General features: G+C 43.1%; 1 protein-coding gene and 1 pseudogene across 1 annotated transcript; both read right to left on the bottom strand.

Annotated features, from left to right (window-relative positions):
- Positions 1-13,118: 13,118 nt before the first annotated feature.
- On the bottom strand, positions 13,119-64,102 carry HNF4G (hepatocyte nuclear factor 4 gamma). Its single transcript, XM_066578889.1, has 10 exons — positions 63,988-64,102; positions 47,945-48,116; positions 46,926-47,020; positions 31,207-31,313; positions 29,413-29,568; positions 27,317-27,404; positions 27,060-27,212; positions 26,589-26,825; positions 13,850-13,969; positions 13,119-13,237 (listed from the first exon to the last, which is right to left on the bottom strand). The coding sequence occupies exons 1-10, from the start codon at positions 64,100-64,102 to the stop codon at positions 13,119-13,121; spliced, it is 1,362 nt and encodes a 453-aa protein (XP_066434986.1).
- LOC136578485 (exocyst complex component 7 pseudogene) lies at positions 33,813-36,002 on the bottom strand (annotated as a pseudogene).
- Positions 64,103-72,089: the final 7,987 nt, after the last annotated feature.

Raw genomic sequence — 72,089 nt, 5'->3', positions numbered from 1 at the left:
TTTAAGCGCTTTTGCGCACGTCCCAGCATGTCTTCTTTGAGCATGTTTTAATGTACTTTTTGTTCTCGCAGGGCATGTTTATTTGTGCGTGGCAGACAAACACGCCCCAATTTAAATGAGTTTCCCATGTATTTTTTCTGATGGAATTGCACATCCCGTTGCACGTTAGTACCCCCCACCCCCATAGACTTCTATGAGGACCTTTGATACCCAACTACACAGGAAAATAGAGCATGTTCTATTTTATGCATGTTCAAAATCGAGAAATGTGTACAAACTAGCGGTGAGTGAGCTGTTGACAAAGGCTACTGTAGCCAAAACGCGTTCAGCGCGGACCTGTGAGCTGTACGCTTTTTATTTAATGAAGTATGGAAAAAATTTTTAACGGTAGCAGCTCCTCTCCACTTCTATTTTTCTTCATATGGAATTTAGCCGTCTGCCGTCAGTTTGAGGACGGGGCTCCCGTTGAAATTCAGATCTCCCTGCAACATTGGAAGATACTGCTGGTGAGGTGAGCCCATATTTCTCTTTTTTTGATTCTTCTGTTTAATAGCCTGCCTGAGGCCCCTTGGACATGTCACTAGTTACCCTCGGGGTGGGAGACAGTAAAGCCACTGTGATAAGGCCCAAACTCTACCCTGCTGTCTCCTAGGCTGAGGCCCGCTCCTCGGACACTGCAACACCAAAAAAGATTTATCACCTACTCCCATTTACTACCTTACTAGAGTTGAGCGAACATACTCTGTCGAGCTTGAAGCTCGTTCGAGTATTAGCGTACTCGATGGTGCTCATTACTTCAACGAGCATCAAGCCGTGTTCGACCCCACCCCAGTTTTTGGCTCCTCCCTGCTGTGACTTGCCGGTTTTGGCCCCTCCCCGCCGCAGCGCGCATCAATGGCAAATTTTTGGACTGGCTGGGGCAGGGAGAGAGAGGGAGAGAGAGAGAGACCAAGAAAAAAAAAAAAAAGCTCGGGACCCAGCCTCCCACATACAAAAATGCTCGAGTCTCCTGTTGTAGCCAAAGGGGTTCGTTACTCGAGTAGAGCTCTCGAATTTTACGAAAAGCTCGACTTGAATAACGCGGACTCGAGCATTTGGGTGCTTGCTCATCTCTACACCTTACCAATCAATTCCCTTTGTATGGAAACACTCAGCTATCTGCATCAGCCCAATAGAAGTGATTGCGCATTGCATGTTCCTCTCAGTAGGATGTTATTGTTCTCAGTAAGAGAAACCAAGTAATCTTGTAGATAGCCATTAGAAGGTATTCTAATGGCTAACAAAAATGCATGGAGTTATAGCGAGCTTTCAAACCTATGCAGGGTTCTTCGTCAGACTTGAATGAAACAGATCAGAAGAGGCATCTATGTAGACACACATACAAGTCACAGAAATCATGTGATTAATTTGCACTTAAAACAATACCAGAACAGAATGAGTAGAGGAGTGAATAGTTAATTAGTCCACTGATAAGGGATGCAAAAGTTTTATGGTCTCTGAATTTGTGTTAGGGGGTTGCCAGGTCAGCAGTGTTATTTCTCATTTTCTGCACTGATGCAAGAAGCCCCCTTTGCAGTTCATTCAAGTCTTTTTTTTTTAATCATTCAATTTTTTTATTAGCATCTTAAAAGAAGGAGACATACATTTTCCAATACAGTGAGGTTTTCGTAAATCTGATACAATTTTTACAATAACATAGGTGGATTTTTATTTGCAGTTATAATCTTGTATGTTCGCTTTATTGACCTGAAAGGTCTTTTAATTTTTTATTTCAGCAAGTAGTAACTTGGTGGTAGCTATGTAACATAGCAACAGTCTCCAATCTACGTAGAGACTAGAGTGAGAAGTAAAACAAGTGTGGGTTTAACAGTGTAATGAAACAAACATAACAGAGAGAAGACATCATGCTGGGTGGTTTTTAAGCCACATATTCCATACCGAATCATACTTTTCTATGGTGTTATTTCTAAGGGCTAGAACTCTTTCAAAGATGCTGTGCTCAGAAACCAGGTGGATTAGGTCTTTGATTGTTTGCACTTCTATTGTTCTCCATCGTCTTGCTATAAGCAGTTTTACTGCTAAGAGTATATGGGCAACCAATTGCCTGGTTGGAGGGCTAAGGAGTTTTAATTTTAAGAGCAGGAGAGCCGTACTCGGAAGTTTTGGTATATTTGACTTTGTTGTATTTTTGAGGAGAATAAAGACATCTCTCCAAAAGGAGGAAATCCGTGGACATAGCCAGAATATATGTAGAAGTGAGCCCTCTTCCCCGCAGTCCCTCCAGCATAATGCCTCTCTGGACAGACGGAGGGTCTTAAGTTTAAGTGATGTGAAGTACCATCTTGTTAACAGTTTTATGTGTGTCTCTATCATGTTTGCACCTCTGGTAGCTCTGTTTGCCCATTTAAATGCGTCTGTCCAGTCTTCGATTGATATTTTGGTTCCCAGATCTTTCTCTCAACTTCTTTCCGGTTTTTAAGTTCCCCGCTAAGTGGTCGTAAAAGAATCTGGTTTTTGAAGTATTTGTTTGCCAGATTCCCTCAAGACCTCTGAAAGTTACCCAGGGTACGGCTATATTTTGTACTTGGTACGTTTGGAGAAATGACCTAATTTGGAGGTATTTGAGTGCATCTTCCTCAGGTATGTTGAATTCTTTCATTAAGGATCCAAAGGGTTTTATAGTACTTCTGATAAATAGATCTGAGATGTGTTTTATTCCTTTTTTGATCCATGGAAGCGTCTGGAGATCTGCGATAAAGTACCCTAAACAATCAATAGGGATCTTCTTCAAGTTTAGGGATTTTGCTTTATCTGAAGATTTAATTAGTTCACTCCATGCTTGTAATGTTGCCGACATGGTTAGAGGTAAGGGAGGAAGATTTACCCTAGAGCGTAATTGAGGGGAGGAGGTGGCGAGGATTTTTGCGTATATCAAGGAGCTTAAGGGTTTGGGGCTAATTTCTTCTGCTTCTAAGCTAGGCCAGCTGATCGTTGTTGGTCTCGCTAGCCATGCTAATGATTGGTTTAAGATAGTAGCATTTCTGTATGCACTGAGGTTAGGAAGGCCAGCTCCTCCTTGTAAGTTATGAAGAGCTATGGTTGATAGGGCGATTCTTGGCGGTTTACCACCCCAAATGTAGTTGGCAAGCTGTGTTTGAAGTTTTTGGATTATCGTTCTTGGGGTAGGGATAGGCAGAGTTCTAAAATAGTACATGAGTTTTGGGAGAATCATCATCTTATAAAGTACAATACGCCCCAGCCAGGTGGTCTGTTGTTTTTTAAAGTTGTCCAAATCGCTTTGTATAGATTTCAAAATGAAAAGATAGTTTGTAGATGCTAGTTCCTTCAGGGGAAAGCATAGTTGGATCCCCAAGTAAGGGATACTTTTTGGTTGCCACTGGAATGGGAACTCTCGCTGTAATTCCGATTTTAATTTTTCATTTACATGGATACTTAGGATCTGTGATTTGCCAGTATTTAGTTTATAGAAAGAGACCTTTGAGAATTGAGATAGAATCGAGTATGCTGCACGTAGGGAAGTTGTAGGTTTTGTTAATGTTAGCAGGACATCATCTGCAAATAAGTTTATTTTATGTTGTCGGGTTTTTGTATGTATGCCATGGATGTGAGGGTTAATTCTGATATGTTCTGCAAGGGGTTCCATCATTAGTGTGAAAATTAGTGGGGATAGCGGGCACCCTTGACGGGTTCCGTTTGTGATATTAAAGGGGGCAGATAGTGTGCCATCAATTAGTATTCTAGCTTTGGGAGACGAATATAAGGCTTTAATTGCTTGTATTATATGACCTGTAAATCCGAATTTTTCGAGGACTGAGAAAAGATAGCCCCAGTGGAGTCTATCAAAAGCCTTTTCGGCATCCAAGGCTAACAGTAGAGATGGGGAATGGGAGGAGTCTATTTTATTAAGAAGATTTAATACTCTTCGGGTGCCGTCAGGGGCTTGCCTGCCTTTGGTGAATCTGACTTGGTCGGTGTGTATTAGCTCGGGGAGGATCTTAAGTAGTCTATGGGCTATTATTTTTGCGTAGATTTTTGTGTCAGAGTTTAGAAGTGAAATTGGTCGAAAATTAGCTGGTGACATGGGGTCTTTGCCCGGTTTAGGTATGGTGACGACTGTGGCTTCTAACATTTCTTCTGGGAGTTTACTATGTGAGATTGCTAAGTTGAAAGCGGGAACCATGTGGGGCACTAGGTGGAGATTTTCTCTTTTTTGTCATCTAAGCTATATACAAAGGGGATTTTGGCTTTTTGGATTTTCTTTTTAACTAAGTTTGCCATTATTCTAGAAGGTTTGTTTATTGAGGCGTAGTAGTTTATGCGGGAAGTTCTCATTGCCTTATCATAGTTTTCCATAAGAAGCTTGCGCAGTTTTTGTCTAAGTATAAAAAGTTTTTCATGTGCCTCTTTTGTGGGGTGGTCGCGAATTTGTTGTTCAGCTAGTGAGATTTGTGAGAGGGTTTCATTAGTCTGAGTTGTTTTTTTCTCTTTTTTGTTTGGCACTCATTTTAATAAGTATTCCTCTAATAAAGGCCTTGTGGGCATTCCAAACAGATAGCGGTGATATTTCTGGGGTTGCGTTGATTTGGAAAAATTCTTCTAAGGCTTTCGCTATGTCTTTGGAATTTTGAGGGTCTCTCATCAGAAAGAGAATATTTCTCCAGGTTCTTGGTCCCTCTCTGCAGCCATTCCATTGGAACGTGGCAGAGATTGAGGCGTGATCTGACCAGGTTGCTTGATTGATTTTTGCCTCAGTGACATATGGTAAAGACCATCTGTCCACGAGAATCAAGTCTATTCTCGAGAAAGTTTTGTGGCGGGGGGAATAAAACATGTACTCCCTAGCGGAGGCGTTTAGACACCGAAATATGTCGTAAAGTGCCTCTTTTTGGATCCAGGGCTGCAGGGAAGGAGCATTCCTGACTGGGTGTGATGATGTATCTATAAGTCTATCTGGAGTAATATTGAAATCCCCACACAAAATCAGCTTGCCCACTTCCTGCTTCCTCAGCCTCTTTATGGTTTTGTTTAAGAAACGAATCTGTGCATTATTGGGTGCGTAAACATTTAAAATGGTGAAGGAAGTTGAGTTTAATTTTCCAGATAAAATTATATATCTCCCTTTAGGATCAAGTTCCAAATGTGAAACTTCTAAGGATATAGTGTCTCTGAAGGCGATTAGTACACCTGCTTTTTTAGTGGGTGCACAGGCCATATAGATATTAGGGTATTTTTTGTGCGAGATTTTTGGGGAAGCCGAGGAAGCAAAATGGGTCTCTTGGACACAAAGTATGTCCGCATGGTTAGACAAAGCCTCCCTCCACAGGGATGAACGTTTAAATCGGGAGTTCAGCCCATTAGCATTAATGGAGAGAAGCTCAAGTGCCATGCGGAGCACTTATTGTGCTGGCATACGGCATGGAATACAGGATATGTCTTCTCAAAACAGTGGGGACAAAAATAACATGCATCAACTTATGCAATAACATTAGTATATGTGTTACAAGAAAGAAGTAAAGAAACAAGTCCTTACAGATTTTGGTCTTGTTCATCTGTGGGGGGTGGAAAGTTCACTTAGGTAAAAACCTTCTCCCAGATTCTTGTCGTTGTCAGCAAATGCTTTCGTCGTTTCAGCGGTTCGGATTGTGTGGAGGTCGATTCCTCTTCACTTCTCTGGTTCTCCTGGAGGGAGGTGTAACTGCACTTTCAGGCTGCATTCACACAGGGCGGATTTGCCGCGGTTCTGCCGCAGCAGATCCGCCCACGGCAAAACCGCCCGCGGCCGCTAATCTCGGGATTAGCCAGCCATGTGGACGAGGTTTCTCAGAAACCTCGTCCACACGGGACGGCTAATCCGCCGCGGTAAATGTCTGTTTACAGTCGTTTTTTTGTTTATCTATGTTTATCTATGTTACGGCCGTGCTCTCCTCTATGGGAGAGCCGGCCGCAACGGAAAAGCATGCGGCCGGACCGCTTCAAAGCCGCCGCGGCTTAAACCGCGGCGGTTCTCCCGGCGGAAATCTCGCGGTTTTTGCTGCGGCCAAACCGCGAGATTTCCGGCGGGAATCCGCCCTGTGTGAACCCTGCCTCAAGAAGTTGAATGTCCCAAGTTTTCAGGAGAGCGGCTGCATCCTCCGGTTTCAAAAGGGTATGGCTTGCTCCATCTCTTTGGATTATCAATTTCGGGGGGAAGCCCCACTTGTATGGAATTTTTTCTTGTCGAAGAGTAGTAGTAACAGCTGAAAATTTCTTTCTAGCTTGGAGAGTGACTTGCGATAAGTCCATGTAAAGGTGAATATTGGAATATGGAGCAGGTAGTTGATTAAGTTTTCGGCCTGCTTGCATAATCGCTTCTTTGATATGGAAAAAATGAATACGTGCTAGTATATCTCTTGGTGCTGTATCCGGAATAAATTTGGGCTTAGGCAGCCTGTGGGCTCTGTCGATAATCAGATCTATAGGCGAAGCTTCAGGTAGTAGAGCTTGTATTAGTTGTTGTAGATATTTGGTAATTTCTGGTGGAGGAACAGATTCCGGTATTCCTCTAAATTTGATATTATTGTGGCGGTTTCTGTCTTCCGCGTCTGCTAATTTGGTTTTGAGCACTTCTACCTCTTCTGCCAGGGCGTAATGGGAGTCGATGAGGTCATTGTGTGAGTGTGTGAGCTCTCCCATTTTGTTTTCTGTGTGGGTGACCCTTTTGTCAATCTCCGTTAGGTTTGTTTTCAATGTAGAGGATAAAAGATCAAAGTTAGCCTGTAGGGAGTCTCTTAGGGCAACCACCATCTCTTTTATAAAGGCTTCTGTTGCTGGCTGTTCTTTTGTAAGCATTGTAGAGATACAGTCATTTACAGGAGGCATAGTTGTTCTTTCTTCCTGGTCTGCAGTTAATTTTGGCCGCTGCTTAAGAGGGCTAGCAGAAGGGGAGACATAGAGTGGACTCTTATTCTGCGGAGTCGGGGCCATTTTGTAAGCTCCGTGCGCCTGTCTGTTGGGGGGTCTCTCTTTTGATGTCTGTGGCATCAGAGGGGCCCCGTTTCCCAGGTGACTGTGTGTCTTGCTTACCTCGGGATCGCCCGCGTGGTCGGGAGATAGGTCTCGAGGTGAAGAGGAATGGGAGGTCGGAGATTCTCCCTCCTCATGCAATGAACACACCTTCGTCGGGACTGCAGTTGCCGCGTCTCGCGGGCCGCCGCCACGCGCGGCAAAGAACTCCTCCAATCGCCCTGCATGAGCTCTGAAAGACTTGCATCGGGACATCGGCACGCAGCTGGTGTGGCAGCGCCGGTTTCGCGGTCTGTAGTAAGCTGATTAAATTGCTCTTCCGTCTTTTCAAGAGTCTGGGGTCTCGGAGCTCCAGACTAAGCAGTCGTCTTAGAGATCGGCCAAGCCACGTCCCCAACTTTTCTATTTTTGATAGGGGTTCTTCTTTGCAGAGAAGTTTGCTCTTGAAGGTTTAGCAGAATTATCTGCCGCCCGATTCTGCACACAAGAGCTGTGGAGAATGGCTAGGTGTCAAAGGGGGGGTTCTCCCCAGTCTGTTTTAGAGTAAGTAGGCAGGTCAATGTCTTATTTTTATCTCTTGTGGGCAGTGAGGGGTTAATTGCTTTTATTTTCTCACCTCCTGTTTCTGCCGAGCTGGGGAAGTAAGACCGGTTCTCCAAGATGGTGTTGGTCAGCGGTGAGGGCTCTTCCGGTGAGGCAGGCTTCTTCTCTGTCACTGGTAGAAGCAGGGTGCTGGTTAGGAATCTCCGGTGCGGACGTGAGTTATTTATGGGTGGCAGGCACTTCACCCAACTCCGGCACAGCAGTGGATTCGTTAGGAGCCCACAGGACGTCAGCAGCCGGTGGTGCAGGGCTTATTTGTGGGGCAGGCACCTCGTCACCTCCGGTACCACAGGACTCCCGGCAGGACCCTCGGAGCGCCTGCGGCCAGCGGCACAGGCTTCGCAGATGAGACGAGTTCTCTACCTGTTCCCGGCACAGCAAAGAGCGCGGCCGCGCTCCCGGATCAGCGCCGGGCGGCAGCGCAGGTCTCACCACCAGCCAGGCTTCTCAGCTGATCCCGATGGAGGGGAGAGACCGCCGGGGACGTCAGACGCGCCGACAGACCGCAGCGAGCAGCAGGTCTCACCTCAGCTATCTCCGCTCGTCTGCACCAGCGGTAGGTCTCTAATCGGCTGCAGTCCACTTTGTAACTTCCAGAGGGTCTCGTGAAGCTCCGGTTTACTCCGGTGGAGCGGGCGGTCCAGGGGGGGGGGGGTCCCAGGCGCGGCGGGAAGCCCGGCAGCACGTGGAGGGCAGAAGTCCCCTAGAAATCCGGACTGCTGTCAGGCAGATCTACGTCTGTAGCTCCGTTAGTGGAGAGGGATCTGAGGCTCCAGTTAGGGTGATTAAGATGCTTCTGCTGTAGCTTTTTGTTGCTTAATAGGAGAAGGTTTTTCGGAGCTCCAAGATCAAGCGGCCATCTTGGTGCTCAGTTAGGCCACGCCCCCCCAGTTCATTCAAGTCTGGACAGTGTCAAAGGTTGTTCTACATTTGTACTCCCAAATTCTTCTGTGATGTTGTTATTTGAATTTGCCTTTTAATATAGTAACTTTCATATGTTCTATGCTGTGTCCATGACTAGAAAAATGCTCAGCCACAGGTAATTCTATATTTGTTTCTTTAACTGTGTGTCGATGAGACCTCATCCTTGCTCTAAGTTTTTTTCCTGTTTCTCTAACATAAAGGCCCCCACCAGGACATATACTGCACAGGATCTGGTACACAATGTTGGACGTGGAACATGTGAATGTCGCCGGGATCCTATACTCCTGCTGTGTATTGGGGATTTGTATCCTGTACACAGTCCGTACATGTGATCAGGTCTTGCAGCTCCTTACATTACAGGGATACGTACTTTTTTGTGTGTCAGAGGGCAATGCACATCTGATTATAAAGTTCCTTAAATTTGGAGGTTGCCTGTAACACAGAAGAGTCTGGGAATATGGTTTTCAGACAGTCATCCTTGTGTAGGGTATGATAGTGTGTTATTGCAGTTTTCTTTAGTGCCTCTTGCTGTGAATTGTAGGTCAATACTAGAGGTACACAACTGTTTTCTTCCTTATCTGTGTATTGGAGTAATTGACTTTTGGGTATCCTGGTGACTCTGATGATTTGGCCATCAATTGAGGTTGGATGATAGCCCTGATTTAAAAATGTCCTTTTAATATGGTATAAATATTCCTCTCTGTCTGTTGGGTTGGAGAAGATCTGGTTGTAGATGATGGATTTTTTGGTGTGTTTAGGATGGGAACTGTCCCTTCTGAGGTATGTGAGCCAATCGATCGGTTTTCGGTATAGGGATGTCTGTATTGACTTGTTTGAGATTTTTATCTCAAACTGGTGTCCAAAAAGTTGATTTCTGTATACCAGTAGCTTAATGTCAGGTTTATGGTGGGGTAAAATGTATTGAATCTCTCATGAAATGTTATTAATTCTTGTTCAGTGTTGGTCCGGATGATTACAATGTCATCAATGTATTGAAGTAGGCCAATGGTTTGCTGGGGCCAGAAAGTAATTCCCCAGGTTTGCCATGAAAAAGTTGGCATATTACAGTGCCATTTTACTGCCCATGGCGGTTCCGGTGAGTTGCAGGAACATTTATTTGGCAAAGGAGAAATAATTGTGTGCAAGGATGAATCTTGTGATCTGTAACACCAATTCAGAGACAACCCTATTGGTCTCAAGGTGTGCCAGTTCATCTTCATGTAGGATGTTTGAGTATGAGGATTTCTCATCCATGGTGGCCAGGATGGTGCCATCGGGAAGGGGACCTATGGTTGACAGTTTGTTCAGTAGGTCTGTGATGTCCTGCAAGTAGCTGGTTGTATTTCTCACCAGTGGTTTGCCAATATCACAGAAGAATTTGGGAGTATAAATTTATAACAACTTGACACTGTCAGAACCAGAATGAACCTTGGAGGGGGCTTCTTGCATCAGTGGTGATATGGGACATCTGGAGCAGAGGTAACACTGCTGACCTGGCAACCCCCTAACACAAATTCAGAGATCATAAAACTTTCACATCCCTTATCAGTGGACTAATTAAGTATTTACTCCTCTACTCATTCTGTTCTGGTATTGTTTTAAGTGCAAATTAATTACACCATGGCTTTGCCTTTTTATATGTATGTGTGTATATATAGATGCGTCTTCTAATCTATTCCATTTAAGCCTGAGGAAGAACTCTGTCTGCATAGGTGCAAAAGCTTGCTATAACATCATGATTTTTGTTATCCACTAAAAAGGTAACAATCAGATTTTGCTCTACTGGCTAACATGGTACCAAACTTTTTTACTTTACCTTTCAGTAAGGGCACTTTTAATGTGCCATTTTAGTAATCTCTTGGTGCCCCAGCAGTCAGATACTGAAAATCAATTGTTTTTCACCTATCCTGTGGACAAGTGATAAATTATTTTGGTGGTGTTCGATAATATATGTAACATTAGTAAAAGCATCCTTATATACCTTTATATAAAGATATGCCTTGCTGTATTCAAAATTGTATGTATAGCCTTAAGAAAATAGGTATTAAGATATTAAGAAGCTTTTAAGCTACAGGGCATAGTCTTGCATAGCTGCTTCAGCTTGCTTATTAAAATGACACAGCCGGAAGAAACACCCTTGATAAGAAACTTAGATGGCATAGCGTATGCTAAAATAGCAAAATAAGATGACAAAACAGAAATAAAGGTTTTAATGAAAATATGTTTTTGTAAAGATACACAATGGTTCTCTATTGGCTAAGAAGATAGGCACACCTGTGAATAAAAATGATAAAGTTTGCTGTATGATAAAATAACTTTGAGATCATTCTGATTAACACCAGTCTGAGTGTGACATGTTGATTTCCAAAGCAGTTACTAGAGATCTATAAGAAATTTGACACAAGCAAGATATACCTGTTTTGCAGACCTATTGTATCTTATTTATTTACAGCTTGAAACTCAAACAATCATGGAAATGCACTATAACAAAATAGTAGCACAAAGAAGAACATTTAAAATAGACTTCAAAAGTAATTTATTAAGTTTAAAATAATTACGTACTATTATAGTTATGATAACTTATAGTTTATTATGTGAGAATGTCTCCTTGGAAGACAGAAAAAAACAGCTTTTTTTAAACCTTCATGTTTTGTAGAAATGTATATTTTGCTGCAATTTTTTTACAAGTAAAAAAGCTTTGAAAAGGTGAATATGTGAAAAATTAAATAGTATCACAGTGTTAAATGTACAAGTGTACTGTAAACATTGGCATTTCCATCAACAATCAAAAATTGCAAATCTAATTATAAACCTTATTGTACAACAGTAACAAATAAAATAAAAAAGTGATAATAGCTTTTACAATAAATGCATTTACATAAAAGAAAAATATCAGAAGACTATTCACCAAACATATTAGTATTTCTACTGGAAGAATGCTTCAATGCAGCTGGCTAGCTGTCGATGGGGGTTATTTGGTGGTGCATTTCCCCCAAGTGATGTGCACCAACAAGCATTTCTGCCTTGAGTGGGGTATTAAGATACATATCTAGGACACCGAACTGCATCTTTGTCCCAGGTGAAGGAAAGTCTTCGTAGGATTTTGCCAGAATCACATGTGACATAACTTTGCATTACACTTAGATCATACTAGTCAATCATCCCATAGTTTCTCAACTCCAGTCCTCAGGGACCCCCAACAGGTCATGTTTTCAGGATATCCTATAGGAAGAAGCCTGTTGCAATGTCTCAGGCACTGATGATAATTACAGCACCTGTGCAATACTGGGGAAATTCTGAAAACGGGACCTGTTGGGGTCCCTGAGGACTGGAGTTGAGAAACACTGATCTAAGAGACTGTGATAGATCTAAGACAGCTTTAAAAAAGTAACGCAAAAAAATTATATGTTATGTATAAAATATTTGTTAATGTATCCATGTTGCACATACAGTAAGCAATGCCACAATATACACTAACCTACCAAAAGTAATTGTACACCTAAGAATCAAATGTAGTATTTATTTACATATGTTAATATCTACTGTAGTGGGTGTCTCCTTTGGCACTAAACACATCAGATACTCTTAGTGGCATACTTTCTACTAATCTCTTCAGTTGGTATTTCCCTCCAGTCACCCTGCAAATGTCTGGTGAGATCTCCCAGAGAAAATGGACACTGTTCATATTTCCTGATCCGACATTCCAGATCATCCCAAAGATGTACAATAGGATTCAGGCGAGGTTTCTGTGCAGGCAAGTCCAATAAAGGAATGTTCATATCCTCAAATCAAGGTAAAACAGCAATGGATTTGTGACAAGGTGTGTTGGAAGTATTGCTGACCATTTCCAAAGTATTGCCACATTGTTTTTAATACATTGTCTAGAATGTCAAAGTACACCCCTGTGTTCATCGTTCTTGCAACAGCCATCAACGGACCCGGTATTCTCCACATCCAGGTAGGCCCGTCTTATTTTAAGATGGAGTAGTGTGATTCATCATTCCATAGAATGTTATTTTATTGCTCAACTATCTAGTGATGAAGCTTCTTGAATCATTGTAGATGGGTCGATGCATTATCTTTGAGAGAACTCACCAGATGTTTGTAGGATAAATGGAGGGAAATACTAGGAGAAGTGTATCAGATGTTAGTTGAAAGTATGCCACGGAGAGTGTCCAATGTCATTATGACCAAAGGAGGCCCCAATAAGTATTAAATCATATATATATATATATATATATATATATATATATATATATATATATATATATATATATATATATATCTACTACTATTGACTCTTGATCAGTTGTCCATTTACTTTCATAACATAGTGTATTCCCATGACTGGTAATCTACAATTTTCAACACCAAATATTTTAGCAGATTATGCACTGAAATTGTAAGATAATTTACAAAATATATGAGATATGCTATACAAATCACAAATATTGAGTTGCTTCAACTTTTTCTGAAGTGCCATCATAAGTCCAAGGTCGCAATCAAAGTCAAACTGGCAGTGTCCATGAAAGTCCAGGCATCTATTTGTTTAACACAATACCATAATATCATGGTTTTTGTTTCAAGACAGACTGATGTGTGATAACTGTTGCATGGTTTGTAGATATCTTATACTGTTCTTGTCCTGAGCCTTGAGGAGGGGAAGGTAAAGGTGTTTCAGGAGTAGCTATAAAATTAAAATGGGAAACCATTTTATTAAGACTATAAAAAAACATTGCTGAATGTAAAGGTGAAGGTCAAATATATTAGATCTAGATTTATCCAACCTGTCAACTTTAGCAAGACTGGCTAATCATTTAATTTGTACAGGGCTCAGTTGAGCATGCATGTGTTTTGTATGCAGAGATGTAAGAAAGTCATTGCCAGAATCCTCGCAAACGGTTTATCTCGTTTATCTCCTAAGAACAATAGGATCGGGCAGTTGAAATCCAACTGTCTAAATCTTGTTTCCACCAATACTTGTTTTTTTCTTTTGGGAGGGGGAAGAATCAGGAGGTCCTCATAAAAATTAGATGATTAGTCTGTACTGGAGGGTTGAGATGATCTAGACCTAATGTGTATGGACACACTAAGTCTTCTCACTGTTGTCTATTCAACAAAAGATTTGCTCACCCTCATCACCATTCCCATATTAGTTGACCCATTTGCCCTTGTGGTAAGTAGGTCAACTCTGAATCTCTATAACTACAAAACATATGTAGACATTACCTGGATAGAAAAGTTCACCTCGCCTTTTGCTACATTTTTAAAATTGGATATAGTTTTCTAAAATACTTACCAATCTGGTCTGTATGTAGAGATGAAGACATGGAACTTATAAGCAGGGCCTGTCCCACTAAAGGGTCTTGAGATATATGTGGATGTGTCAGATGCATGTGATTAGACTCATTTGAAGAACCTTTAAGAAAACATAAGAATTACAGTAATCTGAAGAAATTACATGTTTGCAAATGTATTTTGCCAAATTAAATTAAAAATGTTCCGAAATGATTTGCTAGTTTATTCATATTAGCATATCTCATTTTAACACAACACTTGCACCTTAGTGCATCATATACTGTATCCATTTATTATATGAATTATACATGAGTTCTATCAATATCTCTCTGAGCTTTGTGATAACTCAGTGTTTGTACAGTGTTACATTATTTGCATAAAGCCTGTGGAAGTTTATTTCATAGCCTGTAGATTTCATTCTTAAGATCCTGAGGTTGTACTGTGATTCAAGTATAAATTATGTTTTCCCAAAAATATACAGCGCCTAAGCAATGAATTATAAGACCACTGTTAAGTGTGTGACACATTTATTGGTCCCAGCCAACAGAGGTTCCAATCTAGCACATGCAAAACAAGTGGTGTAAAAGGCCGCCTGCACATAGGCAGGACGGACCCCACATGCGGGATTCCTGCAGCAGAGTGCATACCAGTGCCAAACCGGTGACCACTGCGTACCTGTCGGGCGGCTCTGCACAGCACTGTGGATGTGCCGTCCGGCACTCCATCACGCATGTGCAGTAGCCGCCGGTGCTCTGCAGTGATGCGGATCCCGCGATACTTACACAGTGCTCACTGCGGAAGTGCCGTGGGCCGGCCAGCTTCCATTGACTTCAATGGAAGCTGGCAATGCGTAACCCATAGAGATGAGCGAGCATACTCGTCCGAGCTTGATGCTCGTTCAAGTATTAGGGTGCTCAAGATGCTCGTTACTCGAGACGAGCCCCACGCGGTACTCGTCTCTATTAAATGAGCACTGACCATTGAATTCAATGGAGCCGGCAATACAGCCGGCTCCATTGAAAGCAGTGGGCTGCCGGCGAGCGCGGGATGAATTTCCGGGAAGGGCTTAAAAATAAGCCCTTCTCTGAAATTCATCCAGAAATGTGTAAAAAGTAAAAAAAAAATATACTTACCTTGTCCCGGCAGACGGAGTTCAGCCGTGACCGGCCAGCAGTTCTCCTGAATTCATGAATGGGTGAGTGAGAGCTGCCTCTGATTGGTGAGGCTGTGACCAATCAGAGGCAGCTCATTCAGCATGCGGGGATTTTAAATCCCCACCTGCTGAATACTACAGAAAGCAGTTCAGGAGAACTGCCGGCCAGACGCGGCTGAACTCCGGCTGCAGCGGAAAGGTGAGTATACATTTTTTTTTTATTTTTACACATTTTAGGATGATTTTCAGGTAAGGGCTTATATTTTTAAGCCCTTCCCGAAAATTCATCCCACGCTCGCCGGCAGCCCATTGCTTTCAATGGAGCCGGCTGTATTCCCGGCTCCATTGAATTCAATGGGCTAACATCATTCTCTGCCACAGCTGTTACAGCTGTGGCAGAGGAGAACGATCTTTATGCTGACAGTGCGGGGGGGGGGGGGGGGGTCTCACTCTTGCCACTATTGTGGCTTAATAGTGAGACCTCGGAGCCCAAAATGCAGCCCTGCATGTTACTCCTCGCCTGCCCTATCCATTTCTGTGTTTTTTACATGACTTTGGTGATTTGCTAAGATTTTCACAAATGAAAACCTTAGCGGAGCACTAGTCATATACAAAAATTGACTTCAATGGGGTTCGTTACTCGAAACGAACTCTCGAGCATCACTGAAAGTTCGACTCGAGTAACGAGCACTCAAGCATTTTGGTGCTCGCTCATCTCTAGTAACCCACACCAAAACGCAGCGTGCTGCATTTTATTCTCCGCAAGCGGAAAATTGCAAATCTATTTCCGCTCGTGGAGATGAAATGGCGCTTTGCCATTGACTACTATGGGCTGTATTTGCTGCAGAGTCCGGAGGTGGACACCCACCACGGACTCCGGAATGCAAATACGCCCGTGTACAGGAAGCCTTTAGCAGGAATCCCCATTAAGTGTAATACTAACAATTGAAGTTTGAGTTCCAGCTCTGGAGGACTGTTTGCCCCTATGTTTAGTATATGATGCTCCACTTCTTTTGAGCAGATGCTGTGATATGCAACAGCTTCCTCATCCTGCTTTAACTTACTATATATTTATTTCTATATGTGATATTTTTATTATATTACAAGACAACAGAATAATTAAATACATTGTATATAGTTTGCATTTAAACAGGTTTCTTCTAGTACTTTCTATGAGACATTTTATTTTGTTTTCAATCAATGAGAATTTTTTTTAAGGTCTTTTGATCCCTCTTTTGAAAGATTAAGCAGTAAGTGTCTACATACTTACTATCAATAATTAGCTTTATTTGGGATGCGGAGCCTGAATGAGCTCTAGAATGGACAAGTTTCCCTGAACTCTTTAAGCAAACCTCCTAGCTATTCTAAGCGACACCAGCTGTGGCCTTTTAAAACCCTTGCAAACCCAGCTGGGTGATCCACAGTATATCCAGGAAGCTGGCATCTAAATGTGTGACGGGGAAGGTAACTAATTTCTTCTTCCACAGCCTTTGGCAGGACGTTGGAGAAGATTGCACTGACCACAAGTCGGATTCCTCCTCACAGCAGAGCGCCAAACACGGGTCTGCTGCTCCCTCACCACGGAGTGCTGGAAGCCCTCCTCAGACCAAGCAGTGTCTGTCCCCACAGTATACATCACTTGCTGCCCTGCCTACATCTGGGAAGGGGGTCAAGGATCTGGTCTCCACTGGTTCCTGCAGTGCTCCCAAGTGATGCAACCACTGCACCCCAGAGGCTACTCCCTAACTCAGACACCATTAGAGGGGCACAGAGATCTCCCACATCAAGCCTTGTAAAGCAGAGAGTCAGAAGGGAAGATGCATGCAGTCCAGGTACTGTGCACCATTTACAGGATTGTGATGCTATCAAACATATGCTTAGCACTACACAGGCTGCTTCTGGGGTTTTTGTGAAGGAGATGATGCTAACTCTTAGAGGGTCATTACAACAAGACCTATCCATCTGTACTACTAAAGTTAACGCTAGCACAGTTGACTTAGGAGGCAGAGTGGACCATGTTGAGTCTAAAATGGAAGGGATAATGCAGGCCCACAATGACAAATTGATGTGCACTATGCTCTGGAAAATGGGGTGGAAGCCCTCAGGTTAAAAAAATCACAGACATTAAAGATCATAACAGGCAAAATTATATTACATTTAGAAAACAGAACCTCCGGCACTTCCAAGGATACCACAATAAAACATTATTTTATTTAGACATCATGTATAAAAACATCTTCCCCCCCAATTTTTTTTGTACTTACACGTTTCAATTTTGAAAGATGTTTTTTATTCATGATGTCTAAATAAAATACTGTTTTATCTCGGTATCCACGGAAGTGCTGGAGGTTCTGTTTTCTCTTGCTGTAGGATTTGCCTGCACCTGTCCGTGCGGTGAGCTGGGATTTTAGATTTACAATATTAAATTTAGACGCATCCCAGAAAAAAATTCAAAACTCAGAGCTAGTTGGTTATTTACAAGGCCCAATAAAATTGGCACTCCCTACAAGATCTAGTACTTGACAGGGCACATAGGCTGCCTAAACCCAAAGGCCTGCCAGCAGAACTCCCAAGAGATAGAACTGCAAGAGTACACTTTTTTATGTCAAAAATGCACTGATGCAATACAACCTCTTTTCCAGATCCTTATAGTTTGATATGTCCATTTACAGATCTCCCTTGAATGACAACTCAACTGAGAAAGAAGTTCTTCCCCATTGTATCATCTCTAGGCAACCATAAGATTGCCTACAGATGGGAAACTTTGATACAGAAAAAGTTTCCAAATATAGGTGGTCCTCTACTTTCAAATTGGTGTTTGAGTTGACCAATATACCTATTGCAATGGATCCTGCATTAGCTTTATTCACTATAGGCATCGAAAGTTTCCAAACTAATAAAAGAAGATTACTATGCCATATCTTCCAATTGGCCTCCCTTTTGATTGCGAGAAACTGGAGATCCACCGCCTCTCGATCTGCGGAATCTTTGATAACCTTGATATCCAATCACTGTCCATTTGAGGCCTCGGTCACACGGGCGATTTTTCGCGCGATTTGCGCATGCGCATGCGTCCGGAGAATGCGTCCCTGCGCTGAGCCAATCAGAGGCAGCACTCACCCATTCATGAATCCATGAATGGGTGAGTGAGAGCTGCCTCTGATTGGTGAGGGCAGTTACCAATCAGAGGCAGCCCATTCAGCAGGCGGGGATTTTAAATCCCCGGCTGCTGAACACTACTCAGAGCAGTTCAGGAGAACTGCCGGCCGGCCGCGGCTGAACTCCGTCTGCGGGGACAAGGTGAGTATAGATTTTTTTAACTTTTTACACATTTTTGGATGATTTTCAAGGAAGGGCTTATATTTTTAAGCCCTTCCCGAAAATTCATCCTGCGCTCGCTGGCAGCCCATTGCTTTCAATAGAGCCGGCTGTATTGCCGGCTCCATTGAATTCAATGGGCTGGACAACGCTCCAGTGCTCTGGCCCGTTTCAAAGGAAACGCGGCTAGGAGCAGATTTTTCTGGCGATTCTTCGGCCCCGGTCACGCGATTTGCGGATGCGCATCCGTCATGCGATCCGCAAATTGCGCCAAAAAACGCCCGTCTGACCGAGGCCTGAGCGATTGTTTTTCTCTAGACAAAATAGGATGTCTGCTTTCCACTTATGGTGGGACTTTTGGCTCCATAAATTCCCCGTGTAAGATCGATGCAGAAACTAACGTGACGTGATTCTAGATATGCTTCATTATGACCAGTGCAATGGTTCTTAAATACTTTTTCTTTCTTTTCATGTTATTTTTATGCATTTCTTCCCGCGTTCTATTGTTATTACAAAACCATTGTATTGTACTAGAAGTTTGATTTTCCAGCAATGGGGCTTGTGTAAATCTGTTTTCTATTCTATATTTATGTAAAACTTGATTAAAAATTTATGAGAGAAAAATAATTTGTGTACGTTTTTTGGAACTTAAATATGTTCATTAACATGCTTGGCAATCTGTCCTGGTTCGAATACCATCAGCTATGGTCTTTTGTGCATTCACCTGCTCATGTCTTATTTTACGGAGCCCTCTACTACTTTTGAGGGTTGCTTTTTAAGTGAAGTGGTCCCTGCTAACACTTTCTCCAGTTTACAATCTTTTACTTGCCAGTATTACTCTGTGGAGGCCTTTGTTTACTGAATCTGAGGAAAGGGAGTTGCAAGTTGCTCTTACTGACGGAGTGGGACAAAGCTTTCCTACTACCTTAAATTACCCATGACTTGCAAGGCTCCAGAGAAGAATTACCAATTGCTCTCTAGGTGGTACAGGTGCTCAGATCTCCTGCCCAAAATATATCCATCAGTTCCAGACACCTGTTGGGGATGTGAAATGTAGCAGCCTGTGGTGGAGAATTCAGCTGATCCCAGTAAATGTTTGATGCAATGGGAAGAAGGAACTGAATTTCTAGACTCTTCTGCTTTTCAGACCCTGCTTGGATGGAGGACCCATTTAGTCCTTGGTTTGACCCTCAATGGGTACTCTCCGTCGCATACATCAGAGCTTTGTCCCCACCCCTTTTTTTCCCCTTTCTCCTCCCTATTTCCTTCTATTATTTCTCCTTTTCCTCCATCTCTTTTCCGGTTTGGCAGGGTACTTCTATGGACAACGTTACTGTTGTTCATCATTACCTTATTTTCTTGTTGTGACTAGGGATAGTTGTACATCTGGACAGATGCATACTTCTGAGTATCTGCCTACTTTCAACTAGTTACGGTTTCTATTTTTGTATATTTGCATTCTCTCCCGTTATTCATTGTTTTGAAAATCAGTGAACACATTAAACTTAATATGCTTCGTGATACTGGCTGCCCTAATTTACCCACTGAGGGAGTCAAAGTAACCCTCAAAATACTTTGGGTTGACAACTTCTAGTTTTCGCAATAAGACGTACAGAACATTAAGTCCAACAGATAAATATCACAAATCAAAAGTTCATCATCTTTGCAGAAAAGTGCCACATTGACCATGTTTTGTCACTACATCAAATATATAGTTATCGCATAAAAATATACACAGATCTATATTGTAAATATAGATATGGAGTCTTAGATGATAAAAGTCTGATTGGTGGGGATTCAAGCACTATCCTATGTATAAGTGATCAACATCTATTGTGGTACAACACCTTTAGAGAGGATCTATTAGCTGACCTGATACACTGGGAATGCAAGTATTTATTATCCAGTCTACGGTATTAGCAATGTGGAAGTATCTTTTCTAAGAACTATGCAGTGCGTTGTTCCTGTGTTATTACTTCTGAAAACACATGCAAAAAAATGTCTACTCTGTGTTACCATTCTCCTTGCCAATACACTTTGTCACTAACAATGTTAGCACTGATTTGACAAGGGGAATGGCAACACATAGTCTATTACTCTTCCTGGAAACATATGAATAAAATAACAATAAATAATTTCTTATGGGATGCAAGAGTTTTCAAGAGTATTGCAATACAGTGAAAAAGCAATGAAAAAAATGCTGTAAAAATTTGCATACAAAATTTCATTGTTACAAAGAATATTAGTTAACTCCGCCCCCCCCCCCTTTTTTTAACATAGAAAATTAAAACAAAAAAAAAAACATTTGGTACAAGTGCATCTATTAAAATAATGCATTGTATATCCTTGAAGTGAATGCTATAAGAAAAAAGAAAAATAAATCCACAATATTTTTTTACTGAAGAAAAGGTGACAAAAAAACCCCACAAGTATTGGCATTGTGTAATTTTTTTCTGACAGGATAAATACATTTAATTTAATCGCTTGGGCGCATCGATACTATAGATGTTTATGTTAAAAATAGGACAAGGTTCTTTTTCCTAATCTTTCAATATTTTTCTATTTTTTATCATTAAAAAAAAAACTTTACTCAACTTATTTTTACTTTGTTTTTTTAAGTTCACATAGGGGACTTGAACTGGTGATCATCTGATCGCTTATACAATGTAGTGCAACACTGAAGTATTGCAATATATTATATTTCTGCAAACATTCAATTAAGACATGTCACAGACAAGCTTTTATTTTTTTTTGCACACAAATACTAGCGCAAAAAGATCGCCACTCAAATGTCGAAAAATCGCGTGAACGAAGCTAAGGGGTGATCTACATTCGTGCATATTTTGCTTATTTACACAATCCATAGTGCGTGCTGTGTGTTAATCCAGCTCCCATAGGAGTCAATGTGAACTTCTGCATATCACGCACCAAAGATAGGTCAGGCTCTATCTTTTCTCGCAGCACGCACATTAGATGCGAGCATTGTAGCCACGCATGTCCTATCTTTTGCAGGTGCAAGTATTTTGAGTGTCTTAAAATCGTTCATGTGAACGTTTCAATAGGAAACCAATGGTTCTAATAGATGCAATCTTTTTGGCCGGCTCTTTGTGCACAATAAAACGCTTGTCTGAACAAGGCCTTAATGTGCAGAAAGATATACCAGCCCTGGGGGCCTTTACAAGGTCTGGGCTGTCTTACATCTGAACAGCACTTTGCAATCTTGTTGCTTGCTTCTTCTGCCATGCCATTTAATTGCGGCTGTCAGATTGGACAATGGTATGTATATGGTTAACAGTTGTGATTACAGGTATCTCTGACTGCAGCTCTTGAGCTACTGTCAAAGATAATTGGCATCCACTACGTCTAGAGTGGGCTCAGCTTCAGGCCTGCTCCATACAAGCACCATCGTCTGAGAGCATACAAGTACGTTCTTTAGCGTCAAGGGGTTAATGAGGTAATTGAATAATACAACTTGTCCCCCAAGAAGCAAACCCTCATATCGATATGTCAACAGAAAAAAATAAAAGGTAGGATTTTTGAAAGCCGGAAAATAAAAACAGAAGTGAAAACTGGATGTATCCTTAGGGTGGGTTCACACGAGCGTGTTTTTGTGCGTGCATACGTACACACACAAAAACACGCTTGTATTTACAGCAATGCATTCCCTATGGTGTGTTCACATGTCCGGGCTTTACAGATGTGTGCCTGCAAAGACAGGACATGCGTGCACCATAGGGAATGCACGCATTGCTTTCAATGGAGTCGTGGCTGCTGCTGGCGGCTCCATTGAAAACAATGCTCTGCCGGCCCTCTGCATTATTTTTCAGGGAAGGGCTTTACATCTGCCACATGCGGTAGATGTTTCCTTCACCCCTGCTAGTTAAAAGAATTCCCTGCTGCTACATCTGCCACATCTGCGGCAGATGCAGCAGAGGAATTCTTCAATTCTCAACCGCAGCTGTCACACATGACAGGTAGAGAATCCTGCTGCCGCCACCCCGTCATTGGATTTCAGGGAAGGGCTTTAAACATAAGCCCTTCCATGAAAATCCAAGAAAAGTTGTGTTAAAAAACAAACAAATAAACAAAAAAATATATACTCACCTCCCTTCAGCTGCCGGGGCTCAGCAGCGACCTCTGGCGCTGTCCCCGGCTCTGTAGTTCTTAGCTATCAGCAGCCGGGGATTTAAAATCCTTGCCTGCTGGTAGCTCTAATTGTGATTGGCTGAGTGCTTCAGCCAATCACAATCAGAGCAACCAGCAGGCAGGGATAAGCGCCAATCACAATCAGAGCTACCAGCAGGCGGAGATTTTAAATCCCTGGCTGCTGATAGCTCAGCAGTGCTTTAGAGCCGGGGACAGCGGCAGAAGTCATGGCATAAGCCCTTCCCTGAAAAGCCTTTTAAAATAGTGTGAAAAAAAAACTATACTCACCTGCCGGGGCTCAGACGCGACTTCTGTTATCAATGGAGCTGCCGGCAGCTATGTTCACACGTGTTTTACCTCGTACCTAGGTGCACACATATGTACGCACCTAAGTACGCACAAAAACACGCTCGTGTGAACTCACCCTTAAGGCCGGTTTCACATGACCAAGAATCTCATACAAGATTTGTATGTTACAAGACGCACAAATCTTGCAAAAATATGAACCACATTCTTTTGAATGGGATCATACACATGAGCGATTTTTTTTTCCAAAGGTTTTCAATTGGGCCAGCAAAGCATTGCACCAACTGCACCTAGCAAGGTTTCCCATTGAAAACAATGGGAACACTCCGCGATCCTCCCCCCACTGTGGCTAAAAAACCACTGCAGAGGATCGCTACTTCCGCCAGGTGATGTAAGACAGTTTTGATACAAAAACGCCTCATACCAGCAGGAAAACCGCACATTGGTGAGTGCAATATCAGGCCAAGTTTCATGGCGCTATCACACTCACACATGTGAAATTACCCTCTAGGGGTTAAATAAAAGTGAAGTCCATAGCATTTATTACATTTAACATCATCAGGGCGATGGAAATCACCCAACAGTTTCACCAGTTAAAATTTCTTTCAAATTATTTTTTTTATGATTATTCATTAGACCAACTGTAATTGTGAAGGTAAATATAGGAAGTAAAGTATTAACTCTGGTAAGAATCATAAAGACACCTTTAACCTAAAAGTAAATCATTAATACCTTTGTTTAGACATTTTACTAATCCTCTTATGGATGATAAAAAACTTTGGGGAAGATTTTTGAAACTCTCTAAAAGAAAAATTATTTTTATTGCACATAGCAACCAATAACAGTGCAGCCTTCATTTCTCATAATTCTCTTACGAAATTAAAGCTGAGCGGAGATTGGTTGTTGCTACAGATTTATTAATGTAGCTCATTGTTTCAAATACTTTCTGCACTCACATCAAAAATATATTCTACAAGTACAGCCTATACCATCTTATCAAAATTAGATTTTTTGTGATATAAAGCATGATGGGAAAATTTAAGCATAATTCTCATGGAACGCTGTCCGCAGCCAGGAAGTGGAACCGGGATAATTTCACGACGTTAGCCCTGGCCCATGTGACTGCACCTTCGAATGGGCACCAGTTATTTTTTTGCCTGAAGTGTTTAGTGAGGCAGTTTACTCTTGTCAGCCAAGTCCGTGTGGGGCTGTGAGTGGAGCTTATTCACTTCTACCAAATATTGTGTTATCTACATTGCTTTTCCATCTGTATTAAACATCTTCCCTATCCTCCACTAGGGACAGACTAAGTTCCTGATGTGGGGTCACCACTATCTGGGTGGTTGCCCTGCTTCCAGGTAGTTTCTGACACACCAAAGTTGCTTAAAGATAGCATTCCTATCCTCATATTTCTGTTACCATAATTTGTCCTATCTTGTGCTCCCCAAGTCATGGTGATATAATATATATGTTTGGATTGATCCATTGTGTCCTGGTCTGATGTGTTGGTGACATCTGTGAAGGACGCTATACATGTAGCCTGCACGTAATATAAATGTGCTTAAAAGAAAAGGATTGCTAAAAAACCATTATCCACGGGATATTCCATAAATATCTATATCTATATTGTCTGGCGAGAAGGCCACGGGCTATTGAATGTAAAAGTAGTGTGCCTGCAGCTCTCGCTTCACTTCTATGAGAGACATCGAAAAACAGAGCACAAACCTTGCCTCCTCTCCATTTTTTTCTCTGTTGGGATTCCAGCTGCTGGCTCAGCAAGTGGGATGAAGGTTTTAAATACAGGTGTGGGTCCAAGAAGGACCTGCATCTATCGGATATTTATGACATATTCTGTAAAACTTTTTGAATCACCTACATTAAGTATTTTTAATGCTTCTGCATTAATTACGCATGCCTGGACTGTAATATAATTTTACCTATAAAAAGTGTAAGTTTGCCAGTTTTTGGTCTTCTGTATATTCATTCATGTGTGACCCCATAAGGATGTAGGCTGGAACAAAATCTCTCCAAAAAAGCAATTTAGAATAAAAAGCCATCTAAAACATAGAAAATGGTTGGATGTCAGTTCTTTTGCTTGTAGGATTTATATAAAAAGCTGCCATATCGACTTTTTTGAAACCAATTTAAAGATAATTCCCCATTCTGCAAGCCAAGGTATTAGGTGATGGCCACATGCCGGAAGAGATCAAATGGAGACGTCTATGTATGTGCATAGACCTCTTAATTGAAGTTAACCCCTTCGTGACTGCCAGTAAGCCTTTTGATGGCCTGTATCAGCGGCCCATGTATGAAGAGATATTGCTGGGTGATCTCTCTTCATAGATCCCGGGCGCTGGCTGTTTCTTACAGCCGACACCCAGTGCCATTTAAATTCCCAAAACTATGTTCGAAGGGTCTGTCTTCCCTCCCCCCCTCTCCCCTTATGAGACCGCAGGAAGCCTTGCGGGTGTCATGGCAGCTGTGGGCCTCCTGAAAGGCCCCAGGGCAGTCATGGCAGAATGCCTATCAAGCCATTTCTGTGGGGTGGCTTGATAGACTGCCTGCCTGATAGCTGTATGATGTAATGCTATGGCATTACATCATACTGCAGTTGTTGTCCCCTCAGGGGACTAAAAGAAAAAGTAAAAATGAGAATAAAATTTTACTAGTTATTTAAACAAAAACAAGGAATAAAAGTTTAAAAATAAAATCTTTTGCCATGTTTATAATAAAAGAATCTAAATCATAAATAAATATATTTTTATCGCTGCGTCCGTAAAAGTCTGATCTATCAAATTAAAGCATTGTTTACTACTCCACATGCTGAATGTCATCCGAAAAAAAAAAAAACACCAGTAATGCGCTTTTTTGGTCATCCTATCTCTAAGAAAAAAATGCAATAAAAAACGATCAAAAAGTTGTATGCATCCAAAAATGGTACCAAGACAAACTACAGGACGTCCCACAAAAAATGAGTTATTGCGCGCAGAAAATAGCAGCAGAAAATAATTTTTAAAAAATGTAATGCCTTTGAAAAAAAATAAAAGTAGTACAGTAAAAAGAAAACTATATAAGTTTGGAATCGTAATAATCACACTGACCTATAGAATAAAGTTAACATGTAATTTTTGTTGCAGTTTGTGCGATGTAAGAACAAGACGCACCGAAAGATGGCAGAATTTTTTTTTTTTCATTTTACTCCACTCAGAATTTTTAAAAAGTTTTTCATTAAATTATATGGTACATTAAATAGTACAATTGAAAAATACAACTCGTTCTGCAAAAAACAAGCCCTCATACAGCCACATTGATGGATAATTAAAGGAGCTACGAATTTTTAAAATGGGGGAGTGGAAAACAAAAATGCAAAAGCAAAAAAAAAAAGCTCGGCCACTAAGGGGTTAATGATAGTATAAACACAAACAGCTGAGCTAGCTATATGGTTGAAATTTCACTAGATTGTAACACACAATGTGCTTTACATTTTTATAGTTAATGATTATCCTTAACATATGGTAGAAATTATTCTACTTTTCCTACTGTTGACCAAGTTTAAGGTTTGGTGAAACCAAAATATAGCAAGACCTTCTTAAAACTCATAACTAAAATCATAAAAAAAGATCATCTTCTTTCCAGGGCAGTGGGAGGGAATATGCAAATTCATTAATGCTTTAAAAGCTAAAGTTGTTCTATTAGGAATTTTAAATCTACACCATCAACCAGCCCTATGCAATTAATTTATTATAAACGGCCACTGATCTTGACAGATGATTGTTATTAAACGTACTTTCAATCAAAAAGAGATAAAAGAACTCACCTCCCAACAACATCTCTTGGAGAAGATTGTCAATCTTAACCATCCCAAACAATTTTACAAATTGAATTTGTTCAATCATTTGCCAGGTTATACTCTGTAGAGTAGGCAACAGTAACAAAAGTTCTCCGAATCGTCCTCTAGAATCATATTGTCTATCGTTAATGTAGTCTTCCAAACCAATCTGGACTTGGTAACGCATATTTTTAATCTTTATTGGGTCACCGAGTCCTTTAGCATCTGTGAAGCAGAAACATTGTTTGATCATTTTAGGCATTAGTTTATTTAGCATAATCTAAAATACTAATTATAATAGCAAGTCAGACATTTTTGGTCAAAAAAATGAACCTCTGCTTCTAAGTATTTAAGTGTAGTAAATATATGTATGCTCTAAATAAGAAGTAAAGTTCAGAGACATTTTTAGTAAACAAGATATATTTTTACTGACATACACAATGACTTTCAAAAATTTACCTGGATCAAAAAATACAATAGCTTTTAAGCAGGCATATTCATTATCATCTATTTGTATATCTTGGAAAGGCTGGATAAGTTCATCCAAAATTCTGTTAGCCACTCGACTTATCTCAATCTCACCACAGTTTCGATGGATCACATAGTTATTCCCTAAAATAGAATGTTGAAATTCTTTAAGATTCTGAATGGATACACGTAATAATTAAGAATTTTTTTAGGAGTGTATCACACAAATGAATAATAGTAGTAGTTACCTAAAACTAAGATGTCTTTGAAAAGCATTGACCGTTTTGTTATACCAAGCAAAAGATGTTCTCCTGCATGCGCCCTCAATAATGCTACCTTTAAAAGTGAAAAACAAATATATTTACAGTATATATATGTTCTGTTCGTTCATACTTGCATATATAGCTATCATTTTTTCAGTTTTTATGATGGATCCCTTAATGAAACTGAACACGATGGAAATAAATGACTAAAGGTCCTTTTAGTTGCAAAGATAATCTTTCAAACTGCCGAAAGATTTAGCGATGCATTTGCATAAAGTGTTAATGGATTTAATTGCTATTAACACTTTATCACCTTCATTTGCCTGTAAAATTAGTTGTTTGCAGAGCCCAGTATGCGTGTTTAAACACACCCAGCTGTGTAAGCAGCTGCCGGCACATTCCACTGTTCTCATGGCTGCCAGCAGATTGCATTGTTCTCCTCGTGGCTAGTGTAAGCATGCTGCAGGGAGAACATCTTGCAGTCTTTTTAAAGATTAGCGTAATGCATTCAAATGGAATGTATTTGCTTAGTTTTTTAGTGGCTTAATGAAAGATTTTATGTGAAGTAAAATCCATCGCTCAAGCGAAAAAGTTCACAATGCCCACGTTTAAATGTAACATTCATTTTCGGCTGCTTGGACAAATTTTTAGCGATGATCGTTGCATGTAAAAGGACCTTAAAATTAGCTTTTCAATACTACTAGTTTTTCATCACATCTTCTGTCATGTCTATTATAATGCATTTCCCATTAAAATACAAGCCCCAGAACTTTTTGGAAATGTATTTCCATAAAACTTGTCAATAGGCCATATTCCTAAAAACTTAATCATTATTCAATTATTGTTGACAGGGTCAAACTGTGTAGGCACAAAAAGTATTGGCAAGGGGAATGGGAAAACTAGCTAGTCAATTTGCTCATACATTTCCAGGAGAAATAACAGATACAATGAACGATTGAAGAGGACCTCTCATATCTTCATGTCAATGGGGCAGACTGCATAGCTTTGCAGCCGTGGTGACTATGGCAGCCATTGTTTTGTTTAGACACTTTCCCATTCACCTGTATGGGCTTTTCTGAACTTCAGGTCCTGGTGCCGTGAATATGTCAAGTGGATGGTCCTCAGTACTCATTGTTAATGGGTAACATCAGACTTGATTGACAATGAGCAGTGGGGACTGCCCACTTGACACATTCACAGCAAGGAGAATGAATCTGAGATGAGTCATTACAGAGAAAAAGTGGTGAGCAAGTCAGCAGCCACAAAGCTATGCAGCCAGTCACTCTGACATGAGGATATTAGAGATTCTCTTTAAGATCTCCAAGAAAAGAATAATCCCTTTAAAATGGGGGTTAGTGGCTGGCATATGCTATTGTATGGACATACTTCTGAATTGGTGGGAACATTTTCAGGTTTCACAGAACTTTATCATCCACAGTCATGTGCCTTGGCCTAAAAAGTGATAGCTCAGGTTTTCTATATTAACCAAATCACGTTTGAAACATTGAGTAGAATTTTAAAAGTAGATTTTGATGTAAATAGTGAAAAAGTACATAATGTTACCCAAAATCTATACAATCTAAGGAAAGCAAAGTACTTCCAAAGTGTAATGAAAAATAAATGGTAAAAAAGATATGTACTTAAAAGGGTTGTCCTGTTGTAAACTATTGATGACCTTTCCTCCGAATAGAACATCAACAGGTGATCTATGAGGCTCCACCCCCTGGGATCCCTGCTGATTAGCTGTTCACCAGAGTGCAGGAAGTAAACACCTCTGTTACCACTGCAGTAGCCTGCCTTGGGACCCTCTCTGTAATACAAAGCCTGACCACTACAGTGGTAATAGAGCTGATGAACAACTTATCAGCAGCGGTCCCAAGTGACAAACCCCTGCTTATCTACTATTGTTGGCCTATCCAAACCGATTTAATGGAATATGAAAACCATTCTGACAAAGTACCCAAAAGTATAGAATGTTGCAACGAATTCTCAATATAAAGCTGTTTTTGCTTAAATTCTATTTCCAATGTTGTGTTGTATTGATTTACAGTTATATTTAATCTATATTTCTTGCTTCTTACCTGATCGTCCAGAGGAAGCTCACAGAAGGCCGGGATGTATTTCGCCCACTCCACTAAGACTAGCAGTTGCTGCTTCATAGATTCACAAATATCACTAACACTAGCAATTTTCTTTGTATTGATGTCAGTACTTGTAGCAGAACTTGAGGCACTGATCTAACCATGTTGAAAGGAGAAAGAAAATGAATAGGATTTATGAAAATACAATTCACATAAAAAATTACCTTTGGCCAACACCGTTTTAAGTAAAAACCACAGGAGCAATCATCCAAATAATTGAAAAACTCTGCTGCCATTATGGATTTCTTTTCAACATGCATGCAAATGGTCAAATCCTGTTACTTTATGTAGTGTGCCAAGCATACAAAGTATAAATGTGAAATGTACCAGTTCTGCATATTTATAGCCAGTAGTAGTAATAACGCAATATATATTGGTGACACCTGAAATCAATGAAACATTACAAAAATGTGTAATAAAATATTAAAACATTAAAAACTAATGCTGTGATCACTTGTGCTAGAATTTTAATATACAATGTGTATGGATATGCAACGGGTATGTGTGTATAAAAAGATAGATAGAAAAATAGATTATCTATCATGTGTGACATTACACATTGTGCTTCCGGAAAGAGGTGCTACAAAATATACGAGATTATACTTCATGAATGTTCCTCATCATTCAACGCAGGATTTTACCAAGTCAACAAATCCAAGGAGCTTTCCATCTTCACTACCTGTAGAAAATGCCTCAGAAGCGCGTCTTGTGTGAATCATTATCATTTGGGTGAATTATGAGGATAACGAGTGACCAGTTCACAAGGCGCGACTCACAAATTGGCAACCACACTAGATGAAAAATCCTACAAATAGTGCTATACCATTTAGAGTTGGTTTAAAACTAATTTAAGGGTTATAATTAGAGATGAGCGAGCATACTCGCTAAGGACAATTGCTCGATTGAGCATTGTCCTTAGCGAGTATCTCCCCGCTCGGGAGGAAAGGTTCGGCTGCCGGTGCGGGTGAGAGGCGAGTTGCGGCAGTGAGAGGGGGGGGGCGGGGGGGGAGAGAGAGATCTCCCCTCCGTTCCTCCCCGCTCTCCCCCGCCCGCCGAGTCTTTTCTTCCGACCGGGCAGGTACTCGCTAAGGGCAATGCTTGATCGAGTAATTGCCCTTAGCAAGTATGCTCGCTCATCTCTAGTTATAATCCGAAAACCAAATAAAAACATTGCACATATAAAGGACTGCAGCAAACGCCATGCCACATGGGTAATACAACCCAGTTTTATTCCATCTATTTATACATGCGGGTATGCTTGGTGCGTATTTTGACCATTTATCAGCCGTTGGTTTGTGTCTGTCCGCGAGTATGAAGTTCGTTCTGCTATACAGTCTGGTTTCCCCATTTTGTGAGTGTTGTGACGTTTATGTCCGTTTCACGGTCGTGTCCGTGAGTTTCGTGTCCAGTCTGTGGTTCAGTCTGAGTTCGCCTGTTGGCAAATTTTGTGTCCAATTCGCAATTCCGCAGTTCACGTGCCGGTAAGACTCTGCAGAGTGTTTATGTCCTAGTTTGACCTTACAGAATACACATGTACACAGATAAGGAGAGATTTGTTTATGTCCCGGTTTACTGTTAACACTGCGATTTTGGAGCAGATTAGTTGTGGGTTTTGTGCTGTGGAAAGCATGTAGCAGTTGCACTATGTGACAGCAGCCCAATAGGGATTTCATACACAGGTTGTTTTAGCAGTTTATCATATAGTTTTTGAAGCCAAAGTCAGTAGTGGCTTACCTGACGGGACAGCGCCTCAGCTTGTGACAATGTATTAATGGAGGGGATGTTGCTTCCATCAAACACACTTTTTCTTGTACTTATCCTATCTCGCTCATTTTGTACAGCTATTGAAAACAAATAAGGAGCATTTTTTTTCTTATGTACACAAAATAAATTGTTATACTATTAATTCAAATCATGATCTCAGAACTAAGCAATGCTAACCAAGCCTAAATTGTGCCACTAGTAACAGAGAAGTTGGTATTATGATTATTTCATCAATCTTTAGTAGAGATGAGCGAGTATACTCGCTAATGCACATTACTCGAGCGAGTAGTGCCTTAGCTGAGTATCTCCCCGCTCGTCTCTAAAGATTCGGGGACTGGCGGGGGGCGGGGAGCGTCGGGGAGGAACGGAGGGGAGATCTTTCTCTCCCTCTCTCTCACCCGCTCCCGCCATAACTCACCTGTCACCCGCGCCGGTCCCCGAATCTTTAGAGACGAGCGGGGAGATACTCGGCTAAGGCACTACTCGCTCAAGTAAAGTGCCTTAGCGAGTATACTCGCTCATCTCTAATCTTTAGGTTAGGGCTACACAGAGACTTTATCCTTGATAGGGCTCACATGACCAAAAATCAGTGTGCAGCCCTGCAACCTCGATAATGGCGTCACAGGTTACTGAGACCGTAATTTGCAGGTTGAAAAAAAGTCCATCTAAACAAAGGTCTGTTCTTTATTTATTTCTCATTTTTTAAGTAGAAATAGCACAATTCTTCCCTTTGGGTTTGCGAATCTCAAAACAAACCATTTCATTTCAACAAAACTCTAAAAGCGTTGTTCCTTCTATGAGAAGCCACATATACGTGCTTTGAGAAGTGATTGGCACATGGAATGCCATGACTAAAGGCCATATCGGCCTGAAGCATCAGCTGTTGTGTTTTCCTGGGTCTTCTAGTGGCTGTAATAAAATGCGCAATTTTACTGCCTATGGATACGGATACGTGTTTTTCTTCTATCATTTGTGTGCCTCACTGTACATCCATGCATCCTTCAAGTGAAGCCAGACTTTTTTCTATCATCTGTCATCTGTAAAGTTATTGTTCAGCCTACCTGTATGCGTACCTGTATGGAAAAATTTTAAAGCAGCAATTCTTGCCGCTGCAATGAATTTAAGACCAGAGCAATACAAATCAAAGTTCTTTCTGTTTAAGGCAAGTTCACATCTGCATTTTCATTTTCCATCTAACTGTTCTGTCTTGGGAGCAACTAAACAGAAAGAAAACGATTTGTTTTTTGTGCCAATAGAGGTCAATTGAAACTGAAGACCTTCAGTTTCAATCCATTTACATGTTTTCCATTTCCATTCTGTTTTTTAAAACTTGAACAAAAGCGCAGACTTTTGTCTCCATTTTAATGGCGGATTCACATGTTGCTAGTTTGCTGCAATTTTTGCTAAAGATTTTGGGGTTGATCTGCAATAGATTTTGCTTTTAATGGAATCCAAATTGAAGGAGTGTAATGTGCTTCAGATCTGCTCCAAAGTCTGCAACAAATCAGCGATATATGAATGCACCCTAAAAAACAAACGCTGAAAGCAACCATTCCAGTTTTGGGTCTAACATTGTGGTCAAGAGGGGACAAAAGTGAATGAAAGGTTGTTTGTTTCTACTTTCCTGTTCTGTTTTTCAATATGTTTTTCGCCTAGCAAATGCACAGAGGCTTAAATTAGAGAAATTATAAAAAAAAAAAAAAGATCCATTTAAATTTATTAAAAATGGATATAAATTGGAAATGCAGAGAAAGCAACTTTAAACTAAAGCAATAAGGGAAGGGGAGTGAAAAGGCCAGGTAAAAATATACAGCTAATGAATACAATTTAGAACCTTGCTCTTAAAAGTGGAAAAAAAGAACAAAGACAAAAAAAAATTAGAAGAATTAGTGTAGAGAAAGACACTGATCACAAAATAAAATATTTCTTTTGAACCCATGTTTTTATTGAATTTTCAACAGGAGTAAAACAAATATAAACTACAGTATTTATTTAGCGAATAGATTATACATTACACAGTTTAGTCCACATCTATTGTATAAGCAATAAAGTAAGTCAACATGACATTTATAATCTGACAGATTTCGGTCAAGTATATATTAGTTGAAAGGAGTATCTTGAGAATAAGCCATTTTGCTCAGTGGTGCTTAAACCTTCCCAGCTGGTCCAATCTATTGGCAATTAAGTGCTCCATTATACAGTTGTGTTGGACCACTAAGAATATCTTAGTTATTGATGGGACATCTGGGTGTCTCCATTTTTTATCTATGGATGACCTGGTCATGGTTAGCACGTGTGAGAGAAACAGGTCGAGGGGAGTGCAGTTTTCTATGTTTAATGATAATAGAGCTACACCTGGGTTCCAATTAAGTTTAGTATGCAGAATCGAACATAATACTATGTATACTTGGTCCCATAGTGGCTGAAGAGATTCACATAACCACCATATATACATCAGTGATCCAATTTGTTTGTGGCATCTCCAGCAAATATTGGAGTGCTGGGGCGAAATTTAGACTAAATGATAGTTAGTGAGGTACCATCTATACAAACGTTTTCTTTTTTTTTTTTTTTTATACCAGTATTAGCGTTTATTACGTTAGTTTCTCAATTATGTACAATAGTGTAACACAAAATATATATACAGGCTTGAGTAAGAAGTATTCTTCATGCAGATGTATCAAAGAGTCTCTCAATCATTTCATCAACATGTTCCACAGAATATTTTATGTATTTATCTGGATTCTTAGTGAAATTCACACCAGTTCCGTACTTGTGTAAGAAAGCCCCATATGCCTCCTGCACGATTTTCTTCTGTGACTGACGGATTCGCTCAAGCTGCCTTTTGTCTGGAATAGCCCATGACTTCTGGATCTTGCAGATCTCGCCCAGGCCTTCGTTAAAACCCTTAAAACGTTCCTTAATCATCTGTCTCTCTTTGTCCTTCAGCTTCGCTCCTTGAAGAGGCGGCATGTTCCTATCATTGACGTAGTCAATCACCTTCAGCCAGCTTCGTTGGTAGATTTGGATCTGCTGTTTTATGTGTTCACGATACAGACTGTCAGGATCCTTTTGGGTCACCGAAACCAACTGCATGAGCTCCGACTTTTCCAGTGACTTGAGGATATAGTTATAATTGTTGTGCAGAAAAATAGCTCCCAGCGCCAGGTCTTCGTACATATTTGACTTAGACAGGAGCTTCAACTGCAAATTTCCAAGGACTTTACAGATATATGTACTGAGAAGACGGCGGCTGAATTCACAACTGTAGTTACTGGCAGCGGAGCTGGTCTCTTGTGATGCAAGCATGGCTCCTGCAGTCTCCTGGAACTCCAGTAGCTGTTGTAGGAAGAGAATGGCATTGCTGGTAAGTTCATGCACTGTACCATCCTTGGACATGCTGTTCTCCTTATCAGGATCGTTCTTAATACTGTCAGCAAAATCTTCTAGTGCTTTGGCTCCAGTCGTCTCTATGGAAGTGATAAGGTTTGGTAGTTTGTTCTTAGTGCTGGCAGCAGTACCCTGAAGAACCTTGTCAAACTCGGGCTTGGTGAGTTTGAGGTGCCGTAATATGGGGAAGATAATTAGAACAGAGGTGAAATCGTGCCTGGAATTGGCTTTCTTGGCGGCCAATACAATATTTTCCCCTTCTAGAATAAGATTATCAAGTGTCTCCTGAATGAGAGAATCAAAGGTCTTCTTCTGGTGGTGCTCAGGAATGATATCTAGAAGAAGCTGGTACTCGCTCTGTGCCAGTCGCACAAAGGCACTGATACAATAAACGTAAGTATCTATCTCAAGATCCAGCACATCTTCCTTCCCTACCGCTGTACTCTGTTTCTCCCCCACGGCATCTCCGTGGTATCTGCCACGTACATCTTGTTCAAGACCTGGTCTTTTGGCCGGCTTCTTGGTGGGAGTATCCTTCCTCTTGTTTTGAACGGCAGGAGAATAAGGAACTCCAGAAGATGACATGCTCTTCCGCAAATGTTCTTTGAGACCCTTAATAGATCGGTCCAGCTGACTAGAGCGAATCTGGCAATATACATTCATAAAGTCTTGGTTCCTCCCGTACTCCACCAACCACTAAGAGATGCGTATAATGTCCTGCAGCATTCCCTCTGGAAGATGCTCCAGCACTGCTTCCTCCTGTCCTTCTATGTCTTCATCGTTACCAATCAGATCCAAGATCAGAATAGAAGGAACCGGTTTATTGTGTCTCTGCAGAAGGTTCCGGAACTCGGCGTCCAGGGATTCTTTACCCCTTTCAAATAGTGATTTCACTCTGTTTAACTCTGGGCTGTCTGGATTGTTGTCTTGAAAGTATTCGACTGCTTTCTGAATTTTGGCAATACAGTTCAGGTATTCCTCCAGGCGTCCCGATGGGCCATCTTTGATGACCTTTTCCGTCTCTGTGGCCACATGGTAATAACTGATCACATGATCTAGACAGGAGAGAGTACTTTCCACATTTTCCTGTAGCCGCTGCAATGTCTCTGTCTGCTTGTGGACAGGGATGATGGAATTTTCTAACTTCATAAGTCGACTTTCGAAGGAAGAAAGGATGGACACCATATTGTTGGTCAGCTGATCGCTCTTATCCAGACTCTCCTTGATGAAGGTCAGCATTTCCTCTTCCTGCTTCAGCTTCTCCTCTATCTCCCTCTTCCGGGAAGACGCGTCCTCGCTGGGAATCATAACGTTAGATTAATCGCCGAAATGAACGCCGACTCCTCCGCCCTTCCTGAAACACACAGGAATCGCCTGCAAGGCTATACAAACGTTTTCTAATTGTTTCGAAGTAGTTTGTAAAATGGGAAGTTTTAAGGATGAGTTGAAATGCTAATGACCACTGGTCTTCACTGAAAGATTCCTGGAGGTCTTTTTCCCAATTAATTTGAAAATGAAGTGTAGATAAAGAAGTTTGTGATGTTAGCGTTATATAGGCTTTAGTAATGCCTTTAATCTGAATTCCAGTTATATAAAAAGAACTATAATTGGTGAGTAAGGTTTGTAGTCGGGGAGCAAATGATGAGATAAAATGTCAAAGTTGAGGGTATTTATAGAATTCTTTATGCGGTAATCTAAATGATTCATATAGTTGTGTAAAGGATTTCATGGTTATTCTTTCAAACAATCCTCAATCTTGGCGATACCACTGGTGCACCATGTATCTAGGTTTATACCTGGGATTATAAATTGGATCACCTCTATGGGAATTTGGAGTATATGAAGAGGGAGAAAGCCCGGTAGGAAGGATACTTCTTTCCAAATGTACATTGTGGCGGATACTGTAAGGAATGTAGACATAAGAAATGTCTTAGTCAGCGTGGAAACCCATAACAGGTTTGACAGTTTAGAATACCCAGTAATATTGCATTCAATTTGGATCCAATGTTTGGAGAAGTTATCCAGCCACCAGCTTTTTAGTTGGTCGAGTAATGCTGCATAATAATATTTTTTTATTAATGGGAAGCCTAGGCCTCCCTGCGGAGAATTGGGAAAGAGATAATATTTTGGTGGAAACTCTTTTTGTTGCACCAGATATAATGTGTTAATAGGCTTTGTATTCTATTTAAAATTGTATTGGGAAGAACCACATGCAGGTTGCGGAATAAATATAAGTCTTTAGGCAGCAATAGCATTTTGACTATCCAAAAGACCCATAAACTGGTGTAATTTTTTTATATCTTTTTCCAAAAGCATTAATAAAAAGTTTTTAAATAAATAAGGCCCAGTTGGTTAATTGGAAATGTTAGGCTAATACCCAGATATGGGACCTGTCCATTTGACCATTTGTAGGGGTAAAGAGATTGTAGTTTTGCTTGCAGGGTCTCGGGGATTCCCATATTAAGGATTAGAGATGTAGAGGCATTGATTTTGTAGTAGCTCGCCTGGCTAAATTTCTCAATAATTCCCGATATTGTGTAGAGGGAAATTTCTGGGGTTGTTTGGCTGAGGATTACGTCATCAGCAAAGAAACCAATGTGGTGTCCACTGTTTCCTATTGTAATGCCCTGTAAACCTGTTGATGAGCGAATCATTTGTGCAAAGGGCTCCATCAATTACACAAATATTGTTCACGATAGTGGGCACCCCAGGCAGGTCCCATTTGTGATATTGAATGAGTTAGAAATTGAGCCAGAGGCATACACTTGTGCCGAGGGGGAAAAATATAAGGCCATTATAGAGCAAAGTAACGTGCTACCAAATCCAAATCCAAATCTCATTCCCTTCACCAATCGCAGCACAGCCAAAAAAAATAATTACATGTGAGTATATCCCAGATCGATCAATAAAGGGTTGCTGTAAGGTTAGGTGGCCAAACAATAAAACAGAAAGCAAGGGCCGAATACAATGGTAAACAAGAAAAATGGTACAGATATTACCATAGTCCTGGTGAGGAAATGATTTTACTGGTTACCAGGAGATTGCATGCCAGGTACCACAGCTTTAGGTTTGAAGGGGGTTCGGTAATCTTGATATAGTGAGAAGATAGTATTTGATGCGTCGCTAGCCATAACAGCTTCGGGACCATTCTTCTTGAAGAGCTGGTGAAGATCTTTTCCCACTAGCATCTGGTGGTCCAGCAGGTTCTTGCTGTAGTAGGTTCCATTCTTTGTAAAGACGTAAGGCTGCTTCCGCGGATTGTGCAGAGAATTCCGCAACAAGTTTCACTGGAAACCCCATTTGTATGCAATGCCGTGGTTACAGAAGATTTGGGTGCTAAGTGCATATGCTTTTCTCTGCGGTAGTGTTGTTGCAGATAAATCTGCAAAGAGTGAAATACTTTTAAAGCGGTCTGGCAGAGCAGGTGGCGATCCGGCGGTTTCCATCAGTTTGTCTTTAATGTGAAAAAAGTGCATGCGGGGGGGCGTGGCCTGACTGAGGACGGTGGCAGCCGCTAGCTTCTGAGCTCCGCTCCGTCCGACACCTCCAAAGCGACTTTTAAAAGCTTCAGCGGGTCCCTTTACCTCCCCGGAGACGCGCTGCTTACCTTGGCAACCAGCCATGACCCGGCGCAGGACGGCGAAAGCGTCCCCGATCCCGGTGACAGATTTCTTCTCCGCTCGGAGCGGCAGAAAGACTCCGGCAGCGGCGCGCTTCCCCTCTATAAGCGCTTCACAGGACTCTTCAGACGATCCGGCTCCTCACCGAGAGACACCGTCAGGGAGCTTCAGCTTCTGCCGAGGCGATGCACGCCGAACCTTAAGCCTGGGAGAGGTGAGTGACAAACCTACGGGCACTACACACAACACCTCCCCCCCAGCTAAAATGGCGCCTGGCCACATGTCAGCCCCTGGGGACAATCTCTCCCCATCTGCAAGCCCGGAAAAAAGAAGGCAGAGAATAGAGGAGGCAATCAACACCTCTCTGCCTCCGTCCAACAATGCAGAGCTCCTTGATACGGTCCCCACCTCAGAACAGCCTGCAACACAGGCTTTTATTAAAGAGATGATGCTTGCCCTTAGAAACACCATGAGGGAGGACTTACATACGTTCTCAGCATCCTTTAACTCTGCTATAGTGGAAATAGAAGAGAGGACATCCCATATAGAGAACAAAGTGGGAGAGCTGACCAAGTCCCATAACACTCTTATTGATGCCCACTACACTTTGGAGGAAGAAGTAGAGCAGATTAAAGTTAAAATGGCGGATCTGGAAGACCGTAACCGCCGTAACAATGTTAAATTTAGGGGCATCCCCGAAAAAATCAGCCCAGCAGACTTGAAGGATTTTCTTACACAATTAATGCAAAAGCTCCTTCCCTCAACTCCTGTTCAAGAGTTAATCATTGACAGGGCACACCGTCTGCAGAAACCGAAATTCCTTCACGAAAATATTCCTCGCGATGTGATTGCGCGGATTCATTTTTTTCACGTTAAAGAGGCGCTGATGTTCGCATCCCGCAAAATGCCGGACCTTCCTCCGCAGTTTTCAAATATTAAGCTATTTGTGGACTTATCCGCGGCCACCATACAATCAAGAAAAGCCTTTTCCCGTGTCACTACCACCCTTAGGAGGGAGAAAATCCCATATAGATGGGGTTTCCCCACAAAGCTCATCCTTCATAGAGAAGGCGCCACACATATCTTCAATAAACCGGAGGAAGGTGAGAGGTCCCTAATCTCTTGGGGTTTCCAAATTAATGAAGATACCCACGACAAAACCCCTAACCAACGCTCACACGAGCCGTCTGAGGAAAACCTGCACCCCCATCCACCCCGCTGAACTTAATTGTTCTTTACTTTAAACCTGGAGGTTGAATTCCCTTCCAAGTCGGGTGAACTTTTATTCCCCCCAATCCTCTACAGGACCACATCCCTGTACAAAAACAGCTATTACCACCTTGCTGTTCTTTTTTTGTTCCCTTTCTTAAGGTGTATCAACGTATGCCTAATCTCAATGCTAAAAAAATGTTTTCTGGCCATTTGTTCCGGTGTTATGTGCCAGATTTTCTTGACATAAATGTTTGTGTTTTCACTCCCTTTTGTGATAGGTCACTAGTCGGCAATAATTTGGGTCTCCACAAAACAACTGCACTATTTTCCCCTGTAATATGGCGATAAAAATTTGCTCTTTAAATGTAAAAGGGCTGAACTCCCCTTTTAAGAGGTCTGCGGCCTGGAGGGACGCGCTTCGAGAGAAAGTTGACATTATGTGTATACAGGAGTCACATCTCACTCTCGAATCGCGCCATCTCTTCACACATAAAAAATTTCCAAGGATCTTTCTCTCTTGCGCCCGGGAGAAGAGAGCGGGGACTATAATTGCAATTAAAGACTCAATTGACACCTCAATTACTGAACAAATAATCGACCCGAGAGGTAGATTTATAATCTTGGTGGGCCTTTTTAATGGTGCCCCACTAACTCTAGTCAACCTCTATGCTCCGAACTCCTCACAGATTTCCTTCTTAAATAAGATTGCTAAAAAAATACGTAAAATTCAAAAAGCCAAAATCATAATATGCGGTGACTTCAACGCTGTTCCCGATAGGAAGCTTGACTCCACCAGCACATCTAATAGAACTTCCCCCACGCTCTCAAACTGGCTCCAAAAACAGGCGCTCTTGGATTCCTATAGGTGCCTTAACTCAACATCTAAAGAATTCACTTTCTATTCCCCTCGCCACAGATCCTTTTCAAGGATCGATCTATTCTTGACAGATAAATGGACCCTCCCGAGCGTTAGGAGTGTAGATATTGGTAAAACCACGTGGTCAGACCACGCCCCTGTATTCCTTTTGCTAGTGATAGCAAGCTCGCCCCCGACTTTGGGTTCCTGGAGAATCAATACTCCCCTGATGAGACTCCCTGAACATAAAAAATCCATCAAAGAAGCATTGAGCGAGTACTTCGCACTTAATGTTAGTCCAGATGTGGATGTATTCTCCACGTGGTGCGCTCACAAGGCGTACATGAGGGGGATGTTAATCAAAATCAGCTCCCACTACAAGAAAAAGAAACAACTTCACATTAATAACATCCTGGAGCAAATTACAAAAGCAGAACACAATATTCAGGCTTCCCCCTCTATCGAGCTACATAGAGAACTCATGTCACTCCGCCATAGTCTCCGCCAGGAATTGATCGGGGATTATGTTAAAACCCTAAATTCCTCCAAGATGAATTACTACACGGCCTTTAATAAACCCTCCAGACTGATGGCCAGGATAATTAAGCAACGGCAGGCTCCAACCAAAATTCCATTCCTGTTCAAACAAGATGGATCAAACACCAAAATATCTCACCCCCAGGCTATTGCGGATGAGTTTAGTCTTTTTTATTCTAAACTATACAACTTAAACAAAGACGGCTCCACCCACCAACCGGATATTCAACAGATCAACAAATTCCTGGAGGGGATCAGTCTCCCCACCATTGGAGAGGATCATTTGAAATTATTGAACTCCCCGGTCTCCCTCCTAGAGATATTAGATACAATTAAAACTTTGAAAACACACAGGGCCCCGGGTCCGGACGGCTTTTCCAATGAATATTATAAGGACTTTGCCCCGGACCTGGCGCCTTGTATGGTGAACACATTTAATAAAGCAATTTCTATGGGGTCTCTTCCGAAAGAGATGCTAAATGCCACTATAGTGACAATCCCCAAACAGGGGAAGCCACCGCTCTCCCCTGCAAATTTTCGGCCTATTTCCCTCCTCAATTGCGATACTAAGATCTACTCTAAGTTGCTTGCCCAACGCCTGTTAAAAATCCTGCCACAGATAATTCACGGAGATCAGGTGGGCTTTACCAAGGGGAGACAGGCGTCGGATGGCACCAGAAGGGTCCTCAACCTAGTCGCAGTGGCGGAGGCGAGCCGTACCCCAACTATACTACTGGCTTTAGATGCTGAGAAAGCCTTTGATAGGCTTCATTGGGGGTTCGCATTCGCCACCCTAGAGAAATTCGGATTCCGGGGAAACATTCTTGGGGCCATCCGCGCCCTCTATGGCGAACCCTCCGCTGGAGTCCTGGTAGATGGGGTTATTTCAAAACCCTTTGCAATAACAAATGGTACCCGTCAGGGGTGTCCATTATCCCCTTTACTTTTTACACTCGTTATGGAACCCCTAGCGGAGGCGATCAGACTTAACGCAAACATTAGAGGGATCCCCGCTGGCGAGAGGCAACACAAAATTAGCTTATTTGCGGACGACGTCCTGCTCCTCCTCACAGATCCCATCACTTCCCTAAGAGAGGTGTCTCACACAATCCAAGAATTTAGCAAGGTTTCCTATTATAAACTAAACATCTCAGATACTCCCTATCAACATAGATAACTCCCTAAAATTAAACATCCAAGAGGAATTTCCTTTTCAGTGGGGAGACAGCGACCTCCCGTTCCTGGGGATAAAAATTTGTACTCCCATGTCCAACACTGTCCAAGCTAACCTCTCTCCCTTGTTATCCAGCCTCCACGGAGAACTTGCGTCTCTGGAAAAGAGTGAACCGTCGTTGATGGGTAGAGTCACGCTTTATAAAATGCTGATCCTCCCTAAAATTTTGTATATATTTCGCACAATTAACCTCCCGATCCCTAAGTTGGAAGTACAAAAATTCCAAAAACAACTGTCAATATTTGTGTGGAGAGGTAAGAGGCCAAGAGTGGCTGCCTCTATTCTGCATCTAAATAGAAAACAGGGAGGCCTGGGGGTGCCAAATTTGTGGTCCTATCTGCAAGCATCCAATATTAATCAATCCAAACTCTGGCTGCAACCGGAACCGGGACCAAGCTGGCTACAAATTGAGACTCACCTGAACGGTGGTAGACCTCTCCGCTCTCTTCTCCTGGCGTCCCTGCTGACCTCGTTTTCTCCATCTGTCCCCCCAATATGTAGCTCTCGGAGGATTTCTCCCACTATGCAAGCCTCACTAAACTCATGGGTGTGGTGGGCTCAGAGTCCCAATAACCGGGGAGGGAAAACATTGGATCACATACCTATCTCTACTCTAGAATACTTTGTCCCCAACCTGCACTTGGAGAGTTGGATGGAGAGGGGAGTCTCAAATATAAGTGATATTCTCACGGGTCAGGATGTGGCTTCGTTTCAGGATTTGAGAGAAAGGTTTGACCTCCCCACGAGAGAATTTTTTAGATACCTCCAAATCAGATCTCTACTTCAAACCACAAAAATAGTCAAGGTGAGACTGGCGGCTGACCTCCTGAGAGTCTTTAATAACCCCAGCCCACCGTCTCGCTCCTTAGTCAGGGTCTGCTACGACTCTTTCTCAGGCGACATGAGAGATTCGAAACGGGTACATATCCTTAATTGGGAGAGGGACCTGGGGAAAAGGTTCCCACCAGATAGATGGATCGCGGCTTTTACATGGGCCAACAGAGCAACCATCAACGCAAACATATTGGAAGTACATACAAAAGTACTGACAAGGTGGTACCTCACCCCAGTGACACTGGCGAGAGCTTTCCCTGACTCGAGCGATAGCTGCTGGAGACACTGCGGCCACAAGGGCAGTATTCTCCACTTATTTTGGAGCTGCCCAAAGCTCTCACAGTTCTGGGACGATGTCTTTTCTTTTTTGAGAGCGATTACGGGAGTATACATCCCCGGGTCCCCTGAATTGGCTATTCTATTAATTGATAACAGCCATTTGCCACACTCGATAAGGGGTTTGGTGGGCCATATCCTTCTCACTGCCAAGCTTCTGGTTTCAAGGAGGTGGAGAGCAGCTGGATCTCCTACTATTTCAGATTTAAAACAAACAATATCTGATCATAACTCATATGAAAAATTGTTCGCCCTAAAGAATGGGGAATATGCTAAATACTGTAAAAAGTGGAACCCATGGATACAAAGTAGCTTGATTTAAATACCAGATATTCGACTAGTGACTGATTGTTTTGTTGTTTCTCCCTACCCCCCCCCCTCTCACCCCCCCCTTTCCCTCCTTAATCCTCTTCTACTCTGATACTTGTTAGTAGTTTAAACATCTAGAGGAAATATATAATGTTTACCGCATTCTATTTGTTTCAGCAGAATTATCTTATGCTCTGTTATATAAGTGATATCCTCTTCCCATAAGCTACAGCTTCGGACGTTACTGTGCCTCTGGATAAAGGGAAGTTGTTTATATCTGTTTGTCCTGTTAACATATCTATAAGCTATGTATTATGTAAGCTTACATAGACAATCATTCTATGTTATATTTGTAACAGTTTTAAAAGAAAACTAATAAAGATCAAATTGAGAAAAAAAAAAAAAGTGCATGCGGGCAATAACGTCTCTGGGTGTGGAGGCAGGTAGAGATTTAGGCTTGGGAAACCTATGTGCTTAGTCAATTATTAGATGATGCTGAGTGGCATCAGGGAGGAGGGTAGTGAAGAAGTCAGTGTAAAGCCTCATTTTTAACTGACTAAGGAATACCTCGAAATCTAATATTATTCTGCCTAGATCTGTCCTCAAGGTCCGCGAGTTTTAATCTCAAGGCTTCCACGTCATCCTCCATATTATTAGCATTACCAACAAGCTCATTATGAGCGGTCGTCAGTATTGCCATTTTATTTTCAATTTGGGAGGTGGGATCTCCAATTGATAAGATATCAGCCTGCATTAAATAAAATGCCCGCTGAATATCTTTCTGGATATAGAGCTGCAGATGAGCTTACAAATAGTGCATTGTGGCTTCAGTATAGGCACATCTGTGCCCTGGGAGGTTGTAGGTTTAATTGAAATATTGTTTCTTGCAGCATCACTATTCCCATCCCATAGGGCTGGTGTAGGTGGGATGGAAGAGGTTAATGAATCTTGCACACTCTTTGTCAGTACTGCAGAGAGATAACCCCCTCATCACTCATGTGACAGGTTGCTATGTTGTAACTGTGGGATCAGGGCTGCCTGCTTGTGGATTCAGAAGCATAGCTTCAGGAGGTACTTCTGAGAGAAGAAGTGCGGCACTGCTGCTGGCCAGCAAAGTATCTCATACCATCCTTATTGAAAAAATGACCAAATATTGGATTAACAAGGCAACTGTGAGGCCTTAGTCAGACGGGTGTTTTTTCGCGCGATTTGCGCATGCGCATGCGTCCGACGATTTTATAAAACCATTGCTTTGCAATGGTATCGGACACATGAGCGCTTTTTATGTGCTCGTCCGATAAATTATAGAACAGAAATCGCAGATCGCACCTATCTGCGATCTGCGATTCCTGTTCTCTTCTCTATATGCGCTCAATGGGGCCGGCGGCAGCAGCGCCGACCCCATTGAGAGCATATACTAGACAAATCATTCTTCTCTGCCACAGCTGTAACAGCTGTGGCAGAGAAGAACGATGTTTGCCCATTGAATTCAATGGAGCCGGCAATAAAGCCGGCTCCATTGAAAGCAATAGGCTGCCGGCGATCGCGGGATGAATTGTCGGGAAGGGCTTAAATATATAAGCCCTTCCCTGCAATTCATCCAGAAATGTGTAAAAATAAAAAAAATATATATACTCACCTTGTCCCGGCAGACGGAGTTCAGCGCGGCCGGCCTGCAGTGGGTGTGAGTGAGAGCTGCCCCTGATTGGCTCAGCGCTGAGCCAATCAGGGGCAGCTCTCCCTCACACCCATTCATGAATTCATGAATGGGTGTGAGTGAGAGCTGCCTCTGATTGGCTCAGCGCTGAGCCAATCAGGGACAGCTGTCACTCACACCCACTCACACCCACTGCCGGCCGGCCGTGCTGAACTCCGTCTGCCAGGACAAGGTGAGTATATATATATTTTTTTATTTTTACACATTTCTGGATGAATTGCAGGGAAGGGCTTATATATTTAAGACCTTCCCGACAATTCATCATGAGATCTCCCGCAGCGCATTGCTTTCAATGGAGCCGGCTGTATTGCCGGCTCCATTGAATTCAATGCGCTGGACAGCTCCAGCCCGTTTCTATTGAAACGCGGCTAGGAGCAGTTTTTTCGGGCAATTTTTCGGCCCCGGTCACGCGATTTGCGGATGCGCATCCGTCATGCAATCCGCAAATCGCGGCAAAAAACGCCCGTGTGACTAAGGCCTTAGGTGGATTCAGAACTAGCTGAGTGATCGTACTCAAAGAGTGGTCATAAATGGCTGCACATCCAAGTGGAAGAATGTATCACCTGGGGTACCACAAGGCTCTGTCCTAGGCCCAGTGTTCAACATTTTTATAAAATTATCTAGATTAAGGAATTTAGGGGGAAAGGATCAGATCTGCCAATGATACAAAGCTGGAAAGGATAGCTAACACTACAGAAGAGAGAGAGAGAAGATTCAAAACGTTTTAGACAAGCTTTAACAGTGGATAGTGACTAACAGAATGGTATGAAAAAAGCAAAGTTGTACATCAGGGCAAGAAAAATGAAAAAGGAACATACAGAATGGGAGGAATTGGGCTAAGAAACAGCACATGTGAAAAAGACAGATATACTGCTACGGTAGATCACAGAATAAACATGAGTCAATTGTGTAATGCAGTAACAAGAAAGGCAAACGCAATTCTGGGATGTATTAAGAGAAGCATAGAGTCTAGATCACGTGAGGTCATTATCCCCCTTTACTCTTCCTTAGTCAGACCTCAGCTGGAACACTGTGTCCAGTTTTGGGCACCTCAATTTAAAAAAAAACAGACAAACTGGAGCAAGTTCAGAGAAGAGTTACCAAGATGGCGAGACACAGATTAGATATTAGACAGTAAAGGTGATCAATGAGTGGAACAGGTTACCACTGGAAGTGGCGAGTTCTTCTTCAATAGAAGTCTTCAAACAAAGGCAGGACAAATATCTGTCTGGGATGATTTAGTGATCTTGCATTGAGCAGGGGCTTGGACCAGATGACCCTGGAGGTCCCTTCCAACTCTACCATTCTATGATTCTATGATTCATTCTTTCAGTTTTTGGCAAACCCTGCAGATAGATCTGTTTAAAAAAAAGAAGGCTTTCTTTCTGTTTGTTTGTTTGATTTCTTGTATTTATGAGTTAGTTGTTTTTTTTTTTAAACTGGATCAGTCTAGAGCCAAAAGGAAAATGTAGATGTGAACTTGCTTTTACCTGATACTAAATATGCCAATTTTTTAAAAAATTTTACATTTTTAAATAAAGCAGTGTCAGGTTTTATAGTGTTTGTTGTATAGTATCGTATTGTATAGTAACTGTACTATTAGTACCAAATCAAAAGTAAGTAAAATAATGCATGGGAAAATACCTTCTTTTTTCATTCCAGCTCTAAAACACTTCTTCAGACGACAATATCTGCACTGATTCCTTTTATCCTTGTCAACAATACATTGTCTGCTAAACCTAGAGAATTAAAAGAAGTTATGCATCATGACATATGTATAAGTAGTACATGCCAAAATAAAGGGGGGAAAAGCTCCTCATGTGCAGAACCATATTTGGTAAAAGCATGTAAAGAAATGATAGTATGCTAAGAATGTGATAATGTGCGCAGAATGCTTCACTATTTGATTTGCAAAGAATCGTGCCATTGTTTGATTGGACAACACATTACAGAAGTACAGACTGCCATGATGTAATACATAGGGTCGTTGCAGCTGTCTAGTATTGAGCCGCAATGGATTCCACACAAAAAAACTCTCGTCTGACTTCACCCTTAAAAGGTGCACTTGATCTAATAGTATAAGTGTCACTAACAGATTGTAAGGCTGGGTTCACGTGAGGCAGGAATCCTGCGGAATGTCCGCCCCAAAACCGCACGGAATTCCGTGAGATTTTTGAAGCTGAAGTCCAGAAACATTTGGCACTGGTTTTGGAAGCGGCTTATTCTGTTGCGGCCATCTCTCCTTATAGAGAGAAGAGAGTCCACAGCGGAAACTGCGATACAATTGAGTTGAGAAATTATGTTGCACCTACCCTTGTATCATTAAGTATGGCCTTTTAAAGTGATTTTTTAAAATTATTTTGATCCCTTTTCAGTGATTAATATGCCTTTTACAGATTTTTTTCGTTAGATTTATACAAAACCCAACAGAAAAATAACTTCTGTATCATATACAGTGGTACATTGCGGTCCCATGTGGGTGCTGTATTACAATGCCATATGGCTTGGAGCTTCAAGAGAAAAGTTTGTATGAGCTCTAATGTTCATGATAATGTTATATATACACAATAGTTTCTGGAGTTGTTGATAGAAACGTTAAAATTCTGTGTTATGGTTTTAACCAATTGCCCTACAACCATTTTTGCATCCAATGTGTAAAATACCTGCAAGAGTAAACGTGGCTTTTTCGGATGCTACGCCTGAAGAATCCTTTACAACCATCACAGCTGGATGCACCATAATGTTTCCCTGTAGCTCTATCTCCACAGATTGCACACAAGTTGTTGAGCCCGTTGTCAATTCCGTTCATGATGACCGACTCTCCAGGAGAACTATCTAAAATGTGGGGATAATATAGAGAAGACATTATTAATGTAATGTGGTAGAAACAATAATATAGAATTGTTCAGCAATGCAGAGCCAGTACTCTAGTATTACTGAAAGACTGTTACATCCGACCCGGACATATTTGTTGCATCCTAAAAGGATGATTAAATATACGCACACAGTATAAATGTGGAGGACACAAAAATGTAAAAAATAGGGAACAAAATGGGGAAGACAAGGAGTTTAATTCTAAAACTAAAGATACAGGATGACCATACCTACTAGTGGAACGCTCGCCCTGTTAAGGGCGAACCCACATCAGGAACCTGGGGCAACCCTGACTTTTCCTAGATGGTGATAGGGAAGATCAGCAAAGCTTGGACAGCACTTTATAAATATTAAGCCACAAGTGAACTGAGAATAAGCTGTTTAACACAAGTAAATCACTAGCAGACTTATCTTAACAGGAACACAAGACAGAACAAAAAGCCACTACCAAGATTAGAAACACCTTCAGGCAGAGAGGATAATAATCATTCTCTATGAGGAGCTGCTGGAATAAATGTGCTCAAACTAAAGTGGATTGACTGGTTGTGATGCCCACCAATCTATACATATGCCTGCAGAGAAGTTTCCCAGTCCATGAGCATACACCGGTGTAAGTATCATGTGGGACGGGGCTGAAGCCGTGATGTTAGCCCATTCCCGATCCTCATTTGCGGTGACAGCGATGACAGTATTGATAAAATGCTAGAATAGTTTGAATGTAATGTAATGTTTATCAATCCAAGCACAAGTTTATGGATGCTAATTAGAGATGAGCGAACACCAAAATGTTCGGGTGTTCGTTATTCGAAACGAACTTACTGCGATGTTCGAGGGTTCGTTTCGAATAACGAACCCCATTGAAGTCAATGGGCGACAAGAACATTTTTGTATTTCGCCGATGCTCGCTAAGGTTTTCATGTGTGAAAATCTGGGCAATTCAAGAAAGTGATGGGAACGACACAGCAACGGATAGGGCAGGCGAGGGGCTACATGTTGGGCTGCATCTCAAGTTCACAGGTCCCACTATTAAGCCAGAATACCGGCAAGAGTGGGCCCCCCCCCCCTCCCAACAACTTTTACTTCTGAAAAGCCATCATTAGCATGGCATACCTTTGCTAAGCACCACACTACCTCCAACAAAGCACAATCACCGCCTGCATGACACTCCACTGCCACTTCTACTGGGTTACATGCTGCCCAACCGCCCCCCCTCCCCCCTACAGCGCACACCAAAGTGTCCCTGCGCAGCCTTCAGCTGCCCTCATGCCACACCACCCTCATGTCTATTTAGAAGTGCGTCCGCCATGACGAGGGACCGCAGGCACACACTGCACAGGGTTGGCACGGCTAGGCAGCGACCCTCTTTAAAAGGGGAGGGGTGATAGCCCACAATGCTGTACAGAAGCAATGAGAAATAGAATCCTGTGCCACCGCCATCAGGAGCTGCACACGTGGGCATAGCAATGGGGAACCTATGTGCCACACACTATTCATTCTGTCAAGGTGTCTGCATGCCCCAGTTAGACCGGGCTTTTTAATTCATAGACACAGGCAGGTACAACTCCCTATTGTGAAGTCCCTGTCGACCGACAGCATGGGTGGCTCCCTGGAACCCACCGGCGGTACACAAAAATATCCCATTGCATTGCCCAACACAGCTGAGGTAGTAATGTCGTGCGTAATACAGGTGGGCTTCGGCCCACACTGCATGCCCCAGTCAGACTGGGGTTCTTTACAAGTGGACACATGTAGGTTACACTCCGTGTGCACCTACAGCATGGGTGGCTCCCTGGAATCCACCGGCGGTACACAAAAATATCCCATTGCATTGCCCAACACAGCTGAGGTAGTAATGTCGTGCGTAATACAGGTGGGCTTCGGCCCACACTGCATGCCCCAGTCTGACTGGGGTTCTTTAGAAGTGGACACATGTAGGTTAAACTCCCTGTGGACCCACAGCATGGGTGGGTGCCAGGAAGCCACCGGCGGTACATAGAAATATCCCATTGCATTGCCCAACACAGCTGAGGTAGTAATGTCGTGCGTAATACAGGTGGGCTTCGGCCCATACTGCATGCCCCAGTCAGACTGGGGTTCTTTACAAGTGGACACATGTAGGTTACACTCCGTGTGCACCTACAGCATGGGTGGCTCCCTGGAACCCACCGGCGGTACACAAAAATATCCCATTGCATTGCCCAACACAGCTGAGGTAGTAATGTCGTGCGTAATACAGGTGGGCTTCGGCCCACACTGCATGCCCCAGTCAGACTGGGGTTCTTTACAAGTGGACACATGTAGGTTACACTCCGTGTGCACCTACAGCATGGGTGGCTCCCTGGAACCCACCGGCGGTACACAAAAATATCCCATTGCATTGCCCAACACAGCTGAGGTAGTAATGTCGTGCGTAATACAGGTGGGCTTCGGCCCACACTGCATACCCCAGTCTGACTGGGGTTCTTTAGAAGTGGACACATGTAGGTTAAACTCCCTGTGGACCCACAGCATGGGTGGGTGCCAGGAAGCCACCGGCGGTACATAGAAATATCCCATTGCATTGCCCAACACAGCTGAGGTAGTAATGTCGTGCGTAATACAGGTGGGCTTCGGGCCACACTGCATGCCTCAGTCAGACTGGGGTTCTTTACAAGTGGACACATGTAGGTTACACTCCGTGTGCACCTACAGCATGGGTGGCTCCCTGGAACCCACCGGCGGTACACAAAAATATCCCATTGCATTGCCCAACACAGCTGAGGTAGTAATGTCGTGCGTAATACAGGTGGGCTTCGGCCCACACTGCATACCCCAGTCTGACTGGGGTTCTTTAGAAGTGGACACATGTAGGTTAAACTCCCTGTGGACCCACAGCATGGGTGGGTGCCAGGAAGCCACCGGCGGTACATAGAAATATCCCATTGCATTGCCCAACACAGCTGAGGTAGTAATGTCGTGCGTAATACAGGTGGGCTTCGGCCCACACTGCATGCCCCAGTCTGACTGGAGTTCTTTAGAAGTGGACACAGATGCATTTACAACTCCCTGTGGACCGACAGCATGGGTGGGTGCCAGGAAGCCACCGGCGGTACATAGAAATATCCCATTGCATTGCCCAACACAGCTGAGGTAGTAATGTCGTGCTTAATGCAGGTGGGCTAAAAATTTATTTGATTACACTGTAGGCGAGGGCCCACAAAAATTGCTGTATCAACAGTACTAATGTACATCCCAAAAATTGGCCATGGCCAACCAAGAGGTCAGGTGAAACCCATTAATCGCTTTGGTTAATGTGGCTTAAGTGGTAACTAGGCCTGGAGGCAGCCCAGTGTAACGAAAAATTGGTTCAAGTTACAGTTCCAACGCTTTTAAGCGCATTGAAACTTTTAAAAATTGTTTAGAAAAATTATTTGAGTGAGCCTTGTGGCCCTAAGAAAAATTGCCCGTTCAGCGTGATTACGTGAGGTTTCAGGAGGAGTAGCAGGAGGAGGAGGAGGAGGAATATTAGACACAGATTGATGAAGCAGAAATGTCCCCGTTTTGGATGGTGAGAGAGAACGTAGCTTCCATCCGCGGGTGCAGCCTACGTATTGCTTACGTATCGCTGCTGTCCGCTGGTGGAGAAGAGAAGTCTGGCGAAATCCAGCCTTTGTTCATCTTGATGAGTGTTAGCCTGTCGGCACTGTCGGTTGACAGGCGGGTACGCTTATCTGTGATGATTCCCCCAGCCGCACTAAACACCCTCTCCGACAAGACGCTAGCCGCAGGACAAGCAAGCACCTCCAGGGCATACAGCGCTAGTTCAGGCCATGTGTCCAGCTTCGACACCCAGTAGTTGTAGGTGGCAGAGGCGTCACGGAGGACGGTCGTGCGATCGGCTACGTACTCCCTCACCATCCTTTTACAGTGCTCCCGCCGACTCAGCCTTGACTGGGGAGCAGTGACACAGTCTTGGTGGGGAGCCATAAAGCTGTCCAGGCCCTTAAAGACTGTTGCACTGCCTGGGATGTACATGCTGCTCGATCTCCGCACCTCCCCTGCTACCTTGCCCTCGGTACTGCGCCTTCTGCCACTAGCGCTGTCGGCTGGGAATTTTACCATCAGCTTGTCCGCAAGGGTCCTGTGGTATAGCAACACTCTCGAACCCCTTTCCTCTTCGGGAATGAGAGTGGGCAGGTTCTCCTTATAGCGTGGGTCGAGCAGTGTGTACACCCAGTAATCCGTTGTGGCCAGAATGCGTGCAACGCGAGGGTCACGAGAAAGGCATCCTAACATGAAGTCAGCCATGTGTGCCAGGGTACCAGTACGCAACACATGGCTTTCTTCACTAGGAAGATCACTTTCAGGATCCTCCTCCTCCTCCTCCTCAGGCCATACATGCTGAAAGGATGACAGGCAATCAGCCGGTGTACCGTCAGCAGCGGGCCAAGCTGTCTCTTCCCCCTCCTCCTCATCCTCCTCATGCTCCTCCTCCTCCTCCTGTACGCGCTGAGAAATAGACAGGAGGGTGCCCTGACTATCCAGCGGCATACTGTCTTCCCCCGCCCCCGTTTCCGAGCGCAAAGCAGCTGCCTTTATGCTTTGCAGGGAATTTCTCAAGATGCATAGCAGAGGAATGGTGACGCTAATGATTGTAGCATCGCCGCTCACTACCTGGGTAGACTGCTCAAAATTACCAAGGACATGGCAGATGTCTGCCAACCAGGCCCACTCTTCTGAAAGGAATTGAGGAGGCTGACTCCCACTGCGCCGCCCATGTTGGAGTTGGTATTCGACTATAGCTCTACGCTGTTCATAGAGCCTGGCCAACATGTGGAGCGTAGAGTTCCACCGTGTGGGCACGTCGCACAGCAGTCGGTGCACTGGCAGCTTAAAGTGATGTTGCAGGGTGCGCAGGGTGGCAGCGTCCGTGTGGGACTTGCGGAAATATGCGCAGAGCCGGCGCGCCTTTACGAGCAGGTCTGACAAGCGTGGGTAGCTTTTCAGAAAGCGCTGAACCACCAAATTAAAGACATGGGCCAGGCATGGCACGTGCGTGAGGCTGCCAAGCTGCAGAGCCGCCACCAGGTTACGGCCGTTGTCACACACGACCATGCCCGGTTGGAGGCTCAGCGGTGCAAGCCAGCGGTCGGTCTGCTGTGTCAGACCCTGCAGCAGTTCGTGGGCCGTGTGCCTCTTATCGCCTAAGCTGAGTAGTTTCAGTACGGCCTGCTGACGCTTGCCCACCGCTGTGCTGCCACACCGCGCGACACCGACTGCTGGCGACATGCTGCTGCTAACACATCTTGATTGCGAGACAGAGGAGGAGGAGGAGGAAGAGGGTGCTTTAGTGGAGGAAGCATACACCTCCGCAGATACAACCACCGAGCTGGTGCCCGCAATTCTGGGGGTGGGTAGGACGTGAGCGGTCCCAGGCTCTGACTCTGTCCCAGCCTCCACTAAATTCACCTAATGTGCCGTCAGGGAGATGTAGTGGCCCTGCCCGCCTGTGCTTGTCCACGTGTCCGTTGTTAAGTGGACCTTGGCAGTAACCGCGTTGGTGAGGGCGCGTACAATGTTGCAGGAGATGTGGTCGTGCAGGGCTGGGACGGCACATCGGGAAAAGTAGTGGCGACTGGGAACTGAGTAGCGCGGGGCCGCCGCCTCCATGATACTTTTGAAGGACTCCGTTTCCACAACCCTATACGGCAGCATCTCAAGGCTGATGAATTTTGCTATGCGGACGGTTAACGCTTGAGCGTGCGGGTGCGTGGCGGCGTACTTGCGCTTGCGCTCAAACACTTGCGCAAGCGACGGCTGGACGGTGCGCTGAACTACACTGGTGGATGGGTCCGAGGACAGCGGAGGTGAGGGTGTGGGTGCAGGCCATGAGGCGGTAGTGCCTGTGTCCTGAGAGGGGGGTTGGATAGCAGTGTCAGGTTGGGGCACAGGGGGAGAGGCAGCGGTGCAAACCGGAGGTGGTGAACGGCCTTCGTCCCACCTTGTGGGGTGCTTGGCCATCATATGTCTGCGCATGCTGGTGGTGCTGAGGCTGTTGGTGTTGGCTCCCCGGCTGAGCTTTGCGCGACAAAGGTTGCACACCACTGCTCGTCGGTCGTCAGGCGTCTCTGTGAAAAACTCCCAGACCTTAGAGCACCTCGGCCTCTGCAGGGTGGCATGGCGCGAGTGTGCGCTTTGGGAAACAGTTGGTGGATTATTCGGTCTGGCCCTGCCTCTACCCCTGGACACCGCACTGCCTCTTGCAACCTGCCCTGCTGCTGCCCGTGCCTCCCCCTCTGAAGACCTGTCCTGAGTAGGCGTTGCAAACCAGGTGGGGTCAGTCACCTCATCGTCCTGCTGCTCTTCCTCAGAATCCTCTGTGCGCTCCTCCCTCGCACTTACTGCCCTCACTACTACCTGACTGCAAGACAACTGTGTCTCATCGTCATCGTCCTGCTCACCCACAGAAAGTTCTTGAGACAGTTTGCAGAAGTCCCCAGCCTCTTCCCCCGGACCCCGGGAACTTTGCAATGGTTGGGCATCAGTGACGATAAACTCCTCTGGTGGGAGAGGAACCACTGCTGCCCAATCTGAGCAGGGGCCAGAGAACAGTTCCTGGGAGTCTTCACGCAGCTGAGCAGGTGTCATTGTAGTGGAGTGAGGAGGCTGGGAGGAAGGAGGAGCAGCAGACAGAGGATTCTGATTTGCAGCAGTGGACGGCGCAGAACTGCGGTTGGACGATAGGTTGCTCGAAGCACTTTCTGCCATCCAGGACAGGACCTGCTCACACTGCTCATTTTCTAATAACCGTCTCCCGCGTGGACCCATGAATTGTGCGATGACTGTCGGGACGCCAGAAACGTGCCTCTCTACTAATCGCGCCGCAGTCGGCTGCGATACACCTGGATCAGGAGTTTGGCCTGTGCCCACACCCTGACTTGGCCCTCCGCGTCCTCGGCCGCGTCCACGTCCTCTAGGCCTACCCCTACCCCTCAGCATGCTGTATTACCAGTGATTTGATTTCACAGGCAGGAAATAAATTGGCGCAAGACTGCATGCCAAATATTAATTTTTCTCTTTTTTGAAAACGAAAGACCCCACTGCCTCTAGTGAATGAATAATCTAAGTTTAATAACTGTGCTGTCACAGAACTTGAGGGTAGCAGAGTTATTATAACTCTGGCAGAGCAGGTATTTTTTTCCCAATTAAGGAAAGCAAATGGCGAAGCCAGGAGTAAAACGTAGCTGGGTGCGTCTGATTTTTAAACGTTGCACACGCAGCCGACACGTGTCCACCGCCCTTAGGACGGACAGAGGCAGGACAAATACAATTTTTTTCAGTTTTTTTCCACCAAAAGGCAGCACTGCGTATATTCAATGAACATGAGAAGTTTAATAACTGTGCTGTGGCCCTGCTAATGTGGCACAGAACTTGAGGGTAGCAGAGTTATTATAACTCTGGCAGAGCAGGTATTTTTTTTCCAAATTAAGGAAAGCAAATGGCGAAGCCGGGAGTAAAACGTAGCTGGGTGCGTCTGATTTTTAAACATTGCACACGCAGCCGACACGTGTCCACAGCCCTTAGGACGGACAGAGGCAGGTCAAATAGAATTTTTTTCACTTGTTTTACAAGCAAAAGGCCGCACTGCGTATATTCAATGAATAATAACTGTGTTGTGGCCCTGCCTACACAATTCTTTCCCTGCAGTATCAATGGAGGTTGCAATGCTCTGCAGAGGCGATTTTGAGAAGAAAAAAAATATGCAGCACAGCTAACAGCAGCCAGCACAGTACTGCACACGGTTAAATATGGCCCTAGAAAGGACCGTTGAGGTTCTTGAAGGCTACACTCACTCCTAACACTCTCCCTGCCTATGCAACACTTCTGTCCCTAATGCCGGGTGCAACGCTCTGCAGAGGCGATTTTGAGAAGAAAAAAAATTTGCCACTGCTAACAGCAGCCAACACACAGCTATCAGTGGCCCTAATAAGGACCTTTGGGGGTCTTGAAGCCTACACTAACTACCAATTCTTTCCCTACAGCAGCTCCGGTACAAACAGCACTGTCCCTCATCTAACTCACAAGGCATCTGAGGCGAGCCGCGGGAGGGGCCGACTTTTATATTAGACGGACACCTGATCTCGCCAGCCACTCACAGCAGGGGGGTGGTATAGGGCTGGAACAACTCAGGAGGAAGTTGTAATGCCTTCCCTGTCTTTCAATTGGCCAGAAAAGCGCGGTAACGTCTCAGGGAAGGAAGTGAAAGTAACCCGAACACAGCATGGTGTTCGTTACGAATAACGAACATCCTGAACACCCTAATATCCGCACGGATATCAAGTTCGGACGAACACGTTCGCTCATCTCTAATGCTAATGACTAAAGTTAAATTTCAGGGGCGTAACTATAGAGGATGCAGGGGATGCGGTTGCACCCGGGCCCAGGAGCCTTAGGGGGCCCATATGGCCTCTCTTCTCCATACAGAGAGCTCAGTACTATACATAAAGCATTATAGTTAGGGGCCCTGTTACAGGTTTTGCATTGGACCCAGGAGCTTCAAGTTACGCCTCTGGTTCCCAACCATTGGTTATGTACTATTCTTGTCTTTGGTGAAGTTTCTAGTGACAGAAATGCTTCACCTAGAGAAGTTTTCAAAGTACAATATGGAACAGTATCACCTGTGTAAATCAATTATACCCGAGATATTGTGTGGCCATTAAGTAATCAGACTACTAAAGCTGAACAAGGAAGCATAGGATCATTATAAGGACTTTAAACCTTTAATTATTGCAGATTTCCTGGAGGCATTTAAATAAATTCAGCTCATTTGATTTTTTTGATCCGACAATGTCCACTTGTAGGAATAGGTTTAAAATAGGTAATTTTTGCTCAAAGCAGAGAAAAAACACTAAAATGTACTGTAAATATCCATGTCAAGATGATTGGCAATCTCCATAATTAAATCCAGTAACGATGTATAATAGCCTTTGTGCACTATATGGACAATACAGATCCATTAGAAGATCCCAAAATCATTCACGATTTGCTGAGGCAATATAACTCAAATTATGGTATATTTTTACTAAAAAGGTATAATATTTATTGGTATGCATTAAAAAGGGGTAGTTACAAAAAATTTGGATAACGCAGGTTGATGAGGTTATTATGGGCTATAAAAATATAAAACACTGTAAAGACAATAAGTGTTATAAGCTTTTAAAAATGGGGTAAAATGAGGAAAAAAATCCAATTGTGCCGTTTGGGGGAATGGGGTGGGCTAGTTTTTAGGACATTGATGGTGCTGTTAAAATGACATGAATTTTGTTCTATGGGTCAGTACGATTATAGTGATATCAAATTTATATAGCTTTTCATGTTTTACTAGTTTTAGGGCTCAGTCAAACTTGCGTTTTTTTCCTGGATGTATAGGTGCGAAAAATCCAGGGCTCTATTAGAACCAATGCTTTCCAATGAAAGCGGTCACATGTCCATTTTTTTTTTTTTTAAAGGGAATAAAATTTGCACCTCCAAAAAAAGGGGACAGAGTTTTGTGATTAGCACAAAAATGCGATTTTTGTTTGACTCGATGCAACTTTGACAGTAGGAAATCCTACTGTGACAGGAGGAAATCCTACTGTCAAAGCCCTTAAATAAGCCCTAGATGCGGGCAAAAAAAAACATCACTGTGACAGTGCAGTAGCAAGAGTGGCCTGTAGGGGCCTCTGAACGCAGTCACTGTGTCGGCTTTAGTTAACCTGCACCTGCAAGGGTGCAGCTACACAGGTTAAATTTCCCCTCCCTCAAAAGCTCAGGGTCATTGAAGCCTGTGGAGCTTAGGTCAATGGAGGCCTGTGGGGCCAGAGATCTATGTAGACCTGGTGCTGGTCTGTGAGGTACCTGGAAGCACGGAGCGGACAGGCGGTAGTCGGCCCTCGCTCATCGCCTGTCGGGGCGAAGTCACCTTCCTGAAGGTCCGCTGGAAGAAGCGGCATGCGTTGCTGTGTGCACTGTGACAGACAACAGTGTGAAGTTGCATATGATATGCTGGACCGTATGTAGACTGAATGCCTATGCTGTGCTGAAATAAATGCTGGAGGAACTAGCATTTGGACTTTACTCTTCGTCTCTGGAGCATTTTTGCATGGCTGGTGGCCAGTCTGGTAACAAAGGTGGGCGATCCCGTGGCAAGCAGACCCCAACTTGCCACAATCACCTAGAAGCGGTGTTCGGCTCCGGCGCGTCTTCTCCCCAGGTCCACAGCACTGTTGTTCTTCATTTTCTTCTGGCCGGGGATAGAAAAATCCCTGTCTCCCAGAAGCGCTGCCTCTGATTGGCTGAGCGCTTTGACCAATCACAGCCATTGAGTGAGTTATAGTTTTTTTACTGCCTTTTGGGGGTATATACATTTTTTGATCCATTTTTAATGAATTTTGGGGGGGAGGCAGGGTAACAAAACACATGCAATTTTCCCATTCTGTAGTGTTTTTTGAGTTTTTACCATGTTTGATAAATATTGTGATATTTCAACAGTTCAGACTTCTACGAGAACGGCAATATCAAATAATTAGTTTTTTAAAATTTTAGTTTAGATATTTTATGAGAAAAAATAGAAGTTTTTTTTTTTTACTTAAAGTGGAACTGTACAGGTTAAGTCCACTTTTGAACTCTGGGTTTTGATGGATAGATAAACAGGGCTTTTCCCCAGATTGATTACTGCACATCACGGATGCTATGTGTAATATTGTATTGCTTTTATATCACTTGATGATATGTTGATACTTTGGATGCTTCTCTACTTTGTCATTTTAAGTAAACTTTACCATTGCTTAGCCTTTGTGTGTGAATCTATTTATTTCCACATCTCCAAAATCATTGCAGAACACCCAGTGAGCTGGTCATGATAAAATGGTGACATGAAACATTTTTTTTCAACATTATTGTACAGTTTGTTTGTTTTTACACATGCTGGTGATTTTTATAGGTTTCTTCATTAAGTATATCTATTGCTACCATGGTTCTCAAGCTAATGACATGCATCGATTACTTTTTGCATAAGATAAATCCCAAATAAACTAATGGCCTTTTTACATGGGCCGACACTCAGGTAGACGACTGCATGAGTGCTGACGTCACCGCTAAGGTTGTCAGCGCCCATACAGAGCATTTACACTGAAATACTTCACTGATGGATCGTTGGCTTCACATTTAGCACTTTCCCCCTCTATGTGAAGCTGAGGAGGGAACATTTACCCAGAACGACAAGCCTGCGATCCACTGAATAGTCAACGGAAAAACCTGTGAACGAATAGTGAGCAACTTATGTGCATTTACACTGCACGATTATCACTCAAATTCGTTCATTTGAATGCTTTATTTGAGCGATACTCGTCCTGTGTAAATGGCCCATAAGAAACTGAATGTAAGTCTTTTAGAGCCTGTTCTCTTAAGGCCTCAAGCACATGACCATATTCATCATTCAATATTACATAGAGCCTGAATACAATGTTAAAATGGTAAAAACTCAAAAAACACTACAGAATGGGAAAATCAAGGGTATGAGAAACTGCAAAAAAAAGACCCAAAACAATACAGAATCTGCCTCTTTTCAAATCATTCTATCTTGTCCATTTCCTTCCCCGAGATTTCATTACTGATCTTTGCTATCACTTTGACAACATACCGTATCCTAGGAAATGTCAAAACTAGACATCAAGCCTCCTTCTCTTTTACCCGGTTGGATGATTTTTCTCATTTGCATATCACCCTTACATACCCCTTATGTAGGCTCTAGTCTATCAATTATGCTTCATTTTAATAAAATTCCCAATATAGATTTTACCTAGTCCATAGAGAAGGACATAACTCATGTAAATTAAAAGGTATGTTCACTTTCAAAATACTTATGCAGACATATTTTCTGGAATCCCTTGGAATTTCACGTTGTTGCGGCAGAACCGGTCTTCTAAGTTAGCCACCTTAGCTCTAAGTTAACCCATGTAATTATATTATGAAATAATCAGTGGCTGGTAGACAAGGCAATATAGCCAAGCTTCAGTGAGTATGGGTCACGTGGGCTAAGTTCCAAGACTGCAGTATGCCTGTTCCTCCTCTTTTTAGTTCTAGAGTTATGTGAAGTCCAACCTTTAGGCTGCCTGCCCTTGGACGTATTTTTATCGCGTTCCCTGCTCCGATAATCCGGCCGCGGGGAGCGCAGTAAACGCTTTCCATAGCCTTGCTATGAAAAGCGCAGCCCCCTGTCCACGAGCAGAGAATCATAGCGATTTTCCGCTGGCGGGTGGCAAATCAGGGTATGCCGTGACTTGTCGCAATTCTCCGCGGTGAGCCTATCTGTCAGATAGGCTCAGCGTGGAGAACTGCGGAGAACTGTCAGCTAGCTCCTGCTCCCTGGCAGCGACTCCCACGGTGGATCAGACATCTATCCTTGTTGGTATTTTACTTCCATAAATTTTTTTTTGTCTTTGTGTTCTTGAATGTTCTAATATTGTAATATAGTAACATAGAATGTAAGGCTTAAAAAAGACATATGTTCATCCAGTTAAGTCTATTATCCTGCAATGTTGATCCAGAAGAATGCAAAAAACTCCATGAGGTAGAAGCCAAAGTTTCCTTATTTAAGGGGAAAAAATTCCTTCCAGACTCCAAATCTGGCAGTCAATTCAAATAACTCCCTGGATCCACGATCCTTCAAATGTGAGCAAGTGACCATGACACGCAATATTGCTTCACTCAAGAAAGACGTCCAGGCTCCATTTAACTCTTTTAGTGAGTTCTCCACCACCACGTCTTCTGGCATGGAGTTCTATAGTCTCACTGCTCTTACGGTAAAGAATCCACTCTTGGTGAAAATGTTTTTTCTCCTAGACGTAGTGGATGCTCCTTTGTAACAGTTCAGTCCTTGGCCATATACATCATCAGAAAACTTTCTGCATTAACTCCTGCATCAGACACTCCATCAAATGGCTCATCACTGACTATATCCCCCAATAGAAACACTTGAAAGGGATATGTCGCAAGATACAGTATAGCAACTATCCAAAATAGTTTTAGCAACAATAGAATATGCAATATGATTCCTGATAGACATGCACAAGGCCATGTTCAAAGTTCATTTAGAAAAAAAACCCCTTAAAAATACTGCCAGTCTGCTCGGTAAAATGAAAAAAGTTTAGTACCGTGTTAGCCAGTAGAGCAAAGTGTGATGGTTCTCAGAAAGAGAAACCAAGTAATCTTGTAGATATGATACCTTTTAATGACTAACAAAAATACATGATGTTATTGCAAGCTTTCTATTGATGTTTGAAAGCTCGCTGTAACATCATGTATTTTTGTTAGTCATTAAAAGGTATCATATCTACAAGATTACTTGGTTTCTCTTACTGAGAACGACCACACTTTGCTCATTAAGCCGCTCAATTTAGCGTTAAAGAAAAAATGTAAATGTATTTACCATGAAGAAAGAGAAAATTACTGCCAGTAAGCGCACCTATAAAATATTATCAAATAGATACAGTGTTATAATAAAATGATGCAAAGTTAATGATTTATTTGGGCCTTGGTCCAGAACAGCTATAACAAGGCTTCCTTATCTTAGATTTTTTTTTTGCTTATTAACCATAGAAACCACAGCCTAATTCCCATATAAAATCATAAATCCCTGTTAACAATTATATTTGACTTTGTAAGTCAGTCACATTTTAGTAGCTATTTGTCTCTGACATGGGGACTACTGCTGTGCCCACTTATTTATCTTTGCAAAAGTTCATAATAACTTACCACCTCGAAGAGGAATAGTTGTTTTCAGGATTATCCAACACATACAGCCAATGCCAGATTCATCTCTATACCATCCATATGCAAATTGGAGATTGTACAATGCCTCTACAGAGTCACCTATTAGAAGGCAGCATTCCTGCAAGTCAATGTCTGACCTTTTAACAATCCATGTAACATGAATGGGAATATAAGGCAAAGCCAGAGTCTTCTCCAAAAGGAAAAGATAACCATGTACAGATAGGTTGTTCCAGGGTCTTTTGCTCCTCACCAGCCTGCAGTAAGTTGCTGGCTTGGCTGCATGAGAGGCCTATGAACCTTTTGAATTGCAGGATTGCTACCTTTTAATAGATGGTGCTGCAGAGGCATTGTTCTGTTTCTTATTTGCATATGCAAATTTCCCAGAGGAGCCTGCATGGCCTGATAAGGTAAGCCTCCTCGCAACTTCTAGGTGCTCCCCACAATGAGAAACTAAACCCTACCCAATCCACATACCAGATACATATTCAGTAGTGTTGTTATAGTCCATTCAGGGCATATCATCAGTATATTAGTCATATATTAATTACGTATTAAACACATAAGAAATAGACCCGGTTAGATATGTAGTGTGGTATTCATGCCACTCAAGTTTCTATTCATTCCTTACCATCACAGATAAGTCATTGTTAATGTACATAGACAGATAGGGGAGCAAATGTTTAGCAGGCATCTCAAAAGCTTCAGTGGTTCTATTAACTTACTCTACAAATCAAGATTTTTATGGTTTTTATGATTTATGCAGTTTCTGACAAAGTAAAAAAGCTTTGTTCTCCTCCGTGTTGCTTGTTTTTATTTGATTATAATATAAAGGCTGATTTTTAACATGTTTCATATGAGGACACAAATTTGACTGTGTAAATTTATAGGAGTTACTCAAGTGTTCTGGTTTAATGTCACACTATATGCTTCCTGTGAAAAAGCATTGAATATCTATCTGCTTCAGATAAGAATGTAAACCCTATGGACGTTAGTTAGTGGATTCTTTGTCTTGTGGGATAAGTCATATCGAAAATTGCAGGATTTTCATTATTCATTCTACATTGGCTAAGGGTTTATCTTGAGTTGCAATTCAACCATGGACAACGTCAGCCTGCAGTTTCCGTATTTCCCCTGTGTGCACGGTTATCATCCTATACTGCAAAAACATTAATAGGAAATCGGCTTCCTATAAAATTGGGTATAGTGGGGTCTCATTGGGGAAAGCTAATGCAAGGGCTGAGGATCTCGGTAAAAAAGGGGTGTTGATCTAGGGATTTATTCTGACTGCCAGATTTGGAGTCGAGAAGAAATTTTTTGCCCAAAATGAGGGAAATTGGATTCTACCTCATTTTTTTTCCCTTCCTCTGGATCAACATTGTAGGGAAATGGATAGACCTATCTTTTTTTGGCCTTACATACTATTTTACTTTGTATTGAGAATTATTTTAGTTTACCATTGTTTTAATAGCATTAACATATTCTACACATTACGCATTGTTCACATATTTTCTGCTTCATTTCAGGTCGAGAGATTTTGTTAGCAAGAATAACGTAGTACACAGTGCATTTCTTGCTCTTAAACATACCAAAACCCTGATGAAAACCTGAAGGGCCTTATTATATATCAGTGGAATCCACCACGACTTGTGGGTATCTGTTTGAAAACCCTTATGGCTCAGTTATAAAAGGGAAGTGGAGATTCTAGTTTGAACAGAGCATGATATAGTTATATGTAAATCAACAACGTTCTTTATTAATCTGTACCCATATTGTCTTCATACATGTCAACACACCATTCTATAACGTACCTAACACATGAGCTTTATGCAACTGCACTGTATGACATATACAAAATGTATATAAAATTTTATTTCACTACGTATTTTAAATGATTTCACACTAAGAATCCAACCTGTTTTATGTATAAAACAAAAATAAAATTTATCAATTGACTCCCCCCCCCCAAAAAAAAATAAAAAAATCATAAATCTGTAAATATTAAACCAATGTAAGGTACATTATATGAGCAAAGTCATCTTACCGCCTCCACTGTAAAGTAGTTGCATATTTTCAAACTCCAGAGACGTGTAGGTTGGGTCTAATACATCACTATAGTTGGCCATTTCCATGTCCATTACTGAATTAGTCATCTTCATCGTATCTTAGGAACTAGAAGACCCGCAGACTTGTAGTGCTAAGATCTTAATTCTTCTTGAGTAGTAATAGACAAGTCTTTGAAACTAAATCTCTGCTGTAGGAGGAGCTGTAGAAATGCTTCTGCGTGCTACTTTCTTCCTTTACCTCCTTTTTATGGCTGCTTGAGGTAATACTTGTGATAGTCTTGGAATGCTCATTGGAATATTCTTATCAGAATTAGGTCATGTTTTTCTCTTTCTTTTTTTTTAATTATGGGCAAACTTAAAGGATACCTTGCCAGTGACACATCTATATTAATTCTAATCAGCTTATCTTTAATTTATACTTCACACAGTAAAAGAGCAATTTGTGTGCACAAGCTGGAGGATCATTTATCTCAATCATCATGTAAATCACAATTATGGAAAAATATCAAATAAACTTCCAAAACTAAAAATGGTTGAAATAATGAATCACTTGAAAATATAAATCTTATGTATGCTCATTCTGTAAGGAACTGCTACGTGTTACTAACTATAAAATGACAGAAATTGAAGTTGCACAGACAAGAAGCAAGCCTGTAAACAGGTCCACCAATTGTCATGCATTATCTTTTAGAGACAGGGACAACTCAGCAATGCGTTTCATCATCGTACAGATGGCTTCGTTGTCCATCTTCTTAAAATAAAAAAGCGTATACTTGCCCATCCTGGTTGTGCACCAAACGGAGCTCTTACAGCTACATCCCGTTCACTAATGCCAGAGAGAGGAGAGCCAGTAACTGCTAGACTTGTATGTTGAGTCAGCGTTATGCTCATCCCAGCCATTCCAGGTGAGCGCCGCTGGTGAAGTGGGGTCCGATACACTGCTGAGCTGATACACACAAGTTGTGTGCTTGTGTTTTGTTTATGTATCATTAATAGTATATATGTCCTTTCCAATGGAATAGTGAGACCTTTTGAGCCCTCTCAATTTCCAGGGTGTAGAATTGACCACAACCACTTTTGTTATATATCAATATTGCTTTTATTGCTGTATATGTCCCTTTTTGAATATATATCTTGGAGACATTACTATGTATATCCAGCCATTTTTTTGTATTGCACATTATTAAAAATAAACAGCTATATTGACTTTTTAGAAAGAAACGCCACTGATACTCACAGGTTGTGCCAAGCTAATAAGTTATCCTTTATCTACAGGATAGGAGATCATTTTATGGTTGGTGGAGGTCCAAACAAAGAGTCCCCTACAAACCCCAGAACAAGGGTCTGGTTTGGTCTCTGAATGAATGGAACGGGAGTTGGGTAGGCACACTGCTGCTTCATTCACTTCAATGACAGTGCCGAAGATTGACAAATAATCAGTAATCTTTGGGGCTGTCATTTAAATGAATGGAGCAGCAGAGTGCTTGCCTAACTTCCATTCCAAGGCAAATATGACATTTGCATATACAGCAATATTTCAGTATTGCAATGTATTTCTGCAGGCATCCTACTAAAGTGATGCCCCAGGCTCAGTGTAATTGGAAGAAATACACGGTAGCCCTGGTGGCATTTACTAGGCTTAAGGCTACCATGACGTAGAAACAGCCACCAGTCTCTCTCATTCACGGAGCTCCCTCTGTGTGTCGGAATTGAGAGTGGCATCTAAAATTATTAATGAGCATGATCAGAATGAGCCGATAGCTCCTGGGTATGAAGCGGGCTCTGCTCCTGAATCGGTTCCATACTCACCTTACATGTACACCAATGGTCATGAAGGGGTTAATGCATACAGCACCCATTGAACTCAACAAATCTGGATGTCATCAGATCATGATCTCTGCTCACAGTGATCAATGTAGACTGCAAGGATATTATTATTTAACTCTATGTCTATATAGGGAATTTACAGTTGTCAAAGGTTGGGCATCGGTCACGACAAACTCCTCAGGTGAGAGAGAAACCATTTTTTCCCACTCATGGCAGGTACCCGAGAACAGTTCCTGGGAGTCTGCCTGCTCAGAATATATCATTTTCATGGAGTGAGGAGGCTGGGAAGAAGGAGGAGCAGCCAGATGATTCAGAGTTGCAGTCCCTAGGCCGGGAGTAGTGGACTGCGTAGAAGACTGGGTGGTCGATACATTGCTGGACGCATTTTCTGCCATCCCCGACAGGACCTGCTCGCACTGCTCTGTTTGTAATAAAGGTCTACCCCACGGACCCGTAAATTGTGATATGAAACTGAGGAGCCCAGAATCTTGCCTCTCTGCTAATCCCGCAGCAGCCAGCTGTGATTCACCACGCCCAAGAACTCGGCCTGTGCCCACACCCTCACCTGGACGTCTGCGTCCTCGACCCTTACCCCCTACTCCTCATCATGGCGGATTAAGAATAGAGCTGGGCTCAAATAAATTACCCCACTGTACAGCACTGACAACTATGGCTAATTCACTGCACACAGAGACTTGTAGATAGTGGGGGCTCTATGCTTTGACTTGAAAAAGTAACCCGCTGTCTTGTGCTGATACCTAGGGGTAATTTACTGCTCGCAGAGACTTGTAGATAATAGAGGCTGTATGGAGTGGGAGAAGACTCTAAAGCCAGTGGATAGTGCTGGTAACTGCGGCTGTCTTAACCCCACCAAGGAAAGGGTATTGTGAGACGCTCTGCACAGTGGCAGAGCTGAAATACTTTGCAGTGGCCCAGGAAATATTACATTACTGTTTAGCGGTGAGACCTCTGTCTAATGCACTGCAGACACAGAATGGTATAACTGAACTAGGTTGCAGTAGGCTAGGAAATATTTGAGAGCAGTTTCACGGTGATAGCTGGTTGTACGGCACTGCAGCCTGAGAACGCTATTACTGAAAGGCTGGGAACAGGTCCAGATGCGTAATGCAAAAATTGATGCACTACTGCTTCCAGCCAGCCGCAACTGTAAAGAACACGGTCAGATGTAGCCCTAAGAAAGAGCATTGGGGTTCTTGTACAGAGGATCAGGACTGTATAACTTTCTCTATAGAAGCAGCTCTGTCCCTAAACTCTGTGTTATGCACTGCAGACTGAGAGCGCTATAGTTGAAATAGACTGCACAGCTCGAGATGCTTAAAAATTGGTGCACTACTGCTCCCAGCCAGCCACAACAGTAATGCACACTATGAGGAGTAGCCCTAAGAAGGACTGTTGGGGTTCTTGACGAGAGGATCCTACTCTAACACTGTCCCTATATCAGCAGCAGCACTATCCCTAACCTCTGGCAGCATGCGTCTGAGGTGAGCCGCGGGCGGGACCACTTTACGTACTCGGCGGTCACCTGATTGGCGCAGCCACTCACTACTGTGGGGTGGGATAGGGCTGGCACGTCACAGCAGGAAGTGGTAATGCCTTCCCCGCATGTCTATTGGCTAGAAAGTCGCGCTAAACATGCGGGGAAGGAAATGCAATTGACTCAAGTACCACAGGGTGTTCGTCTCGAGTAACGAGCATCTCGAGTACCCTAATGCTCGAACGAGCATCAAGGTCGGACGAGTGTGCTCGCTCATCTCTAATCACTGGTTTTCCTAAAAATTTCCATTAATCACTGTGCAGAAACCTTTTTAAAGCAGAAAGGAAGTTTGTATTCTGTGAAAAGTGTTTCATAGAAGTAACCTTGATTTTATTGTTTGGCAAGGTCTTGTATTCTGCTTGATTTTGGCCATGATTAGATCTAATAAAGAATAGTACAAGTTTAATAGTCCTACAGATAAGATAGACAAACTCAACATGTCATCTGTACAGACTGATAAGCGTTAATTTTATTAAGTATAAGCAGGCATGTTTGAACAAAGAACTATTTTTTTTGTGCAAACTATTTTAGCACTACAAAGTTATTTTTAGTACTTTTACCGAAAATATAAAATAAAATTAGTGTAACTATCACTGGGCCAGAACCATTGTCAAATGGTATGAAACTGGTCTTAAGATAAAAGTTAGTTGAAATGGCAGATTTTGATCATTTCAGTCAGCCATCACTTTAAAATTATTCAATGGCAGACTAATCACTGTTTCTGCAGAATCTTTTATTCTATCATTATCTGCTTTGCACAAGCAACTAACAGATATGTCACACGCGCCTGTGTGTAGATTGTATGCGATGCGAGCGACTGCAGCGTGTTCTCGCGAGTTGATGACGTTTAGTGTGAATCAAGCTTTTTGTGGAGGAGGATGATGATGAGACACAGTTGCCTGTCAGTGAGGTCATAGTAAGGGCAGTAAGTCCGAGGGAGTAGCGCACAGAGGATTCGGAGGAAGAGCATCTGGATGATGAGGTGACTGACCCCACCTGGTTTTCTAAGCCTACTGAGGACAGGGCTCCAGAGGAGAGGCAAGTGCAGCAGCAGTACAGGTTGGAAGAGGCAGTGGGGTGGCCAGGGGTAGAGGCAGGGCTAGAGCAAAGAATCCCCCAACTGTTTCCCAAAGCACCCCCTCACGGCAAGCCTCCGTGCAGAGGGCCAGGTGTTCAAAGGTGTGGATGTTTTTTAGTGAGAGCGCGGACGACTGATGAACAGTCGTGTGCATCCTGTGTCGCACCAAGATCAGCCGGGTAACCACCACTACCAGCCTCACCACCACCAGCACGCGCAGGCATATGATGGTCAAGAACCCCACAAGGTGGGATGAAGGCCATTCACCACCTCTGGGTCACACCACTGCCTCTTCTCCTGTGCCCCAATCTGCCACAGATCCAATCCCTCTCCCAGGGCACAGGCACGAGCGCCTACTGGCCTGCACCCATACCCTCACCTCCACCGTCCTCCACTCCATCCAGCAATGTCTCTCAGCGCAGCGTTTAGCTGTCGCTAACACAAGCGTTGGAGCGAAAGCGCAAATACACCACCACCCACACGCATGCACAAGCTTTAAACGTGCACATTGCCAAATTAATCAGACTGTAGATGCTGCCGTACAGTCTCGTGGAAACGGAGGCTTTCAAAAACATGATGGCGGCGGCGGTCCCGCGCTACTCGGTCCCCAGTCGCCACACGCTGGAATTCTATGCTGCACATGTTGGCCAGGCTGTACGAGCAGCGTGGAGCAATAGTGGAATACCAGCTGCAACATGGGCAGCAGAGTGGTAGTAAGCCTCCTCAATTCTTTACTGAGGAGTGGGCATGGATGGCAGATATCTGCCAGGTCCTCGGAAACTTTGAGGAGTCTACCCAGGTGAGCGGCGATCATTAGCATTACCATCCCGCTGCTTTGCCTGCTGAGAAGTTCGCTGCTAAGCATAAAGACCAATGCTTTAAGGTTGGAACAGGAGATGGGGGATGACAGTATGTCACTTGATAGCTAGACCACCCTCTTAGCGTGTTTTGGAGGGGGAGGAGGAGGAGGAAGGGGAAGAGACAGCTGGCCACACTGCAGAGGGTACCCATGCTGCTTGCCTCTCATCTGTTCAGCATGTATGGGCTGAAGAGGAGGAGGAGGAGGATCATGAAAGTCATCTTCCTAGTGAGGACAGCGATGTGTTGCATGCTGGTACCCTGGCACACATGGCTGACTTCATGTTAGGCTGTCTTTCTCGTGACCCTCGCGTTAGACGCATTCTGGCCAACACGGATTACTGGGTGTACACCCTGCTTGACCCACGGTATAAGGAGAACCTTTCCACTCTCATTCCCGAAAAGGAAGGGGGTACAAGAGTAATGCAATACCACAGGGCCCTGGTGGAAAAAGTGATGCTAAAGCTCCTATCTGACTGCGCTAGTGGTAGAAGACGCAGTTCAGAAGGCCAAGTAGCAGGGGAGGAGCAGGGATCAGGCAGCATGTCCAGCGCAGACAGGGAAACACTTTCCAAGGCCTTTTCCAGCTTTATGGCTCCCCACCAAGACTGTGTCACCACTCCCCAGTCAAGGCTGAGTCGGAGGGAGCACTTTAAAAAGATGGTGAGGGAGTACGTAGCCGATCGTACCACCATCCTCCGTGATGCCTCTGCTCCATACAACTATTGGGTGTCAAAGCTGGACATGTGGCACGAACTTGCGCTGTATGCCCTGGAGGTACTGGCCTGCCCTGCCGCTAGTGTCTTGTCAGAGAGGCTGTTTAGTGCAGCTGGGGGAATCATCAGGGATAAGCGTACCCGCCTGTCAACTGCCAGTGCCGACATACATACAGTCATAAAGATGAACAAAGGCTGGATTTCCCCAGACTTCTCTTCTCCACCAGCGGAAAGCAGCAGGACCTAATGATTCTTTTCGCTGCAACAGGAGAAAAATGCATCCTCTATCACCACAAAAAAAGGGGGAATTAGCTTTGTCAATCACTCTCAGATATTATTACTCCTCCTACTCCTCCTGTTAAAACAGCATGCCATCACGCTGAACTGCCATTTTTTTCTGCAGCCCGAAAGGCTCTGTTTAAAAGTTTTTTTTACAATTTTTCAAAGTTTCAAAAGTATTTATACTTTAACAGAAACCATTTTTTTCCCACAGGGCTGCCTCCAGGCTCTGTTACAAATTAAGCAACAGCGAGCTGTATATTTAAAAAAATGTTTATGGGTTTCACCTGCCCTCGCAGTTGAGCAATTTTTCAGGGGTGCACTTGTACTCTTGGTACACCAATTTTTCTGGCCCTCGCCTATACTGTTATCTAACTACTTTTTCCGGCCTTCAACTACACTCTTGGTAACCAAATTTTTTCAGGTGTTCGCCTGTACTCTTGGTACACCAATGTTTTAGGGGTTCGCCTATACTCTTGCTACAGAAATGTTACAGGGGTCTGCCTATACTTTTGCTACAGAAATGTTACTGGGGTCCGCCTATAATCTTGCTACACAAATGTTACTGGGGTCTGCCTATACTTTTTCTACTGAATGGTTTGAGGGGGTTCATCTACACTCTTTCCACCAAAATGTTACTGGGGTCCGCCTATACTCTTGCTATAGAAAGGTTAGTGGGTTTCGCCTATGCAGTCTCTACTGAATGGTTTGAGGGGTTCGCCTATACTTTTGCTACAAAAATGTTACTGGGGTCTCTCTATTCTTTTGCTACAGAAATGTTGCTGGGTCCGCCTATACTTTTGCTACAGAAATGTTACTGGGGTGCGCCTATACTCTTGCTACAGAAATGTTACTGGGGTCCACCTATAGTCTTGCTACAGAAATGTTACTGGGGTCCGCCCATACTCTTGCTACAGAAATGTTACTGGGGTCCGCCTATACTCTTGCTACAGAAATGTTACAGGGGTCTCCCTATACTTTTGCTACAGAAATGTTACTGGGGTCCGCCTATACTCTTGCTACAGAAATGTTACTGGGGTCCGCCTATACTTTTGCTACAGAAATGTTACTGGGGTCCGCCTATACTCTTGCTACAGAAATGTTACTGGGGTCCGCCTATACTCTTGCTACAGAAATGTTACTGGGGTCTCCCTATACTTTTGCTATAGAAATGTTACTGGGGTCCACCTATACTCTTGCTACAGAAATGTTACTGGGGTGCGCCTATACTCTTGCTACAGAAATGTTACTGGGGTCCACCTATACTCTTGCTACAGAAATGTTACTGGGGTCCGCCTATGCTGTGGGTGCACAAAGACTTCCCATCACTGACTGACTTGGACAGAAATGTGGGCCAAGGCTGAGGTCTTTTGCGGGGTGAAACTCTGCCATGTTTGGGCACTCTGATTTCTTCCTGCGTAATACCATCTTTGTGTACGGGATTAATAAGGGTGTGAGCCGAGCCCGAGGTCCTTGGCAGGGTGAAACTCTGCCATGTTTGGGCACTCTGTTTTCCTTATGTGTAATATCATCTTTAAGTTCCTTGGGCTCGCCTATGCTGTGGGTGCACAAAGACTTCCCATTGCAGTGTTTTACCTGTCTGGCACAAATACACTGACTGACTACAGCAGAAATGTGGGCCGAGGCCGAGGTCCTTGGTGGGGTGAAACTCTGCCTTGTTTGGGCACTATGATTTCTTCCTGTGTAATACCATCTTTGTGCACCAACAGCATAGGCGAGCCCAAGGAACTCAAAGACTTCCCATTG

Source organism: Eleutherodactylus coqui, chromosome 9 (assembly GCF_035609145.1).
Source record: "Eleutherodactylus coqui strain aEleCoq1 chromosome 9, aEleCoq1.hap1, whole genome shotgun sequence".
Classification (NCBI taxonomy): domain Eukaryota; kingdom Metazoa; phylum Chordata; class Amphibia; order Anura; family Eleutherodactylidae; genus Eleutherodactylus; species Eleutherodactylus coqui.
This window is presented reverse-complemented; position numbering and strand designations above follow the sequence as displayed.

Excerpts from the sequence above, each read along its gene's own strand:
- HNF4G (XM_066578889.1), bottom strand. The coding sequence starts at position 64,102 with ATGAAGATGACTAATTCAGTAATGGACATGGAAATGGCCAACTATAGT. Across the intron at positions 29,569-31,206 it reads CTGAGGCGCTGTCCCGTCAG|ATCAGTGCCTCAAGTTCTGC; the intron begins GTAAGCCACTAC and ends CAACATGGTTAG. Across the intron at positions 13,238-13,849 it reads TCTACATACAGACCAGATTG|CTACTCCTGAAACACCTTTA; the intron begins GTAAGTATTTTA and ends TTAATTTTATAG.